The sequence below is a fragment of the Elephas maximus genome, chromosome 7 (assembly GCF_024166365.1).
Source record: "Elephas maximus indicus isolate mEleMax1 chromosome 7, mEleMax1 primary haplotype, whole genome shotgun sequence".
In the NCBI taxonomy this organism is placed as follows: Eukaryota; Metazoa; Chordata; class Mammalia; order Proboscidea; family Elephantidae; genus Elephas; species Elephas maximus.
The window spans coordinates 110344218-110416306 of NC_064825.1; the positions used below are offsets into that span (position 1 = coordinate 110344218).

The window sequence follows — 72089 nt, forward strand, 5'->3', positions numbered from 1 at the left end:
AAGGAGTACTCAGAAATTCATAGCAATACAACACCTATATTAAAAAAAAAAAGAATGATCCAAAATCATTAGCGTTAACCGACAGCTTGAACAAATAGAAAAGGAAGAGCAAAAGAAGTCAAAAGTTACCAGGAAAAAAGGAATAATAAAGATCAGGGCAGAAATAAACTAAATAGAAAATAGAAAAACAATAGAAAGAATCAACAAAACCAGAAGTTGGTTCTTTGAAAGGATCAATAATATACACAAACCACTGGCTTGATTGAAAAAGGGAAAAAACAAAACAAAAGAGGCAAATGACCAAATTAAGAAATGAATTTGATGACATGAATGCTATACAACAGAGGTAAAGAAGATCATAACTGCTTACTATGGAAATTTGTATTCCAATAAATTTGAAAACCTGAATGAAATGGACAAATTCCTAGAAACATACTACCTACCCAAACTAACACAAACAGAGGTAGAAAATTTACACAGATCCATTACAAAAGAAGAGGTTGAAGATATCATCAGAAAGCTGCCCAGTACCAAATGGCTACGGTGGATAATTCTATCAGATTGACACCAATCCTGCTTGATCTGTTAATATAGAAGAGAAATGCCAGCAATCCTTATCTATGAAGCCAGCCTAACCATGATACCTAAACCAGGCAAAGATATCACAAAATAAGAAAATTGCAGACAAATATCCCTTAGGAACATAGATGAAAAGATTTTCAACTAAATTCTAGCCGATAGACCTCAGCCACATATCAAAAAAATCATTTACCATGGTTAAGTGGATTCAAACCAGGATTACCAGGGTGATTCAAACTTAGAAAATCAATTTAATACACTACATAAATAAAACAAAGGGAAGAACCATACGACCCTATCAATTGATGCAGAAAATGCATTCAGTAAAAGTCAACATCCTCTCCTGATAAAAACTCTCATTAAAATAGGTATAAAAGGGAAATTTCCCAATATAATTTAAAGTATATATGCAAAACCAATAGCCAACCTTAAACTCAAAGGAGAAAAGCAGAAAACCTTCACTTTGAGAACAGGAATGAGACAAAGATGCCCATTATCACCACTCTTATTCAGCATCTTACTCAAAGTCCTAGCCATTGCAATAAGAAAAGAAAGAGAAATAAAAGGTAAACAAGTCAGAAAGGAACAGGTAAAACTATATTTGCAGATGACATGATCCTGTACATGGACAATCCTAGAGACTCCACAAGAAAACTACTAGAACTAATAGAAGAATTTAGCAACTTTGCAGGGTATAAGAGCAAAACAAAAAAATCAGTTGTGTTCCTCTACACTAACAAAGACTGCTCCAAAAAAGAAATCAAGCACAATACTATTTACAATAGCCTCTATTTTGACAAAATACCTAGGAATTAACCTAACCAGGAACATAAAAGACTTCTAAAATGAAAATTATTAAACACTACTACGAGAGACTAAAAGAAACTTACATAAATGAAAATATGTCTAGTGTTCATGGATTGTTATACTTAGCATGATGAAAATGTCAGTTCTATCAAAACGATCTTCAGGTTCAATGCAATTCCAATAAAAACCCAACGGCATTCTTTACTGAAATGGAAAAACTAGTGATCAACATCGTATGCAACGGAAAGAAACCCCTGATAGACAAAGCAATTGTAGAAAAAGAACAAAGCAGGAGGCCTCATATCCTTCAGTATCAAAACATGCTACGCCGCTTTTTTTTTAATGCAGCCACTTTTTATGCAGCTTTTTTTTTTAATGCAGCCACTGTAATCAAAACAGCCTAGTATGTGTTCAATGATTTTCAAATAGAAAAACAAACATAAAAAAAGAAGAAGAAAAAAGAGATAAATAGGACCCCATAAAAACTAGAAATTTATGATCATCAAAAGACTTTATTAAAAGGGTAAACAGCTGAGAGATGGCAAAGAAATATTGTTAAATGACTAATCCAATAAGGGTATAATCTCTAAAATCTGTGTGAAAAGTTGCAACGAGTCACCAACAAAAAGACAAACAATCCATTCACAAAATAGGCAAAAGAAATGAGCAGAAGGCTCACGAGAGTTCATCCAAGCAGCCAAAAAACATATGAGAATATATTCACAATCATGGGACATTAGAGGTATGAAACTCATTACTACAATGAGATACCATCTTACCCTAGCTAAAATGGCACTGATAAAATAAATAAATACAACAGCAACAAAAACAGATAACAAACGCTGGGAAAATCATGGGGAAAATGGAATCCATATCTATTGCTGGTGGAACTGCAAAATGGTACACCTCTTTGAAAAATGGTGTGGCGCTTGCTTAAAAAAACTAGAAATAGAGCTAGCCCATGATTCAGGATTCTATGGGGAAAATATTAAATGATGCAGGAAGCAACAAAAGAATATGGAAGGAATACACAGAGTCACCATTTCAGGAGGTAGTATATGCTCAGAAATCTATGGTCTTGAAGGAAGAAGTACAAGCTGCACTGTAGGTATTAGGCATTTGCTATAAACAAAGCTCCAGGAATTGACGGAACACCAACTGAGATGTTTCAGCAAATGGATGCAATTCTGAAAGTGCTCAAACGTCTATGTGAGGAAATTTGGAAGATAGCTACCTGACCAACCTACAGGAAGAGATCCATACTTAAGCCTATTCCCAAGACAGGTGATTTAACCTAGTGTGGAAATTATCTAACAATATCATTAATATAAATTAATTAAATATAAATTAAAATAAATTTTATTGACTATGCAAAGGCATTTGACTACGTGGATCATAAGAATTTATGGACCACATTGCGAAGAATGGGAATTCCAGAACACTTAATTGTGCTTGTGAGGAACCTTTACATACATAGATCAAGAGGCAGTTGTTCGAACAGAACAAGGGGATACTGACCAGGCTAAAATCAGGAAAGGTGTGCATCAGGGTTGTATCTTTTCACCATACCTATTCAATCTATATGCTGAGCAAATAATCTGAGAAGCTGGACTATATGAAGAAGAATGGGGCACCAGGATTGGAGGAAGACTCATTAACAACCAGTTTTGAGCAGATGACACAACCTTGCTTGCTGAAAGTTAAGAGGATTTGAAGCACTTACTAATGAAAATCAGAGAACACAGCCTTCAGTATGGATTACATGTCAACATAAATAAAACAAGAATTCTCACAACTGGACCAAAGAGCAACATCATGATAAACAGAGAAAAACTGAGGTTGTCAAGGATTTCATTTTACTTGGATCCACATTCAACAGCCATGGAAGCAACAGTGAAGAAAACAGAGGATGTGTTGCATTGGGTAATTCTGCTGCAAAGGACCTCTTTAAAGAGTTAAAAAGCAAAGTTGTCACCTTGAAGACTAAGGTGCATCTGACCCAAGAGTTCGGCAGTTCAAATCCGCCTGGTGCTCCTTGGAAACTCTATGGGGCAGTTCTACTCTGTCCTATAGGGCCGCTATGAGTTGGAATGGATCAGATGGATCCTGGCTGAAAGCAGGAATACCAGGGAGATGCTTACCTGTGTTTTATTGACTATCCATGGACATTCGACTGTGTGAATCATAACAAATTGTGGATAACATTGCGAACAATGGGAATTCCAGAATTCTTAATTGTGCTCATGAGGAAACTGTACATAAATCAAGATGTGGTCCTTTGAACAGAACAAGGGGTACTGTGTGCTTTAAAATCAGGAAAGGTGTGTGTTATGGTTGTATCCTTTCACCATACTTATTCAGTCTGTATGCTGAGCAAATTATCCAACAAGCTAGACTATATCAAGAAGAACTCGGCAGCAGCGTTGGAGGAAGACACATTAACAACCTGCTTTTTTTTTTAATGCAGATTACAAAACCCTGTTTGCTGAAAATTAAAAGGACTTGAAGCACTTACTGATGAAAACCACAGCCTTAAATCTTAACATAAAGAAAACAAAAATACTCACAACTGGACCAATAAACAATTTCATGATCAACTGAGAAGAGATTGAAACTGTCAAGGATTTCATTCTACTTGGATCCACAATCAACACCCATGGAAGCAGCAGTCCAGAAACCAAGGCTCATTGCATTGGGCAAATCTCCTGAAAAAGACCTCTTTTAAATATCAAAAAGCAAAGATGTCACCTTGAAGACAGTAGTGCACCTGACCCAAACCATGGTGTTTTCAACTGACTCATATGCATATGAAAGCTGGATGATGAATAAGGAAGACTGAAGAAGAATTGACACCTTTGAATTGTGGTGTTGATTATACCATGAACTGGCAAAAGAACAAATAAATCTGTCTTGGAAGAAGTACAACAAGAACATTCCTTAGAAGCAAGGGTGGTGAGACTACATCTCACATACTTTGGACATGTTATCAGGAGGGATCATTTCCTGGAGAAGGAAATCATACTTGGTAAAAGAGAGGATCAGCAAAAAAGAAGACCCTCAGTGAGAAAGATTATCATAGTGGCTGTAACAGTGGGCTCAAACATAAAGATCGTGAGGATGGTGCAGGGCCAGGCAGTGTTTCATTCTGTTGTACGTAGGGTGTCTATGAGTAGGAGCCCCGTCGATAGCACCTAACAACATCACTGAACAATTTGTGTGGAAATTGTGAAATAGAAAGCTAACTTTCTGTGTAAACTTTCACCGAAAACTCAATAAAATATTATTTTTGTAAAAATATATGTTGCAAATTAATTAAAAAAAAAATAAACAAACACCCATATAAGTCCCAAGTAGATTGATTCATGGAACATCACCAGGACTGTAGAAGTCAATTACCAACCTGTTCCTGATCACACTGCCCTGCCATCAAAGCAATAACCACAAATTTGACTTTTATTATAAATATGCTCTTGCTTTTCTATATATTCTCACTACATAAGTATGCTTAACAAATACAAGTCAATATTCCCTCTTTGTAAGTTTTATATACAGTCATTCAGTGTGTATTCTGAGCATTTTAATTTCATCAGTAAACATTGGATTTTTATAACTCATTCTTGTTTCATACATTTCCAGTGTGTTCTGTTCTGTTCCATTTATTATTCTGCTGTATAAATATTCAGTCTTTAAAATGCATTGTACTATGGTGGACATTTAGAATGTTTCCATTTTTGAACATGCAAACTTTTTCATTGCACATAAGAATTCATTAGAGTTGGGGTTATACCTAAAAGCATCAGGCATTTATTTAGCTCTCAAATAATTTTTCAGAGCGGATGTATCAATTTATACTTGTAATAGCAACATTTGAAAGTACCAATGTGATGTTCCACTTTGTGACCAGCACTCAATATTACCATCCTTTTATGATTTTTACCCATTAGCTTGATGTAGAATATGTCACCGTAGTTCTAATTTGAATGTTAATTAATATGTTCATGGATTTTCTTTTTTGTAAATTACTTTCAGGTATCATTTGATCAATTTTATTTTGAATATTTGTCTTTATTCTTATTTATTTGACTTTTTTATATTAGGGATAGAATCTCTTTGACAATTATGTATCTTAAAACTGTTTTCCCATTCACTACTTTTACTTTTCACTCCATAAATGTCCTTTGATAAATAGCAATCTAAATTTTAATTAAGTCAAATAAACTAATTTTAAGAAACAAAAATGTTTTTGAATGAACAGATATAATTTCCAACACTTACAACAAAGAAAGGACTTCCATTTCTGGTTAAGTTTCAGTGGCTCACAGAAAGTCAAAGTTCCTGCTTCAGCCACTAGAAAAAAAATGGATACATTTTTAAGGATTTTTAGAGAGATCAAATAGCTGTGAAAGAAGAATGATGAAAATTTTAAAGTGAAAACTCATTAATCAGAGAAAGACAGCCCACTTCATGGTTCAAACTTAATTGGCTTACAGTATTTTTATTACAAACAATGCAGTAATATAGATTTATTGGATAATTTCATATGTGCGCATGTTTTATTGATTCGAAGACTAAATAACCAAAACAGCCATTGATGTCAAATTGATTCCGATTCATAGTGATGCCATATGTTACAGAGTAGAACTGCTCTACAGAGTTTTCTTGACCGTGCCCTTAACAGAAGCAATCACCAGTCCTTTCTTCTGCTGTGTTGCAGAATGGGTTCAAACTTCCAACCTTTAGGTTAGTAGCGGAGTGCAAACCCCCTGTGCTGCCAAAGACTAGATACAATTGTGATATTAGTCAATGGTATTTAATTTCTCTCCACAGGACTTGAAGCATTTTGCACCTTAACAATCCATGTATAAAAAAATGCATGTTCTCCCAAGATATTATATATTCTTTATAAAATATAATCTGTGCTGTTTAAAATTTCACTTTTTTATGAGGTTGGATATCTTTTCATATATTTAAGGGATGATTAAACTGTTACATGTTTGCTCCATTTTTCTATTTATATTTTTCACTTCTCATTGATATTTAAGAATACTTATAGGAAGCGGGACCAAGATGGCTGACTAGGTAGACGCTACTGCAGATCCCTCTTGCAACAAAGACTCGGAAAAACGTGAATCGATCACATACATGACAATCTATGAACCCTGACCATCAAACACAGAACTAAGGAGTTGACCTGAGTGACAGGGGAGCGAAAAGCCACACAGTGAAGCAGCGACTGCTTCTGGAACCCACGTCCCCTGCCACAGCCTTGAGCCCTCACGGTTCCCTGGTGCCAGAGTGGTAGAGCTGGTCGTGGCTTACTGGGACGGGGCAAGCAAGGGATGCAGCCCTAACCCCTAACCCCCTGGAGTAACCTCAGCAGGAACTCAGCCAGCTCAAGCAGGCTGCACACTGACGTGGCTGACAGGATAACGAGAAACCACGGGGAAGCAGTGACTGTTTTTTAGCCTGAACCCACCATCCCAGTTCAAAAACCTTGGCACTGGGCTTTGGGCTTAGCGCGGAGGAGCAGATCACGGCTTCCTGAGAAAGGCAAGTACAGGACACAGCCCTAACCCCCTGGAGTAACTTTGGTCGGAAACCCAGACAGCGCATGCAGGCTGCACACCAATGTGGCTCACAGGAGAAGGAGAAATCACGGGGAGGAAGTGACTGGTTCTGGAGCCTGGATCGCAGCATCCCAGCCAGAAAACCTTGGAACTGAGCTTTGGAATAGGAGCGGAGGAGCTGATCACGGCTTCCTGAGACAGCCCAAGCACGGGATGCAGGTCTGACCCTCGCGGTCAATAGGCCTCAACAGGAAGTCAGAGAAGGAGAATCGAGGATTTGAATGCAGAGTGGAGGAGTTAGAGGATGAGGCAATTGATACAAGTATAAAAGAAAAAAGTATAGTTGAAGAAAAATCAGATAAAAGAATCTAAAAAAAATGAAGAAACCCTAAGAATCATGTGGGACTTTATCAAGAAGAATAACTTGCATGTGATTGGGGGGGCTAACTGGAAATACAGAGAGAATAGTTGAAGATCTGCTAGTAGAAAACTTCCCTGGCATCATGAAAGATGTAGGGATATCTATCCAAGATGCTCATGGAACAGCATACGAGATAGATCCCAAAAGAAGATCACCAAGGCATATTATCATCAAACTTGCCAAAACCAAAGATAAAGAGAAAATTTTAAAAGCAGCCAGGGATAAACAAAAAGTCACCTACAAAGGAGAATCAATAAGAATAAGTTCAGACTACCCGGCAGAAACCATGCAGGCAAGAAGACAATGGCATGACATATATAGAGCACTGAAGGAGAAAAACTGCCAGCCGAGAATCATATATCCAGCCAAACTCTCCCTCAAATATGAAGGTGAAATTAAGACATTTACAGATAAATACAAGCTTAGAGAATTGGTAAAAACCAGACCGAAGCTGCAAGAATTACTAAAGGAAATTCTTTAGTCAGAAAATCAATAATATCAGATACCAACACAACACAAGGTCACAGAACAGAACACCCTGATATCAACTCGAATAGGGAAATCACAAAAACAAAATAAGATTAATTTATAAAAGAAAAAAAATGCTCAAAATAGGGAATCATTGAAGTCATTATGTAAAAGATTACAATAATCAAAAAAGAGGGACTAAATATACAGGAGGCATAGATCTTCCATATGGAGAGGAAAACAAGGAGATAAAGGATGATACAAGTTAGGTTTTCACTTAGAAAAATAGGGGTAAATATTAAGATAACCACAAAGAGGTCTAACACTTCCATATTTCGAAGTAAAAACCAAGATAAACATGACTCAGCAAAAATAAATTCAACTACTATGAAAATGAGGAACACACAATTTACAAAGAAAAACATCTCAGCACAAAAAAGTAAGTGGAAAAATGAAATTGTCGACAACACACAAAAAAGGCATCAAAATGAGAGCACTAAACCCATAAAAAAAAACCCATACTTATCTATAATTATGCTAAATGTAAATGGGCTAAATGCTCCAATAAAGAGACAGAGAGTCTCAGATTGGATAAAAAAACAAGATCTGCCTATATGCTGCCTACAAGAGACACACCTCAGACTTAGAGACACAAATAAACTCAAAGGATGGAAAAAAATATATATCAAGCAAACAATAATCAAAAAAGCATGAGTGGCAATATTAATTTCTGACAAAATAGTTTTTAAAGTTAAATTCACAGCAAAGAATAAAGAAGGACACTACATAATGATTAAAGGGACAATTGATCAGGAAGATATAACCATATTAAATATTTATGCACCCAATGACAGGGCTGCAAGATACATAAAACAAGCTTTAAGAGAATTGAAAAGTGAGATAGACACCTCTACAATTATAGCAGGAGACTTCAACACACCATTTTCGGAGAAGGATAGGCTTCCATTAAGAAGCTCAATACACGGAAGATCTAATTGTTAAAATCAACCAACTTGACCTCATAGAATCATACAGAACACTTCACCCAACAGGTGCAAAGTATATTTTTTTTCTAGTGCATGTGGAACATTCTCTAGAATAGACCACATATTACATCATAAAACAAACCTTGGCAGAATCCAAAACATAGAAATATTACAAAGCATCTTCTCAGATCACAAGGCCATAAAAGTGGAAATCCATAACAGAAAAATCAGGGAAGAGAAATCAAATACTTGGAAACTGAACAATATGCTGCTCAAAAAAGACTGGGTTATAGAAGACATGAAGGAGGGAATAAAGAAATTCATAGAATGCAATGAGACTGAAAACACTTCCCGTCAAAAACTCTGGGACACAGTGAAAGTGCTCAGAGGTCAATTTATATCAATAAATGCACACATACATAAAGAAGAAAGAGCCAAAATCAGAGAACTGTCCCTACACCTTGAACAAATAGAAAGCGAGCAACAAAAGGGTCTGTCAGGCACCAGAAGAAAACAAATAATAAAAATCAGAGCAGAATTAAATGAATTAGAGAACAGAAAAACAATTGAAAGAATTAACAAAGCCAAAAGCTGGTTCTTTGAAATAATTAACACAATTAATTATTTGGCCAGACTCACTAAAGAAATAAAGGAAAGGAAACAAATAACCCAAATAAGAAATAAGATGGGCCATATCACAACAGACCCAACTGAAATTAAAAGAATTGTATCAGATTACTATGAAAAATTGTACTCTAATTTGAAAACCAAGAAGAAATGGATGAATTCCCGGAAACACACTACCTACCTAAACTAACACAACCAGAAGAAGAAAAACTAAATAGACCCATAACAAAAAAAGAGATTGAAAAGGTAACCAAAAAACTCCCAACAACAACAACAAAAAAGCCCTGTCCTAGACTGCTTCACAGCAGAGTTCTACCAAACATTCAGAGAAGAGTTAACACCACTACTACTAAAGGTATTTCAAAGCATAGAAAAGGATGGAATACTACCTAACTCATTCTATGAAGCCAGCATAACCCTGATACCAAAACCAGGTAAAGACACCACAAAAAAGAAAATTACAGACCTATATCCCTCATGAACATAGATGCAAAAATCCTCAACAAAATTCTAGCCAATAGAATTCAACAACATATCCAAAAAATAATCCACCAAGACCAAGTGGGATTTATACCAGGTATGCAAGGTTCGTTCAATATTAGAAAAACAATTAATGTAATCCACCATTTTTTTATTATCATATAAATAAAACAAGAGACAAAAACCACATGGTCTTATCAATTGATGCAGAAAAGGCATTTGACAAAGTCCAACACCCATTCATGATAAACACTTTCAGCAAAATGAGAATAGAAGGAAAATTCCTCAACATAATAAATGGTGTCTAAAAGCCAACAGCAAACATCATCCTTAATGGAGAGAGCCTGAAAGCATTTCCCTGAAGAATGGGAACCAGACAAGGATGCCCTTTATCACCGCTCTTATTCAACATTGTGCTGGAAAGTCGTAGCCAGAGCAGTCAGGCTAGACAAAGAAATAAAGGGCATCCAGATTTGCAAGGAAGACATAAAATTATCTCTATTTGCAGATGACATGATCTTATACACAGAAAACCCTAAAGAATCCTTAAGAAAACTACTGAAACTAATGGAAGAGTTCAGCAGAGTTTCAGGTTACAAGATAAACATACAAAAATCAGTTGGATCAATGAGTCTCAACCCACCTGGATCAAAGGTGAATGAAGAACACCAAGGTCATAAGGTAATTATGAGCCCAAGAGACAGAAAAGACTGCATGAACTAGAGACTATGTCATCCTGAGACCAGAAGAACTAGGTGGTGCCCGGCCACAACTGATGAGTGCCCTGACAGGGAGCACAACAGAGAACCCCTGAGGGAGCAGGAGATCAGTGGGATGCAGACCCCAAATTCTCATAAAAAGACCAGACAATGGCCTGACTAAGACTAGAAGAATCCCAGTGGTCATGGTCCCCAAACCTTCTGTTGGCCCAAGACAGGAATCATTCCTGAAGACAACTTATCAGACATGGATTGGACTGGACAATGGGTTGGAGAGAGATGCTGATGAGGAATGAGCTACTTGCATCAGGTGGACACAAGAGACTATGTTGGCATCTCCTGTTTGGAGGGGAGATGGGAGGGTAGAGGGGGTTAGACACTGTCAAAAAAGTCACGAAAGGAGAGACTGGAAGGAGAGAGCTGGCTGAGTCATTATGGGGAGTGTAAGTGGGAGTATGTAGTAAGGTGTATATAAGTTTATATGTGAGAGACTGACTTGATTTGTAAACTTTCACTTAAAGCACAACAAAAATTATTTTAAAAAAAGAATATAGAGGAAATTAGTACTTTATCTGAGATATGACTTATAGTTATTTTTCCCACTGTATTAGTTATATTTTGGCATAGCTTTTAGTTCTTTTTTTTAGCATGTGGAAATATTTACTTTTACATAGTTGATTATTTTTCAATATATTTTTGTCCTGCATTCTAAATTTTAGTCATAACTTTACAAATCTGCCTTATGCTAAAATATTTTTAAAAATCTTTCTCTTAGAATTATTTTATTGTATAATTTTTTTTAATTTCCTGCTTTTTTATGGTAATAAGTATTAATAAAAAATGTATCTTTTTTTCTCAAAGACTGTTCAAGAATCCCAAAAACATTTGCTTTAAAATTCCATATTTTGCCTATTTCATTTGCTATTCTTATAACAGTATATATTCTTATGTATATTTGTGTTTTGCATTTATCCCATGAGAAGATTTTTCTATTTATGCACAATATCCAAAAAAAAAAAAGCAAACTCGTTGTCGTCAAGAAAATTCCAACTTATACCAGCCCTATAGAACAGAATAGAACTGCCTTATAGGGTTTCCAAGGACTGACTGGTGGGTTTGAATTTCTGAATTTTTAGATTAGCAGTTGAGCTCTGAACCACTGTGGCACCAGTACTCCACACGCCATTTTGGGACTTTAGAATTCCCTTTTATCTTAGTTACTTCTGGAATATGCACCTACTGTAGCTCAGGCCTGGTTGGCATTTCACCTCATTGCTATGCTCCGCCACACCTGATTCCCATGGGAGGCCTTTCTCATCACCCACTCTTCATACACCTTCCATGTTTTCAAGGTCATACTTCCTGATGCCTTTCAATTAACTTCCCTAATCACTTTCACATGATGTTCCTGGAGAACGATTGTAGGTAGTTATAAACCCTTAGAAATCACTGCTTAATAATAGGAAGTAACATTCTGTTTTCATAACGGAAATTTGGGTTGAGGCCAATATTCTTAAACTACCTTAGTCTATGTTCTCTAGAGAAATAAAACCAGTGAAACATGTATATAAACACATACATACATATATGTATATACATGTACATGTATATATATGTATGTATATATACACATATATATATGTATATATACACATTATAGAGAGAAAAAGAGAGATTCATTTCAAGGAAATTACTCACCCAGTTGTAGAGCTGGCAAGTCCCTGGATCAGGCATCAGGGGCTGATGAACCCAAGATCCACAGATCAGAGGGCAGATTGCTGGCTCACAGCACGGAAGACTGAGAAATCGAAGATTAGCCAGTAAGATGGGAGGCTGCTAGTCCAAATACCAAGTACTGGAAGACAGATGCTGATGATCCAAATGCAGGATCCAGGGCAAAGCAAAAGCCAGTGAACTTTGCCAGAAAAATCCACATTTATTGGATGCAGGCCACACCCCCAAGGAAACTCCCTTTTAACTGATTGGCTACCTACAGCAGATCCCATCATGGAGGTGATCACATCATATCAGATCTCATCATGGAGGTGATTATATCATTATATGACTGCCAAAATATTCCATAATTGCCAAGCCACTGAGAATCATGTCTCAGCAAAGTTGACACACAATCTTAAGCATCACTCAGATTTGAAACCTTGAAAGGTAAGTATTTTATAATAACAGACTACTGACCTAGAGTCTTGCCTCTAATATCAGCTGGACTTATGTCAGAATCTTATTTTCTCCTAAGTGAATTTAACAGGAATCACCCTTTAAAATTTAGTGTATTCACAGAGGCAATGAAATTGAGGATGGATGGTAGAATGCTGCAAGGAAAATAAAAAGTCTCCCTGTTGGGATTAATCTTGGGACAAAAAATAGTTTTGAACTGAATTTAATACATCCAACAGCCAGTTCTCAGTTTGCCCAGGTTGGTCTGAAGAAATAAATTATATATTATATGATTAATAGATAAAAATATTCTTTGTTATCAGAACATTTATTACAATTTTTACAGAAGCCAGCCCCAGAATTTGGATGTCAGAGAAGAAAATAAGCAAGATAACTAGAGGAAAATGTGACCGGAGCTCAATCTAACAGGAACAGAGGGTCCATATGAAGCAGTCATAGTAGATGAGGGGAGAATTGAATTTGGGTCAGTTTTGGGTGGGAGGTATTGCTCAGTTAAGGGCAATCCAGAACCCTATTCAAGTTTATGAAATAAAACTTCCTGCACACTCTATTCCACTGAGAGGCTGCAGAAGAACAGTATTCTGGATGGACTGAGAGCTATCTGGGAAAATGAATAAATAAACCAGAGAAGGCCAGTGAGATTTGTTTAATTAGAAATTTAACTGTATCAGGTGGAAGAGATCTCAGGGGGTAGAGATAACTATTTGGTAGTTAAAGGGCATTCCACATTTGAACTGAGTACACTGTTTTAAAGGTGGGTTGAATACCATTGATTAAACAAGTTGTTTCAGTCAAAGAAATGCTCTTCAGGGAGGACGAAACAAGATTATCACAAACAAATCAAAACCCAAATCCACTGCTGTCAAGTCAATTACGACTCCCAGCGAACCTTCAGGACAGAGTATAACTGCTTCTTCGGGATTCCAAGCCTGTAAGTGTTGATGGACGCAGACTACCATAACTTTCTCCTGCGACTGGATGGTGGGTTCTAACTAACAGCAGCCAAGCAAGTTAACCACGGAGCCACCAGGGCTCCTATTATCAAAAATAAGAATGGTAAATATGAAATGTTTTATATCAATATTGAGCTTTTTATATTAATATTGAACTTTAGTTCATGATATTATTAAAATTTATATTTAACATACAGTAGCAAATGTGCTGTTTTATTAAAGCAGTGTCTTTGTATTTCTGACTCTATTAAATATGATTTTACCTTAAACAATGATTTTAGATAAACCAAACCAAACCCAGTGCCGTCGAGTCGATTCCGACTCATAGCGACCCTATAGGACAGAGCAAAACTGCCCCACAGAGTTTCCAAAGAGCGCCTGGTGAGTTCAAACTGCCAGCTCTTTGGTTAGCAGCCGTAACACTTAACCACTACGCCACCAGGGTTTCCATGATTTTAAATAGTGATATTAAATTACTTTGAGACACTGAAAATTAGAAAACCTTCTATGTTATTTTAAGAATACTCCATTTCTATCAAAGGCTTTGTAGCAAATAAGTGTCATATTTATGTATTTTAGCTCTGATGGCATTTTAATAAGACATTTAAAGTAAAACAATCCATGAAATAAATTCACAATAGTCGAGGAATCCAAGAAATATTTATTTTAAAGAAAATCATATTCTTACATTAAAGAATGTATAAAATAATGTAAAGCTTTAAGTTCATATTTGTTTTCAGATTAATTTCAGGGTTTGTGTTTCTAATTTACATAAAAAATACTAACAGCTGAGGTTTAGATAGAGTGGGACATTGACAGTGACTTATATCTATCTGAATCACAAAAATTGTTAACCAGTGCAAACTTTTTGCCTTCCACTGGCAATACAGGATAGAGTAAAGGGAAAATAGGATAGAGTAGAACTTCCATATCTTCCTCCCATATAGTGGCTGTTGAGTTTGAACTATCGACCTTTTGGTTAGCAGCCGAAAACTTAACCACTGAGCAACCAGGACTCAGTCAGGATATGATTACACATTCCTTAATCATTTAGAATTTTTCTAGGGGACGGATGCTTAAATCTCAAATAAAAATATGATAACATTAAGTTTCATTTCCCTTAAAGACCTTAAAAGTTTCCAAGAAAGAAGAGTAATATAGATAGTTTTAGGAGAACACACAGGGTAAACCTCTGTTCTTTCTACCTTGTTCTCTTGAGAAAACCATAGACAAATCTTACATATTTAATGCTATACATGGATAATTTCATCACCAAAGACCTGAGTTTGTACAATTAGAAATGCTATCTCATTTAGCACTCCAAGTCATTGTATTCAATTAACAAATTATTTTTTATTAAATGCTATCATTTGTAAAGGAATACATAAAGATTTGGTTCTTTTGTCCTCTGGCGAGTCTTAATTCTTCTCTCCCTCTTAAGAGTGATGCTTTCATTTTAATAATGTCTATTCCTTTATTCAGTTTAGAATCAAGCCTGAGTACCATATTAGGTAAACACCCATTTTCTAGGCTCTATATTGCTTTCAAGTAGGAAAATAGTCACAGTTTTTACATATCAGATCACTTAGTAAAAGAAAATGCAAAGGGTTTTACCCTAATTGCAATTCTATGTGCTCACCAGTGATGAGTACAACAGATGTTACATGTCCACAAACTAGACACAAAGAACCATTAATAACAATAATAATAATAGATAGCAATAATAATAGTCTGTTATAAATGTTAGAACTTCTTCAAGGTGTTTAGCTTATATTAAACAATTTAATTCAGGTAACAACACTAAATGTTTATATAGTTGCTGGCCGTTTTACAGTTGAGTAAACTGTGACATAGGAAGATTAATTAATTTGCATGAAGTCACCACACGGCTAGATGATGTTGGAACTACAATTTAGTTCCGGCCTGTCTGAGAAACACTATTCTCTAACCAGGGGCACGGGGTCCTGGTTATGCAGTGATTAAGCACTTGGCTGTTAAACAAAGGCCAGTGGTTCGCACCAACCTGCTGCTCCTTGATATAAAGTTGTGGCAGTCATCTTTCCTAAAGATTTACAGCCTCACAAACCTTATGGGACAGTTCTACTATGTCCTATGAGTTGGAATTGATTCATAGACAATGGTTTTGGTTTCTATTTTTTGCCATGGCACCATACTTCTCCACTGCTTCATGGACAAAGTTCAAACCCATTAGAATGGAGAAATGAAAAGTAGGATGAGGCAAGAGGCACCATGACTCTTGCAAAATTTAAGGAGCCACTTCCTTTCAGGATCCATCAAGTTCAAGGATGGCCCTGAATGCCTTCTCAAATTTCACACCTTAGGAGATTCACTAACTATTCCTTGTCCTGACCCTGATGAAAGGAATGGTGAGAAAAATAATTGCCAACAAACGAACTCAAAACCACTTTGTCAAATACCTACTTAACTGGGCGATTTGTTAAATCCTGGGCTACAGGCTTAAAGCGCAAGTTACCACAATCATAATCATAGAACAATAACTAATAAGTAAACAGTTTAAAATTGGGAGGTAGCTGATAAATTTTACCAATTTTATTTCATTTAATTCTCACCAACAAGTAAATCTTAGAAACTTTAAATAATTGCTTAATATCACACAAGTAATAAACCATGGAGATAATAGCCAAACTCAAGACTATTGGAAAAAAAAAAAAAAAAAGATACTGACTTGCAGTCACAAAACCTATGTGCAATTGGTCAAATTATCCACATTTAGTAAGTCTCAATATCTATACCTAAAGAAAAGTGAGTTCCAAGAAAAATGTTATCTGAAGAGTTAACTTTTTGAGTAACAATGAAAATAATGGCGGGTGCACACAGGACAGTGGGTATAACATAACGGTCAATATCTTTCCTCCTCCTGTCCCACACACATACATACAGGTAAAAAATACCCTGCATGCTACCTTTGTTTTTCCAGTGTGACCACAAATATTCGTTATATATAAATACAATTCTCTTATCTTACCCACTTAATATCCTACAAAAAGATATTTGTTTTATCCCATTATGTGAAATGAAATATTCTCTCAATTTTCTTCTAAACTGTATAATATGAACTGTGTAATAGGAACCTACATGCTTAAAATCATCAAGTGATGGGAGAATGAAACATTGAAACAGGCAGTTGAAAATTCATGTTAGAAGATAGTTTATGACACAGTGTTTGAGATGTTTGACTGAGAAAATGCACAGAGAAGTACAACAGGATTGTCAAGATGTGTAATTAATTTAAAGTGAGATTAGATGGCAAAGCTGAGGGTCCATCTCCAGCAGTTGCCAACTGCTTCAGTACCTTTATTGAGTAAGGTAAATTGTTGTTGTTAGGTGCTGTTGAGTCAGTTCCAGCTCATAGAGACCCTGTAGGACAGAGTAGAACTGCCCCATAGGACTTCCAAGGAATGGCTGGTGTATTCCAACTGTCAGACTTTTGGTTAGCCTCCAAGCTCTTAACCACTTGATTTATCCTGGGCTGTGCTCTGAAAGTATAGTGAAATGATCTTAAAATAAATTCGAGGGGAATTCTTTTATGCAATTTAACAGGAGACATACGTAAAGAGATACAGGACAGTAAAGGAAATGCACATGTGAATTTACCTCTTCCACAGATGAATCAAGAAAAACCACCAGAAGAAAATCTAACTCAACTGATGGATTTTGTTCTCTTGGGCTTTGCTGACATGCCCCATCTCCAGTGGTTCCTTTTTGGATTGTTTTTAATCATCTATATCATTATTCTGATGAGCAATGGCACCATATTTCTAATAACAAAAATGGATCCTGCCCTACAGAGCCCTATGTATTTTTTCCTGGCAAATTTTTCCATCCTGGAAATCTGCTATGTATCAGCTACTCTTCCCAGAATGCTGATGAATCTAGGAACCCAGAGAAGAAGAATTTCCTTAGTTGCCTGTGCTACATAGATGTGCTTTATCCTTATGTTCGGAGGTACAGAGTGTTTGCTCCTGGCAGTGATGGCCTATGACCGCTATGTGGCCATTTGTAACCCTCTGAACTACCCTCTAGTCATGAACCACAAGGTCTGCATCCAGTTGGTGACTGGATCCTGGATCACTGGAATTCCAGTTATGATAGGGAAGACTTATCAGATTTTCTCTCTGCCTTTTTGTGGACCTAACCAAATTAACCACTTCTTCTGTGACATTCCCCCAATACTCAAGCTGGCTTGTGGGGACACCTTTGTAAATGAGATGTTGGTCTACATAGTTGCTATGTTATTTGTCATAGTTCCATTTCTGTTGATACTTGGCTCCTACAGTAAAATCATCTCCATCATCCTGAAGCTGCCATCAGCCACAGGCCAAGCCAAAGCCTTCTCTACCTGCTCATCTCATCTTATGGTTGTGGTGTTATTCTTTGGATCAGGCATTATTACATACTTAAGGCCCAACACCAGACACTCAGAGGGAACTGACAAAGTGCTCTCTCTTTTCTACACTATCCTAACTCCTATATTTAATCCCATGATATATAGTCTAAGGAACAAGGATGTTATAATTGCACTGAGAAAATTGCTATGCAAATAATTAACTTCATTAAAGTATGAGTTAAATGTATAAGAATTGTTTTCTCACATATTTTCAGTCCAATTTCAGTATATGTATACCTTGTCTTCCATATTTTACTAATTATTTCCAAATGAAAAATCACTTGTAATGTCAGGCCTTCCTGCTCAAATTATGTAAGTAATATGTGTCAGCTGATAGAAAATCATTCCATTAGTAATTCTATAATTTCATTATTTGATAAGACCTTTTGCAAGTGCTGATTTAGTCACTTGTAATGTATTTCACTTAGTGTAAAATATATCATTCATTTCCAAGAGTGTCTGTACGGTTGTGACACCCATTTTAAAAAACCAGGTTGGCAATATGCCTTATTTAAAACTATAGACTGATCCCTTGGTATCCACTGGGGATTGGTTCCAGGACTCCCATGAATATCAAAATCTGTGAATGCTCAAGACTCTTATATAAAATGGCACAGTATTTTCATGTAATCTATGCACAAACGCTAGTAAACTTTAAATCATTCCTAGAATACTTATGATACCAAATACAATGCAAATGTGTGAATAGGTCTTATACAGTATAGTTTAGGAAATAATGACAAGATACAAGTGGAGAAAGGCTCAAACAATGAGTGCTGGGGAGAGACTGAGGACCTGTGAAATGGCAGGAGGCTACAGCAGGGTATGCCTACACATCGCTTCATTCACACAGATTCAGGGTAGTGCTTGATGCAATAACAACAGTAATATAATCTCTATGACAAACCTGAAATGGCCTCCCTGACGAAGTAACATTTGTGAGTTGTAAATAGTTAGAAGTAGTAACTATGTAAAGAACATTCTAGGCAGTTGTAAAAGCAAAGGAAGACCACTAAGGTTTACATTCTTAGAAGCATAAAGTACTGATTGCCTGGGGAAAAAAATGTGTTACCAGATGAGTTTGGAAATAAAGTCAGGTGAAAAGTTATATAGCAGTTTTCAATTCCTGGATAGAAATTTGAATTATTCCAGTTACAATGGAAATTCATGAACATGCTTAAGATTTTCTGTAGAGAACATTTCAGCAGTCTGAATGTATCAGCTACTCCTTGAAAACCCTATGGGGCAGTTCTACTGTGTCCTACAGAGTTGTTATGAGTCTGAATCAACTTGACAGCAAGGTTTTTGATTGTTTGTTTTTTTTTATAGAGAACACTTAAGAACTTAAGAACCTCAGAACAATATTGTAGAGGGTGATGGGTGTGGTAATGACCCTTTCGAGTTTTTAAATCACTTAAAATTGTAAACCTAGCCTTGAAACAAGAATCAAATGAAATGGGAAACATATTGTACCATGGTGTGCTGGATTTTATGATGCTATTTTATTTATATATATACTCATCCTTGGTATCCATGGCAGAATCTTTTCAGGTTCCTCACTGATACAAAATCTGAGCATGCTTCAATCCATTTTATACTTCCCATATACTTTAAATCATCTCTAGATTACTTATAATACCTAACACAACCTAGTAAATGCTATGTAAATAGTTGTTATACAGTACTATAGTGTTTAGGGAATAATGACAAGATGGAAGGTGAACATCCTCAAACAACAAGTGTTGGAGAGGGACTGAGGACCTGTGAAATGGTGGGAGGCTATGTGAGGATATGCTTACACATCGTTTGGTTCGCATGGATTCAGTGTAGTGCTCGGCCACCAGTAAATTCAAGCTTTCTTTTTGGAACTTGTTTTTTTTTTCTGGATATTTTCAATCCAAGGTTGTTTGACTCTGTGGCTGGTTAACTCACAGATATAGAGGACCAACTGTATACACACATACACACACATATATGTATATTTATATATAACATGTTATATATAGATAATACTTCATACACAATAAATAATATATAATACATAATATGTAATGTATATATTTTATATTATCAGTTGTAAATGGTAATTATCATGATATTTGATTATATTTGTATGCATGTGTGCATAGGTGTGTGTGTGTATATATATATATAGTTGTTGTTGTTAGGTGCCATCTAGTCATTTCTGACTCTCATGGAACCTATGTACAATAGAATAACATTGTCTGGTCCTGTGCCACCCTCACAATCATTTTTATGCTTGTGCCCATTGTGGCAGCCACTGTGTCAATCCATCTCATTCACAGTCTTCCTCTTATTCACTGACCCTCTACTTTACCAAGCATGCTGTCCTCCTCCAGGGACCAGTCACTCCTGATCACGTACCCAATGCATGTGAGAGGAAATCTCGCCATCCTTCTAAGGAGCGTTCTGGTATTACTTCCTCCAAGACAGATTTGTACATTCTTTTGGAAGTCCACGGTATATTCAATATTCTTCTCTAACACCATAATTCAAAGGTGTCAATTTTTCCTTGGTCTTAGTCATCATCCAGCTTTCACATGCATGGGAAGGGATTGAAAACACCATGACTTGAGTCAGGGACATCTTAGTCTTCAAGATGACATCTTTGCTTTTCAACCCTTTAAAGAGGTCCTTTGCAGCAGATTTGCCCTGTACAATATGTTTTTTGATTTCTTGACTGCTGCTTTTATGGGTGTGGATTGCGAATCCAAGTAAAATGAAATCCTTGACAACTTCAATCTTCTCTCCACTTATCATGATGTTGGTTATTGGTACAGTTGTGAGGATTTTTTTTTTTTTCCTTTGCATCGAGGTATAATCCATACTGAAGGCTGTGGTCTTTAATCTTCATAAGTGCTTCAAGCCCTCTTTATTTTCAGCAAGCAAGGTTGTGCCATCCGCATAACGCAGGTTGTTAATGAGTCTTCCTCCAATCCTATACCCTGTTCTTCTTCATATAGTCCAGTTTCTCAGACTTTTTGCTCAGCATACAGATTCAACTGATACAGCGAAAGGACACATCCCTGATACACACCTTTCCTGACTTTAAACCATTCGGTATCCCCCTTGTTCTGTTTGAACAACTGCCTCTTGATCTATGTACAAGTTCCTCAGGAGCCCAATTAGATGTTCTGGAATTCTCATTCTTTGCAATGTTATCCATAATTTGATATGATCCACACAGTTGAATGCCTTTGCATAGTCAATAAAACACAGGTAAACATCTTTCTGGTATTCTCTGCTTTCAGCCAAGACCCATCTGACATCAGCAGTGATGTCCCTGATTTGATGCCCTCTTCTGAATCTTTTCTGAATCTGCCTGGAATTTCTGACAATATACTGCTGCAGCCAGTTTTGAATAACCTTCAACAAAATTTTATTTGTGTGTGATATTAATGATCTTGCTTGATGATATCTATATTCAGTTGGACCATCTTTCTTGAGAATAGGCTTAAGTATGGATCTCTTCCATTCAGTCTGCCAGGTAGCTAGCTTTCTTCCAAATTTCTTGGCATAGAAGAGTGAGCACTTCCAGTGCTGCATCTGTTTGTTGAAACATCTCAACTGATACTCTGTCAATTCCTGGAGTCTTATTTTTTGCCAATGTCTTCAGGGCAGCTTGGACTTCTTCTTTCAGTATCATCGGTACCTGCTCATATGGCACCTCCTGAAATGTTTGGATGTCAACCAATTATTTTTGGTACAGTGACTTTGTGTATTCCTTCTATCTTCTTTTGATGCTTCCTGCATTGTTTAATATTGTCCCCACAGAATCCTTCAATATTGCAACTGAAAGCTTGAATTTTTTTCTTCATTTCTTTTAGCTTGAGAAATGCCAAGCATGTTCTTCCCTTTTGTTTTTCTACTTCCGTGACTTTTCACGTGTCGTTCTAATACTTTACTTTGTCTTCTTGAGCTGCCTTTTGAAATCTTCTGTTCAGCTCCTTCGCTTCATCGTTTCTTCCTTTTGCTTTAGCGACTCAACATTCAGGATACCCTGTTGGATAGTGGTTAAGTGTTATAGCTGGTAACCAAAAGGTTGGCAGTTGGGATCCACCAGGCACTCCTAGGAAACTCTATGGGGCAGTTCTACTCTGTCCTATAGGGTCACTATGAGTCAGAATCAACTCAATGGCAATGGGTTTAGCTTTTTTGGTTTTACTTGATGTTCAAGTGTAAGTTCCAGAGTCTCTTCTGACATCCCTTTGGTCTTTTTTTTTTTCTTTTTCTCTCCTGTGGTTTTTGTGGCCTCTTGCTTTCTTTATGTATGATGTCCTTGATGTCATTCCACAACTCGTCTGGTCTTTGGTCATTAGTGTTCAACACGTTAAATCTATTCTAGAGATTTTCTCTAGGTTCAGGTGGGATATACTCAAGGTCATACTTTGGCTCTCGTGGACTTGTTCTAATTTTCTTCAGTTTCAACTTGAAACTTGCATGTGAGCAATCGATGGTCTGTTCCACAGTTGGCCCTTGGCCTTGTGCTGACTGATGATCTTGAGCTTTCCCATGATCTCTTTCCACAGATGTAGTCAATTTGATCCTGTTGTAACCCATCTGGAGAAGTCCATGTGTATAGTCATCGTTTATGTTGGCAAAAAAATGTATTTGCCATGAAGAAGTCTTTGGTCTTGCAAAATTCAGTTATGTGATCTCCGGTATCATTTCCATCACCGAGGCCATATTTTCCAACTACTGACGCTTCTTCTTTGTTTCCAACTTTCTCATTCCAATAACCAGTAATTATCAATGCATCCTGATTGTGTGTTTGGTCAATTTCAGACTGCAGAAGTTGGTGAAAATCTTCAATGTCTTCATCTTTGTCCTTAGTGGCTGGTGCATAAATTTGAGTAATAGTCGTATTAACTGGTCTTCCTTGTAGGTGTATGGATATTATCCAATCACTGACAAGGTTGTACTTCAGGATAGATCTTGAAATATTCTTTTTGACAATGAATATAATGCCATTCCTCTTCAATTTGCCATTTTCAGCATAGTAGACCATATGATTGTCTGATTCAAAATGGCCAATACCAGTCCATTGCAGCTCACTAATGCCTAAGATATTGATGTTTATGTGTTCCATGTCATTTTTGACAATTTCCAGTTTTCCTAAATTCATACTTCGTACCTTGCATGTTGTGATTATTAATGTGTATTTGCAGCTGTTTCTTCTCATTTTGAGTTGTGCCACATCAGCAAATGAAGGTGCTGAAAGCTTGACTCCATCCATGGCATTAAGATCAATTCCACTTTGCAGAGGCTGTTCTTCCCCAGTCTTATTTTGAGTGCCTTCCAACCTAGGGAGCTCATCTTCCAGCACTATATCAATGTTCTGCTGCTATTCATGTTTTCAATGGCTAACTATTTTCAGAAATAGACTTCCAGGTCCTTCTTCCTCGTCTGTCTTAGTCTGGAAGCTTAGCTGAAACCTGTCCACCATGGGTGAACCTGCTGGTATCGGTGGCATAGCTTCCAGGATCAGAGCAACACACAAGACCCCCAAGTACCACAAACTGACTGACACGACGGAGAAGTGCAGCTGGACTGTATATATTTTTATCATACACACAAAACAAGGAGTTTAAGCATTTAATGAACACAAGTTGACGAATAGGACCACTAAATTCAATAAAAGTGTAAACAACAAAGTAAGGAACACTAACAAATATACTTATAAAATGATTATTGCTTGTCAGGTACTACTCTCAAGTGCTTCCTTAGTGAATAACCCATTCAATTCTCATGGAATTGGTGCCGTTTTATTAACCACAATTTAAATAAAAAACTGATTTGGAGATATTAAGTCATTTGCATTAGAACCCAGCTAGTCGGTGGTGAAATATAGTTGGAATCTATTTACTTGGCTCCAGATTCCACCCTCTTAACACTCGTGCATACACTTCCCTTGTGGGAGAAAGTTGATGAACAGACAATGAGCATCATTCACAAAGTCTGTCCTCATTAGGAATGGTGATAAACTCAAAAACCAAACTTGTTGCCGTTGAGTCAATTCCGACTCATGGTGACTCTAGGGGACAGAGTAGAACTGCCTCCACAGGGTGTCCAAGGAGCACCCCGTGGATTTGAACTACCGACCTTTTGGTTAGTAGCTATAGCTCTTAACCACTACTCCACCAGGGTTTCCAGGAATGGTAATAGTGCAGATTAAAAAATAAATGAGTTTTGCCATCTTTTCTCCATTAATTTGGCATGCATACAAAATAGATTTTTATTCATAGTAAAGGCTGACTGTCAAAACAACGAACAAATCTGTCTTGGAAGAAGTACAACCAGAAGGCTCCTTAGAAGCAAGGATGGCAAGACTGCATCTTACATACTTTGGACATATTGTCAGGAGGGATCAGTCCCTGGAGAAGGACATCATACTTGCCAAAGTACAGGGCCAGCAAAAAAGAGGAAGACCCTAAATGAGATGGATTGACACAGTGGCTGCAACAATGAACTCAAGCATAATGATCGTAAGGATGGCGCAGGACTGGGCAGTGTTTCATTCTGTTGTACATAGGGTCACTATGTGCTGGAACCGACTTGATAGCACTTAACAACAACAACAACAAAGGTTGAAAGCAGGAATCAATATATGAAGTAGCAGTAAAGTCAGAAAGGAATATGAGGCAGTTGCATGTACTACATGCAATATATCTTGTTTACCTTCTTCTTCTATAAATGAGCAAAGCTTCAGTTGATAATAACAATATTTTCCAGCTTCAGCAAGGAGTTCTTTGTCAAAATCTCTCCCATTGATGGAGTGGCATTAGGTGTGGAAAAGGGAAAAGAAAATGTACGCCTTCTATTTCCTCACTACAGGATTGTGTCATAGTCTACTCATTGTCTTCAAATTTGTTAAGGATGCATTTAGGTATCCTTTTCTTGTAAAAACATGGGATTTCACTTTGTAAAGGATGCATTTAGGTATCTTTTTCCTGTAAAAACATGGGATTCTAGAGGAATCAGTGTTGGCTGGTAGTCACAGTCTTACTGACCAACACTTGGTGTATTACATAATAGGTTAGTCAGTTCCAAGGTTCCCATTGGCACCTGCTATCCAATAACTGTTGTTGTTAAGTGCCATCGAAGAAGACACAGTGACCCCATGTGACAGAGAAGAACTGACTCATAGGGTTTTCTAAGCAGTAATCTTTATGGAAGCAGATTGCCAGGTTTTTCTCCCACAGAGACACTAGGTTAGTTAGAACTACCAGCCTTTCAGTTAGCAACCAAGAGCTTAACTATTGTTCCACCAGGGCTGTTAGCCCTAAAGCCTGTGGTGAACATAAACCCAATGCCATCGCATCAATTCTGACTTATACCTACCCTATAGGACAGAGTAGAACTGCCCCATAGAGTTTCCAAGGAGTGCCTGGTGGATTTGAACTGCCAACCCTTTGGTTAGCAGCTGTAGCACTTAACCACTATGCTACCAGGGTTTCCGTGGTGAACATAAGAACACATTATTTGAAGTAAAATAACACAAGTCCTGGTTCTGTCAATTAGTGTTTAATATCTGGAAGTGGAGTACGGGTGAGGGCATACTTTGTCCCAAAGATTGGAAGTCAGACAAGTTGGGAATGCCTATCTCCTCCAAATATAATCATAGTGAAAGAATTGAGAGGGAGTACCACTTCACAGCTAAGGAAAAATCCTGTGGACCAAAGCTGCAGAAGGATCCTCCTGACACGGTGAAGACAAGCAGTGTCTCAGACATAAAAACAACAGCAAATTGGTACAAAAACAAGAGCACATTGATATGGAGGCAAAACAATCAAAAGCAAAGTCATCATAACCTATTGCCTTCAAGCTGATTCCGACTCACAGTGACCCCACAGGACAGAGCAGAGCTGCCCACGGAGCACCTGGTGGATTCCAACTACTGACTTTTTGGTTAGCAGCCAGAGCACGTAACCACTACACCACCAAGGATTCGTAAAAACACAAGCCCGTTTCTGTGGAGTCAATTCCGACTCATAGCTGTAGCACTTAACCGCTGCACCACCAGGGCTCCCATAAAGCGATCATATGGGGCTAAAAATTCAAGGTTTAGGCTTAATGTATTTCTCCCCCCAAAAAAACCATGAAGTGGACTGAAATTTGGGAAATGTTAAATTCTTAAATGTTGCGATGAAGAAGTTTTGTATTTTTCTATTTTTATATAGAATATTTAGTCTCATCCCCTTGTTTATAATGACTGTTTGTAACCTAAGTTTTTCCATTCGTGGGCTCCGATTTGTCTAGAGTGCATTGTAATATAAATATAGTAATCTTACTTTAGGCAAACCAGAATTGACTTTGCCTTCCTAAAAGTTACTCAAAAAAAAATCCAAACCTGTTGCCATCAAGTGGATTCTGAGTCATAGCAACCCCATAGGACAGAGTAGAACTGCCCCGTAGAGCTTGCAAGGAACGTCTGGTGGATTTGAACTGCCAACCTTTTGGTTAGCAGCCATAGCTCTTAACCGCTACACCACCAGCATCTCCATAAAGTTACTCCAAGATCATAAATATCTACCACTGCGAAGCAAAACCAGTACACACTAATGATAAGAAAATGAGCAGAACATGTTCAGATGATGTTAATGAGACATGATTTACTAAAAAGTCTATTCAAAAGAATCATCGGAAATAAAGTAAGAAAGTTAAGCAGGCAAGAGATACGGAATGTGAACATTGTCTTGCAGGTAATATAGGGTGGTTAGGAATATTTCTTTTCCCAGGACATGCATGAGCTCTGACTGTATTTTGAAAATAAAGAATGTGTGAAATAATATTCTATGCAGAGACTACAGAGAAAGTCTGGTCTATCATGAAAAAGCTGTTTGGAAAAACACACCAAATTTAATTGCAAAGAGAAGCAATTAGTTAGCAAATTAGGTATGACCCAGGAGAAGAGATACCTCCACAGGGGATAAGTGACTATTTCCTACATAAAGAGAACTTGCTATTTCAAAAGCAAGTCGAATTCCTGTTTAAAAAATAGAATACATTTTAAACAATTTAAATATTAAAAAAAAAAAAATCAAACACCATCAAAGAGAAAGGAGTACAGCAAAGACAAAAAGGGTAAATATAAACTATTAATATGTTGATATTGTGTTTTAATTCAGGACTATTACTTAATTTGAAGATCGCTATTTAGTAAAGAATATCAAACTCCTGAAATAATGAGTATATCTTCATCTGAAGATGTGTTCACTGCTTGAGGCTGCAGCTGTAGATTTCTTTCTGAATTAAAATATTAAATTAAATGTGTTTCAAGTGTTTTAAATACATATAATTCTCCCTAATTCATCTACTGCTGGTGATGATGATAATTAATTTTAAAAGTTACTCATTTTAAGAAACAACCTCTTAAGGAAACTAGACGCAAAAAAAATTAAATATATTTTGCTATTCTGATAACAAAGGAAATATTGCCCTTATTAATGAAATCATTTATGTAAGATGGACACTCCTTCCATTAGGGAAAATATGAAACATTTATTTCTTCTAAATTGTAAGTTCATGAAAAAAATATTTAGTTCAATATTTTTGATTCATATTCTATTATGGCATACATTACCCCAATAAAATCATACTGTATATCTGGAAGGACTCAGACATATCTGATGACTACTTTTACTAAATATTTTAAGGTTTTTTTTGATTTCCCCTAGGAATGTTTTATTTTACCTTAATATAGGGAACTATGCCCAAATATTATTATGATTGAAATATATAAATGTGAGAAGGTTGTGTTTTTTAACAATAAGATCAGTTTTTAATCAACATATAAGATTGAGAACTACTAGAATCTTAATGGAAACTTTTAGAATTTGCTTTTTGCATTCTCACCACAATTACCACCTTTAATCACCTTCTTCTTCTTCATGGTCAATATATTTTCTAATATAAATTTCTTTTCATATGATTTATAGTCATATGGAGCATACCATGTTAGGGGCATAACCTTGTGAAATATTCTTGCTAAATCATAGGATGTAATGTCAAGGGAATAAAAGACATGCATATAGTCAAATAGCATATTTGAGGGCTCATCATGGAAATAGTGTTAGAATTCATAGGCCAGAAATTATGCAGTAAAACCTTTGAAAATCAGAACCTAGGTAAAGCAGAACCTGTCAGAGAAGGAAAACTCACAGGGTGTTTAGGAGGTAGGGGTTCTTAATAGACAGCAATAGAAAAATGGTAAGACTGTATCCTGCCAAAAGCAGAAAACTTGCGAGACCTGGAAAACAAGGCAGGCCTGTTGAATACCGCCTCTCACAGGTTTCATTGTGTTATGGACTAGATTGATTGGAAAAATATTCATAGACGTTGATCAACCTAATAGTTAATTGAGGTTTTCTGCTGGCTCTAACTGCTATAGATGCATTTTGTCCTCACGGTAATCTATAAAGTACCTGTGTGTTTTACTCACATTCTTATGTACTTAGCCATTGTACATCATTCCACATGATGTGCATTGTTGTAAGTAAAATGGTATATCTTAGGTTTGTAAAATGGTTTATACCAGCTTAAAGCTCATGGACCTTTTTTCCAATTCCAGTGTTTATTTTGAGATGTGACTCCATTTCATCCATTGGTTTACTAAGCAAATACAAAAGTCTTGGATAAAATACATTAAGTAAAGTACTAAGATGGAGTGGTTTAGGATATCATGTGAACAGCAGACAGAAAGAAGAAAATATTCTAGGTTTCAAAAAAGTTGAAAAATAATCAATAATGTATTAATTAAAAATTATAAACCTTTCCGTTAGACACTACTCTGTTTTCAAGGTTATAAAACAAGAATCTTAAAAGAAGATATAATCAGATTGCAGTACATTGCATATAATTGACTGAATAAATGTTAACAAGCTTGGGAAAATTAATTATTTTTCCATATCACAGCTAGGAATCTGGAAATAGCTTGGTAGTAGAGTTGAAATCCAGAGCTTGTGAAAACCTGGAAAATTTATGCGAAATCTTCAAGTCTCAAATTTTTAGCTTCTAATGAAAAGTGGAGCTATAAACACCTTATTTTAAAATAAAACAATAAGAATATGATAAAGAGATAATTCACGCTGGCACTAATATAATTCAATGTTACTAATATAATCTTGGTTTTGCAATCAACACCCATGGAAGCAGCAGTCAAGAAATCAAATGATGCTTTGCATTGGGAAAATCTGCTGCAAAAGTCACCTTTCAAGTGTTAAAAAGCAAAGATGTCACTTTAAGGACTAAGATGCACCTGACCCAAGCGATGGTGCTTTTAATCACGTAGTATGCATGTGAAAGCTTGTCAATGAATAAAGAAGACTGAAGAAGAATTGACACCTTTGAAATATGGTGCTGAGGAAGAATATTGAATATACCATGGGCTGACAAAAGAAGGAAAAATCTGACTTGGAAGAAGTACAGCCAGAATGCTCCTTAGAAGCAAGGATGGCGAGACTTCATCTTACATACTTTGGACATGTTATCAGGAGGGACCAGTCCCAGGAGAAGGACATCATGCTCAGTAAAACAGAGGGTCAGTGAAAGAGGAAAACCCTCAATGAGAAGGACTGACACAGTGGCTGGGACAATGATCTCAAGTATAACTACAGTCATGAGGATTTGTGCAGGACAGGGCAGTGTTTCTTTCTGTTGTACATAGGATTGCTATGGGTCAGAACTGACTTGGCAGCACCTAACAACAACGATATAATCCTTAAGGAGCCATGGTGGCACAACAGTTAAGTCCTTCATTGCTGACTGAAAGTTTGGCAGTTCAAATTCACTCAGCAGCTCTACTGGAGAAAGGATTTGACCATTTGTTCCATAAACATTACAGCCAGGAAAAACTAATGGGGCATTTACACTCTGTCACATGGGATTACTATGAGACACCTAACACAACAATACAATCTCTAGGATAATCCTGAGAAGACCTCTCTGAAGAAATGACATTTGAGCTGAGTCCTAATTAGAAGAACTAACTCTGTAAGGAACATCCTGGGCAGATGAAAGAGCGGAAGAAGACCCTTAAGGTTTACACTCTTAGAAACCTAAAGAACTGATTGCCCAGGGTGGGGGACGGGGGATGTTTTAGTCAATGAGGTTGGAAATAAAGGCAGAGGCCAAGTTACATTGCAGTTTTCAATTCCTGGAAATAAATTTGGATTTTTCCAAGTACAATGGGAATCCATGAAAGTGCTTTTAGCATGGTAGTAAAATGAGGGAATTTACACCTTTTCAATGTCCACACTGATATTCCTGTACACAAGGTATTGTAGTGGAACAAGGCTATTATATTCATTGAAAAATGAGAGGATAGTTTGAACTAAGGAGTTAGCCATAGAGGTGAGGAAAATCAGCATATTTTGAAAGTTTAAGTGTTGTGAGTGATGTGCGTACAGCTGCTAGTATGTCTGCTCCTGAGAGTGAGAAAATTAGTTCCTGAATTCAGCAAATAAACCCCTTCCCTCTCAACTGATCTGAGCTCTCCCCTCCACGGAGCAGGATTGCCAGCGACCAGAAATCATGATTAGGGCAATGCTCTAGGGCTTGATCAGAAAAAGAAATAGCTGGAGGGAATGCAGCGGAAGAGGGTTAGACATGGTTGTAGGGACTTATGGAGATAGTGATGCCTCAGTTGTAACCCTAATAAGAGAAACATGAATACCAGAGAACAAAAGATAAAATGTATTGGATTAAATGAATTATGTGTCTTAAGGTTATATATTAATAAACATTAAATACATTTGGAGCCCTGGTGGGGTAGTTTGAATCCACCAGCTAGTAGTTCCTTGGAAACTCTATGGTTTATTGATACGTAGGAGGTAGTGATAGAGAAAGTTGTGAAATACAATACCTGGGCTCAATCGTTTATGTATTCATTAAAAAAGATGAAACAGGCACATAAAAATGGAAAACAAACATGGAACCTTATTCCCTGAGTTACAAACAAAAAAAAAGCAGAGTCCAGTTTGAGTATATGGTGTGCAGGGTTGGATATTATGTGTAAATGAAGATCAAAAACAAACAAACAGAAAGCCTTCAAAGATATATGTGAAATTTAAAGACAGGCCAATTTTGGAAAGAGGGAAAACTTTGAAAGAAGGGAATTGGTTTGAGGAAGTTCTCAGTTAAAAGAAGGGCAGGTCAGATTATGATTCTATATTTAACTGAATTAAAGGTCTCAGTTGCATTCTCCCTTCTTGTATGGAAAGATTAATAAAAATGTATGGCTGTGGATCTTACTGGAATGATTAGAATGCAAATCTAGAATTATAAATCAATTGCATGCACATTTTGTTGATCGAATTGATTTCCTCTGCAATTGACTTAATTGCTCCTGGTTTCACAACAGATCACCCAGGATCAGAGAATGCAAGTGTCAGAAAGAAACTGAGAAATTATAAAGGCCAATGCCCATGTCACAATTCAATTATCAAAAAGGAAAATGCAGCCAAGGAGAACAAAGCCACAGATAGAAAGCAAATTAAAAGTAATGGGAACCAATATCAGTAAAATGATGGAATTTGTTCTTTTAGGATTTTCTGATATTCCCAAATTTCATTGGTTTCTTTTTGGAGCATTCTTAGCTGTTTATATGATTATTCTGTTGGGCAATGGCATCATAATTCTAATAACAAGAGTAGATCCCGCACTTCAGATCCCCATGTATTTTTTTCTCAGTAACTTTTCCTTCCTGGAAATCTGTTATGTGTCTGTCACTCTTCCTAGAATGCTCATGGATCTTTGGACCCAGAAAGGAAACATTTTTTTTTTTGCTTGTGCTACACAAATGTGCTTTGCCCTTATGCTTGGAGCCACAGAATGCCTTCTCCTGGCGGTGATGGCCTATGACCGTTACGTGGCCATCTGTCACCCTCTGCACTATCCTATAGTCATGAACCACAAAACTTGCATCCAGCTAGTGTCTGGCTCCTGGATCAGTGCCATTACCATTGAGGTAGGGCAAACAGGACAGATTTTCTCTCTGTCTTTTTGTGGTTCTAACCAAATTAACCACTTCTTCTGTGACATTCCCCCAATCCTCAAGCTTGCCTGCGGAGACATCTTTGTCAATGAGATGGTAGTCTATACATTTGCTGTGGTATTTGTCACTGTTCCTTTTATGCTGATACTTGGGTCCTATATCCTGTAACAGAATTATCTCAACCATCCTCAGGTTGCCATCAAACACAGGACAGACCAAAGCCTTTTCCACCTGTTCTTCCCACCTCATAAAAAAAACCTCATAGTTACAGTTTTATTCTATGGATCAGCTATTATTACCTATTTAAAACCCAAATCCAACCAATATGAAGAAACAGACAAACTTCTCTCTCTTTTCTACACCATTTTGACCCCATTGTTTAACCCCATGATATACAGCCTGAGGAACAAAGATGTTACAGAAGCATTGAGAAAATTTCTTCCCAAATCACTGGCGTTACGACACACTTGAACTAACAGAACTTTTACAATCCAAGAATAAAACCAGCAACTCAAAATACAGTGGGCAAATCATTTGAATAAAGACTGTCATGGATTGAATTGTGTCCCCCCAAAATATATGTATCAATTTGGCTGGGCCATGATTCCCAGTATTGTGGGATTGTCCACTATTTTGTCATTTGATGTGATTTTCCTATGTGTTATAAGTCCTACCTCTATGATGTTAATGAGATGGGATAGTTGGCAGTTATGTTAATGAATTAGGACTCAATCTACAAGATTAAGTTGTAGTATAAGTCAGTATCTTGTGAAATATAAAAAAAAGAATTGAGCATAGAGGAGAGAGGCCCTCTTACAACCAGGAAAGCAGCTCCAGGAGCAGAGTGCGATCTTTGGACCCAGGGTTCCTACACTGAGAAGCCTAGTCCAGGAGAAGGTTGATGACAAAAACCTTCCTCCAGAGCCGACAGAGAATGCCTTCCCCTGTAGCTGATGCCCTGAATTTTGACTTCTAGACGACTAGCTGTGAGAAAATAAACTTCTGTTTGTTAAAGCCATCCACATGTGGTATTTCTGTTACAGCAGCATTAGAAGGCTAAGACAAACACTTTATTAAAAAAGACACACGAATATCCAATAATCACAGATAAATATGGTCAACACATTTAGTTATTAGAGGAATGCAAATTAAAATCAAAGCGAGATACCACAACACATCCGTTAGAATAGGAAAAACTATTAAAAATTCTAACAATGCCAAGTAGTGACAAAGGGGTTAGGCTACTGATAGTCTCATACATCTGGACAATTGGAGTGTAAAATGGTATAATAACTCCGGAAAACAGTTTAACTCTGTCTCAAAAGGCTAAACATACCTACAATATGACCCAGCCATTCTACTCCTAATTTTTTTTCCAAAAAGACATAAAAACATATTTCACATTAAAAATTTTATGTGACTATACATAACAACTATATTCATAATAGCAGAAACTTTAAAACCACACAAAAGTCTATCAACAGATGAATGAATAAACGAAGCATGGTGTATGTATCCAATGGAATTCCATTCTGCAATAAAGTGGAATTAACTACATTTATATATAAAACGGCATAGATGAATTTTAAAAATTATACTGAGTAAAGGATTTCAGACTAAGTACATTCTGATTGTAAATGAGCTCTTACAGAAACATGATCAGTGATTTTCTGCAGTGAAGAGTGTATGAATGGAATAGATTGCAAAAGTGCAAGGAGACTTTTGGGAATCATATAAATGTTCTGTATCTCAACTGTGAAAATAGTTTTACAAGGGAGTACATCTACAAATCTCATCAAATGGATTGTAAAGGATGTATTTTATCTTATGTAAATTATTCCTTAAAAAAGCTTCTAAAATTAGAATAAGGTCATTCTGAAATATGACGATAACATGGTATCAGAAACAAATATATCTAAGACATCTATTAAAATAATATGTACTAAGAATATTTATTTCATTTATGAAAATTTTCATGTTTAAATTTCTCTAAGTATCGTACAGATATATGTTATTTTTATTTCTTAGCATGCTATTACGTTTTTGAAACTATAATAATATAATGAAATCCAATTAAATTCTCGGAACTGTCTAGGCTAGAATAATAGCTTATATTGATACTCCTATTGCTATTTCCACTGGCCTTCTGTGGTGCCTTGCATGTTGCTGTGATGCTGAAAGTTATGTCACAGATTTTTCAAATTCCAGCAGGGTCACCCGTGGGGGATAGGTTTCAGCAGACTTCCAAACTAAGACTAGGAAGAAGGTCCTGACGATCTACTTATGGAAAAAAAAAAAAAAAAAAGGCCAGTGAAAAGCCTTGTAAATAGCTGCAGAATATTGTCTGATACAGTGCCAGAAGATGAGCCCTTCACATTGGAAGGCACACAAAATATGACTGGGAAAGAGTTGCCTCTTCAAAGTACAGTTGATCTTTTAATGGAGTAAAGCTTTTGGGACCTTCATTTGCAGATGTGGCCTGACTTAAAATGAGAAGAAACAGCTGCAAATATCCATTAATAATCAGAAAGCAGAGGGTACAGATTATGAATATAGGAAAATTGGACATTGTCAAAAATGAAATGTGATGCATAAACATTGATATCATAGGCATTAGTGAGCTGGTTGGGTAGACACAGGAAATACAGGGTAGAGAAAAGGAGTGTGCTGTTAACATTTTAGGGGGAGCAACTAGGGTCACATAACAATGTGTGTATAACCTTTTGTATGAGAAACTGACTTGAATTGTAAACTTTCACTTAAAAGCACAATTTAAAAAAAGAATAAGTTATAATAAACATAATGCAAAAAAATAATAAAGAGATGCAAATCAAAACTAAAATGAGATACCATATTACTCCAGATAAAATGGCACTGATAAAAAAACAATAATAACAGATAACAACAAATGGTGAAGAGGATGTGGGGAGACTGTAATAGTTATCCATTGCTGGTGGGGCTGTAAAATGGTACAAGCACTACAGGAAACTGCATAGCAAATAAAAGGAAAGAAGTGGAATGCCCATCAACAGACGAATGGATGATCAGATCATGATACATATGTACAATGGAATACTATGCAGCCATAAAGAACAATGATGAGTCTGTGAAATGTGTTATAACATAAATGAAGCTGAAGGGCATAATGCTAAGAGAAAATAAGTCAAGAATGTAAGGAAAAAGGTATGCTAAGAAGACAAAAATAGGTATACATACAGAGACCAATGTTCATTGGTAGTTACCAGGAAGAGATGTTGGAGAAGGGAAAGTCCACTGCATATCATTGAGACTGGTATTTTATTTATTTAGTTTAGCAATGGGAAAAGTGGGCACTGAATGTGGATGTAGGGAGCACAGCACAACCAAAGGAAAAACAAGTGTTTAAGCAAATATGGATGAATATAGGTTTATTGGTATATGGATAGGTATAGGTGTTCATATAGGTGAGAACAGATAGATCTATTGGTACACGTAAGTACAAATATGTGTGCACAGGCACATATATTCACTGAAAACAGATACTCCACAGATGTAACCAAGTATCTTCCAATATTGGTTTTCCAGGTTTGAAAGCTTAGGACCATAGTCTCATGAGTCAACTCAGTCAATTGGCATAATATAATACAGGAAAACCATGATCTGCAGCCTAGTGAAGTGAGTATCATCTGGGGTGTTAAAGCCTGAGAGCAGCCATGTAGGCACAACTACCAGTGTCTACTCACCAGGAGCAAAACAGTAAGAAGGTAACGAAAAGCTTAGAGAAGAAAGAAGTCTTCACGAGCCACAACATCATCTACCCTGAGACCAGAAAGAATAGATGGTGCCCAGCTATAATCACTGACTGTTCTGACTGGTGTTGCAATAGATGGTCCAGATGGAATTGGAGAAAAATGTGAAGCAGAACTCAAATTCTTATTAAAAAAAAAAAAAGTCCAGACAATGTGGAAGAAAAGGCAGAGTTTTCTCTGAGATTATTGCCCCAGGACACCCTTTAAAACTAGAACAGAGGTTATCCCCTGAGATCACCTTTTAGCAAAAAGGCAGAGTAGCACACAAAATAAATATTACTCATAAGATCAGCAATCTATGTAAAAACCATCAGTATGGGACCAAAAGGTCAACAATTACTCAAAAGCAAAGAAGATAAGGGGGAATGGAAGAGAGTACTGAAAATGGAACAAACAGAACACAAGTAAAGAGAATGTTGACACATTGTGACAAACGTCACTGAACAATTTGTACAGAAATTGTGAAATGGAAACCTACTTTACTGTGTAAACTTTCACCAATAAATAAATAAAATATTAATTAAAAAATGTATTGCTAATTAATTTTTAAAAATTTTAAGCCAACACCCATGTAACTCCCAAGTAGATTGATACACAGAATTTTACCAGCACTGTAGAAGTCAATTGCTAACCTTTTCCTGATCATATCTTCCTCCCAGGCCAGCAATAATCACAAGTGTGACTTTTATTGTATTTATGCACTTGCTTTTCTATATAGTTTCACTATGTAAATATGTCTATCAAAAAGTACAAATCAATATTCCCTCTTTGCAAACTTCATGTAAGTGAAGTCATGCAGTGTGTATTTCATGTGTTTTAATTTCAGCAGTGAATATTGTATTTTATAAATCATTCATGTTGTTGCATATATTTGCAGTTTGTTCAATTTTATTTACATTTTTTATTCAATGGTATAAATATTCAGAGCATTAAAAAATACAGTCTACATGAGACTAGAAGAATCCCAGCAGTCATGGTTCCAGGACCTTCTGTTGGCCCAGGACAGGAACCATTCCTGAAGACAACTCATCAGACATGGAAGGGACTGGACAATGGGTAGGAGAGAGATGCTGATGAAGAGTGAGCTACTTGTATCAGGTGGACACTTGAGACTGTGTTGGCATCTCTTGTCTGGAGGGGAGATGGGAGGGTAGAGAGGGTTAGCAACTGGCAAAATTGTCACGAAAGGAGAGACTGGAAGGAGGGAATGGTCTGACTCATTGGGGGAGAATAAATGAGAGTATGTAGTAAGGTGTATATAAGTTTATATGTGACAGACTGCCTTGATTTGTAAGCTTTCACTTACAGCACAATAAAAATTATTTAAAAAAATACGGTCTACAATGGTGGGCATTTGGGAAGTTGCACTTCGATTAATGCATACTGTTGCAGTGCACTTAGGAATTCTTAGTTGTTATTGTTAGGTGTTTTCAAGATAGGCCTGACTCAGAGCGAGCATTTACAAAACAGAACAAAACAGCCCAGTCCTTCATCATCCTCAAGTCATGCTTGTGCCCATTTTTGCAGCGACTGTGTCAATCCATCTCATTGAGGGTCTTCCTCTTTTTTCATTAGAGTGGGGATTATTTTTGAAATTATCAGGCATTTATTTAGCTCTTAAATAATTTTTCAAAGTGGATGCATCAATTTATACTTGTAATACTTGTAATAGCAGTGTTTGGAAGTGCCAATGTGATGTTCCACTTCCTGACCATCACTCAGTATTATCTTACTTAAGCATTTTTATCTATCAGCTTGATGTAGAATTAAAAAAAAAAAAAAAAAAAAAAAAAAACCCTTGCCATCGAGTTGATTACAACTCATAGTGACCCTATACAACAGAGTAGAACTGCCTCATATGGCTTCCAAGGAGCACCTGGTAGATTCAAACTGCCGACCTTTTTGGTTAGCAGCCATAGCTCTTAACCACTATGCTACCAGGGTTTCCTGATGTAGAATATATTATTGTAATTTCAATTTGACTATTTCTGATTATTGAGGTGGTGTTGTTTCTGTTAGGTGCCGTCGAGTCAGTTCTAACTCAAAAAAAAAAAAAAAAAACTCATAGTGACCCGATATACAATAGAATGAAACAGTGCCTGGTCTTGTGCCACCCTCATGATCTTTGTTATGCTTGAGCCCATTGTGTAGCCACTGTGTCAATCCACCTCACTGAGGGTCTTCTTTTTCAGTGACCGTCTACTTTACCAAGCATGATGTTTTTTTCCAGGGACTGATACCCTCTGATAACATGTCCAAAGTATGTGAGATGTAGTCTCAACCATCCTTGCTTCTTAGGAGCATTCTGGCTGTACTTTTCCCAAGACAGATTTGTTCATTCCTTTGGCAATCCATGGTATACTCAATATTCTTTGCCAACACCACAATTCAAAGGTGTCAATTCTTTTTCAGTATTCCTTATTCATTTTCCAGCTTTCACATGTATATGACGTATTATTATTATTGAGGTAGGGCTCATTTCAACATTTTTATGGATATTCTCTTTTGTAAAGTGCTTTCAGATGTCATTTGATAGATAGATGATAGATAGATGATAGACAGATTAGATAGACACACAGACAGACACACAGACAGACGGATGATGGGTAGATAGATGACAGATAGATAGGTAGATAGATAGATAGATAGATAGATAGATAGATAGATAGATAGATAGATAGATAGATAGATAGATAGATAGATAGATGATAGATAGATAGATAGACAGACAGACAGATAGATAGATACTTCATACAGCCTTTAGGTTAGTAGTGGAAATATATAAAATCCACTACCAACCTCAAAGATGGAGGTAATTATAAACCCTTAAGAATCACTATTTACTGAATAATAGGAGTAAAATCATATTTCCACAAGGGGAAACTTGGCTTCAAGTCAGTATTCTTAAACTATCTGTCACTCAGATATGAAGTCTTGAAGGGGAAGTATTTTATAACAATAGACAGACTAGTGACCTGGAGTCTTGCCCCTAATATCAGCTGGAATTTTACCAGATTCTCATTTCTCCTAAATGAAATTTAATGGGATTCACATCTTAAATACAGGTTCACAGAGGAAAATGAAATTGGGGAAGGATGGTGTAGCACTGCAAATAAAATAAATGTCCCCCATGGGGATTATTCTCAGGGCCAAAAAACAAAACTTTTGAACTAGATTTAATATATTAAACAGCCAGTTCTTAGTTCTTGGTTTGTCCGGGTAGTCTTGAAGAAATAAATTATTGTATGATTTGTAGCTAGAAATATTCTTTGTTGTCAGAACACTTATTACAACTTTTATATTAGCAAGCCCCAGAATTTCGATGAAGACACAAATTTCAGAGGAGAGAATAACCAAATAACTTCAGGAAAATGTGACAGGAGCTCAGTTTAATAGGAACAGGGCCCATATGAAGCAGTCATAATAGATAAGGGGAGAATTGGTTTGTGAGAATTTTGGATGGCCTCCAGTGGTATTGCTCAGTTAAGGGCAATCAGGACCCTATTCAAGTCTATGAAATAAGACTTTCTGCATGCTTTATTCTATTGAAAGGAAGGGTATTCTGCACGGTAAGAGCTACCTAGGAAAATAAATAATTAAACCAACTCAGAGAGTGCCAAAGAGATTTGTTGAATGAGAAATTTAACTGTGTCCGGTGGGAGAGATCCCAGGGGATGGAGATAACTTTTTTTTTTTTTAAAGTGCACTCCATGTTCAAAATGAACAGAATGTTTTGAAGGTAGATTAAATACCATTGATGAAAGAAGTTGTTTCAGCCAAAGTAATTTAAATACACAAATACATAAACACTCTTCAGTGAGGAAGAAGTAAATTTATTACAAACAAACCAAACCCAAACCCACTGTGGGCAAGTAGATTACTACCCACAGTGAACCTTCAGCACAGACTAGAATTGCCTTATTGGGTTTCCAAAGCTATAAATCTTTAAGGAAGCTGACCACCACAGCTTCCTCACACAGAGCAGATGGTGGGTTCCAACTGCTGATCTTTTGGATATCAGCTGTGCACTTTAACCACCAAGCCTCCTACTATCCAAAATAAGAAAGGTAAATATGAAATATTTTATATTAATATTCAACTTTAGTTCATGATATTATTAAAGTTAATGTTTAATATGGAGTAGGCAAGGTACTGTTTTATTCAGGCAGCTCATTTATATTTCTGACTCTTAAATATAATTTACCTTAAACAATGATTTTAAATAGTGATATTAGTAAGTTTGAAACACTGAAAATTTGAAACATTGCTGTTTTTGTAAGAATACTAAATAATGTTATGGGAAAACTTCATTTCCAGCAAAGATTTTGTAGCAAATAAGCATTATATTTATGTATTTTAGTTCTGATATTTTCATAAGACATTTAAAGTAAAACAACCCATGAAATAATTTTACAACCATTGAGAAATCCAATAAACATTTATTTTAAAGAAATTACTATTTTTACTTTAAAGAATTCATAAAATAATATAAAGTCTTAAGTTCATATTGTTTTTCAAGTTAATTTTAGGGTGTATATTTCTAATTTATATTGAAAATACAAACACAGCTGAGGTTTAGGTAGATTGGGGGCATTGACAATGACTAATATTTAACCAAATCAGAATCCCGTTAACCAAAGCCAAACTCATTGCCTTCAAGTGGATTCTGACTCATAACCACCTATAGGATAGAGTAGAACTGCCTCACAGGGTTCCCAAGGCTGTAAATCTTTACAGAAGCAGACTGCCACATCTTCCTCCCACAGACTGGCTGGTGGGTTTGAACCATTGGCCTCTTGATTAGCAGCTGGGCACTTAAATACGGCACAATGACTCCTTCAGTTTTGTTATGCATTCCCGAGTCATTTGGATTTTTTTCTAGGGAATGGATGCTTAGATTTCAAGTAAAAACATGACACCATTAAGTTTTATTTCCCTTTATGTAATAACAACAACGTTTTCAAGAAAGAAGAGTAATATAGTTTTGGGAGAACACACAGGGTAAATCTCTGCTCTTTCTACCCTGTTCTCTTGAGGAAAACACGGACAAATCTTACATATTTAATGTTATACCTGGATAATTTCATCATCAAAAAGTTGAGTTTGTATAATTAAAAACGTTTCTTTTAGCACTCACAATTTATTTAATTAACAAGAATTAATTTTTTTTTATTAAATGTCATCATTCATAATACATAGAGATTTGGTTTTTTTGTCCTCTTTTGAATCTTAATTCTCTCCCATTTAAGGGTGATGCTTTCATTTTAATAATGTCTATTCCTTTATTTTAGTTCAAAATCAAACCCTGAGTACCACATTAGGTGTACACCCATTTTCTGGGATCTATATTGATTTCAAGTAGGAGAATAATCACAGCCTTTACCATTCAGATCGCTTAGTATCAGGAAAAGAAAATGCATACAAAGGCTATTAACCTAATTGCAATTCTAAGTACTGAGCAGTGGTGGGTACTACAGGTTCTACACGTCCACAAAGCAGAGATAATGATATAAACCCAAATATTGGTAGAGAACTCATGGGGAAATCACACCTTTTGAGTTGAACGTTCTTGGAGTTTGTAACATTTTGATAATTGTTTTTAAGATCTCACTTCATTCCCACAACAGTCCTGTTATACGAAAGGAAAATAAATTAGCTAGAGAGTATCGTTCATGTTGCATAGCATACTGAGTAAAGTTCAGAACAGTAAATTAACATTAGTTTCAATAATAATTAAGATAAATGGATGTTAATAATAAGTAACTGCTAATAACAGTAACAATAATAGATGACAATAAAAACCTGTTGCAGTCGAGTCAATTTCAACTCATAGGTACCCTCTTGGTCAGAGCAGAACTGCCCCATAGAGTTTCCAAGGAGTGCCTGGTGGATTTGAACTGTGGACCTTTTGGTTAGCAGCCATAGTCCTTAATCAATACACCAACAGGGTTTCCTATGACAATGGATAACAATAATAAGAGGGTTTTTTAAATGTCAGGACTTCTTCAAGGTTTTTTAATTATATTAAATGATTTGATTCACTCAACATCACTAAGTGTTGATATAGTTGCTAGTCATTTTACAGCTAAGCAAAATGTGACATGGAAAGATTAGTTAACTTACATGAAGTCATCACACAGCTAGGTGTTGCAGCTATAATTCAATTTCTGTCTATCTGGGAGATATTGTTCTATAACCATGGCACAGAGCTTTGGTGGCACAGTGGTTAAGTGATTGTCTCCTAATCAAAAGGTCAACAGTTCAAACTCTCCAGCTGCTCCACGGAATAAAGGTATGGCAGTTGGCTTCCCTAAAGATTTACAGCCTTGGAAATCCTATGGGTCAATTCTACTCTGACCTACAGTGTAGCTATGAGTTGAAATTGACTCCTTAGCAATGTTTTTTTTTTTTCTTTTTTTAAACCATGGTACCACACTTCTTCTCTACTTAGTGGACAAAGTGCAAACGTATTAGGAAGGAGAGATGAAAAGCAGGGTGAGACAAGAGGCACCTTGCCTTTTGCAAAATTTAAGAAGGCACTCACTTTCAGAATTGTGCAAGTGCAAGGAGGGCCCTGAGCCTCCTTAAATGTTGCACCTTAGGAGTTTCACTAACTAGTTCTTGTCTTGAGGATGATGAAAGGAAACAGTAGGAAAAAAAATCACCAAAAACAGGAATTCAAAACCACTTTATCAAATACTGAAATAGGCAATCTGTTACATTCTAGGGCTACAGGATTAAAGGATATATTATATTAATCATAATTATAGAACCATAACTAAAAAATAATCAGTTTAAAATTGATAAGTAGGGGATACATTTTACCAACATTACCTCATTTAATTCTCACAAAGAAGTAAAGCCTAGAAACTTTAAGTAATAGCTTAATATCACAATGACAATAAATTGTGGAGAAAGGAGTCAAACTCAAGTGCATTAAAAGATACTGATTTGCAATCAGAATCTACATGGAATTGGTTGAATTATCCACACTTAGTGAATCTCAATATCTTTATATCTAAAGAAAAGTGAGTTTAGAAACAGTTATCTAAATTGTTTTTTTAGAAACAACAAAAATAATGTTGGGTGTGCAGACCCCCGTGGGTATAACACCCAATATCATTCCTCCTTCTGTTCCACAGATAAACACAGGAAACAAATACCCTCCATGCTACCCCTGTTTTTCCAGGGTGACCACATTTATTATTAGTATCTGAATCAATGTTCTCAGAACAATTTCCCTGAATAATATCATCTTATCCTGTATACTTAACATCCTACCAAAAGACATTTGTTGTATTTTCCTCTGCAAAATGAAATATTCTCACACTTTTCTTTCTAAATCTCTAATATGAACTATATTATATGCTTATAGGTGACCTGGTGGCACTGTAGTTAAGTGCTTAGCTTCTAACCAAAATGTTGGTAGTTCAAGTCTACCAGCCGCTCCCTGGAAATCTTACGTGGTAATCCTACTTGTCCCTATAGGGCCGCTGTGAGTTGGAATTGACTCAATGGCAATGGTTTGGGTATATGCTTAAAATCATGAACAGATGGAAGAAGGGAACTTTGAAACAGGCAGTTGAAAATGTATGCTAGAAGACACTTTATGATATAGTTTTTCAGAAGCGTCACTGAGAAAATGCATAGGGAAGTACAGTAGGATTGTCAAGATGTGTAATGAATTTAAAGTGAGATTAGATGGCAAAGCTGAGGGTCCATCTCCAGCAGTTACCAATTGCTCCAGTGCCTTGTTGAGTTAGGTATAGCTTGTTCTATCCTGGGCTGTGCTCTGAAAGTATAATGAAATGATCTTAAAATAAATTTAAGGGGGCTGTTTACTGTGATATAACAGGAGGATGTGGGATGTACTTAAGTAGCGTCATTCTTAAAGTGCAAACAATTGCATTGGTCATAAAATCCAATCCAGACACCTCCATATGATTTAGAGATAAGGAAGGTTAAAAGGAAATGCTCATGTAAATTTACCTTTTCCACAGATGAATCATCAGGTAAAACCACCACAAGATAATCTAACCGAAGTGATGGAATTTGTTCTCTTGGGCTTTGCTGACATGCCCCATCTCCAGTGGTTTCTTTTTGGATTGTTTTTAATCATCTATATCATTATCCTGATGAGTAATGGCACCATATTTCTCATAACAAAAATGGATCCTGCTCTCCAGAGCCCTATGTATTTTTTCCTGGCAAATTTTTCCTTCTTGGAAATCTGCTATGTATCAACTACTTTCCCCAGAATGCTGACGAATCTAGGAACCCAGAGAAGAAGAATTTCCTTAGTTGCCTGTGCTACACAGATGTACTTTTTCTTCACGTTCGGAAGCACAGAGTGTTTGCTCCTGGCAGTGATGGCCTATGACCGCTTTGTGGCCATTTGTAACCCTCTGCACTATCTTCTAGTCATGAACCACAGGGTCTGTATCCAGTTGGTGACTGGCTCCTGGGCCACTGGAATCTCAGTTCAGATAGGGCAGACGTATCAGATTTTCTCTCTGCCTTTTTGTGGATCTAAACAGATTAACCACTTCTTCTGTGATATTCCCCAAATACTCAAGCTGGCTTGTGGGGACAACTTTGTAAATGAGATGTTGGTCTACATACTTTCTGTGTTATTTGTCATGGTTCCCTTTCTGTTGATACTGGGCTCCTACAGTAAAATCATCTCCATCATCCTGAACTTACCATCGGCCACAAGTCAAGCCAAAGCCTTCTCCACCTGCTCATCTCATCTTATGGTTGTGGTGTTATTCTTTGGATCAGGTATTATTGCCTACTTAAGACCCAATACTAGACACTCAGAGGGAAATGACAAAGTGCTATCTCTTTTCTACACTATCCTAACTCCTGTGTTTAATCCCATGATATATAGTCTAAGAAATAAGGATGTCAAAATAGCACTGAGAAAATTGCTATGTAAATAATTCACTAAAGAATCAGGTAATGTATGAAAATTCCTTTCTTACATATTTTTAATTAAATTTCAACAGATGTATACTTTTAACCATAACTTGTGTTATGGTTTAGTTTTGTCCCTCCAAAATGTGCATCAGCTTGGCTAGACTATGATTCTAAGTACTGCTTGATAGTCTGCCATTTTGTGATTTGAGTCGAAACCTTCTAGAAGACAACCGGTTTGGTGATTTTCCTATGTGTTGTAGACCCTAACTCTATGATGTAAATGAGGCAGGATTAGAGAGGCAGAACTCACTCTACAACATTAAGTTGTACCTTGAGCTAATGTATTTTGTGATAAAAGAGAGAAGCTAGGATAGAGATAGGCGGACCTCCTACCACGAAGAATGATGAACCAGGATGGAAGCAAGTCCTTCAATCCCTGCACTGAGAAGCTCCTAGATCAGGGGAAGATTGATGACAAGGACCTTACTGCAGAGCCAGCAGAGAGAGAAAGCTTCCTCTGAAACTATCTCTCTGAATTTGGATTTCTAGATTCCTAGACTGTGAAAAAATAAATTTCTCTTTGTTAAGCTATACAATTTTGGTATATCTGGTATAACAGCACTAGATTATTAAGACACCTTGTCTTTCCAAACAGTACAATCATTTCCAAGTTAAAAATCTCTTGTAATGTTGTCAGAACTTTCTGCACAAATTGTAAAGGTAATATATATAATAAAAACCTGAACCTATTGTCGTTGAGTTGATTCCAACTCATAGTGATCCTATAGGACAGAGTACAACTGCCTCATAGTGTGCAAGGAGCACCTGGTGGATTTGAACTGCCGACCTTTTGGTTAGCAGCTGTAACTCTTGACTACTACACCACGAGGATTTCCGATATATATATATATTAGCATATAGGAAATCACTGTGTTAGTAATTCTGTAATTTTATTGTGCAATGTCCTCCTTCAATAGGAATTTTTTCTTGGGCTAATTTAGTTTAGTCAGTTGTAATGTATAATCTGTTATATTACTTAGCCTAAACATTTCACTGCCATGAGTGTACATACGGTTGTGATACCTATTTTAAAAACCAGGTTTGCAATAACCATTAATTAATACTATGCTATATTCCTTAGTTATCCAGGGGAGATTTGGTACAGGACCCCCCAGGAATACCAAAATCTGTGGAAGCTCAAGTCCCTTATATAAAATGACACTATATTTGCATATAACCTATGCACAAACTTCCATATACTTTAAATTAAATCTAGATTACTTATAATATCTAATACAATGCAAATGTTTTGTAAATATTTTTTATACAGTGTTGTTCAGGGAATAGTGACAAGACAGAAGGCAAACAATGCTCAAACAATGAGTTCTGAAGAGAGAGAGTGAGGATCTGTGAAATGGTGGGAGACTACGCATCATTTCATTTGCATAGATTCAGTGTAGTGCTTGGTGGAATAAAAATAATAATATAGTCTCTATGATAAACCTTAGTCTGGAAGCTCGGCTGAAACCTGTCCTCCATGGGTGACCCTGCTGGTGTCTGAATGCCAATGGCATAGCTTCCAGCATCACAGCAACATGCAAGCCCCCACAGTACAACAAACTGACAGACACGTAGGGACATCCAGACTAAGACAGACAAAGAAGAAGGACCGGGTAGTCTACTTCTGGAAAGAGTTAGCTAGTGAAAAGCTTATGAAAGCAGCAGAACATTGTCTGAGATAGCCCCAGACAATGAGCTCCCCTATGCTGGAAGGCACTCAAAAGATGACTGGGGAAGAGCTGCCTCTTCAAAGTGGAGTCGACCTTAATGACGTGGATGGACTAAAGCTTTTGGGGTGTACATTTGCTGATGTTACACAATGCAAAATGAGAAGTAGCTGCTAATATCCATTAATAATCAGAACCTGGAATGTACCAAGTATGAATCTAGGAAAATTGGAAATCATCAAAAATGAAATGGATCACATAAAGATCAATATTCTAGGCATTAGGGAGCTGAAATGGACTGGTTCTGGCCATTCTGAATGGGGCAATCATATAGTCTACTAAAAACTGTGCCGGGAATGACAGCTTGAAGAGGAATGGTGTTGCATTCATCATCAAAAAGAACATTTCAAGACCTACCCTGAAATATAACACAGTCAGTGATAGGATAATATTCATATACCTACAAGGAAGACCAGTTAACACGACTATTATTCAAATTTATGCACCAACCATTAAGGCCAAAGATAAAGAAATTGAAGATTTTTACCAGCTTCTGCAGTCTGAAATTGATCAAACATGCAATCTGGATGCATGGATAGTTACTTGTGATTAGAATGTGAAAGTTGGAAACAAAGAAGAAGGATTGGTAGTTGAAAAATATGGCCTTGGTGATACAAACCATGATGCAGATAGCATGATTAACTTTTGCAAGTTCAATGACTTGAATACTTTTTTTTGCCAGTGTAAATGGTGACTATACACATGAACTTCACCAGATGGAATACACAAGAATCAAATTGACTACATCTGTGGAAAGAGACAACGGAAAAGCTCAGTATCATCAGTCAGAACAAGGCCAGGGACTGACTGTCGAACAGACCACGAATTGCTCATATGCAAGTTCAAGCTGAAGTTGAAAAAAATCAGAGCAAGTCCATGAGAGCCAAAATACGACCTTGAGTATATCCCACCTGAATTTAGAGATCATCTCAAGAACAGATTTGAAGCGTTGAACGCTAATGACCGAAGACCAGGTGAGTTGTCGAATGACATTAAGGACACCATACATGAAGAAAGTAAGAGGTCATTGAAAAGATAGGAAAGGAAGAAAAGACCAAGATGGATGTCAGAGGATAATCTGAAACTTCCTCTTCAAAGTCAAGCAGATAAAGCAAAAGAAAGAAATGATGAAGTACAAGAACAGAACAGAAGATTTCAAAGGGTGGCATGAGAAGACAAAGTAAAGTATTATAATGACATATGCAAGGAGCTGGAGATAGAAAACCAAAAGGGAAGAACATGTTCGTCCTTTCTCACACTGAAAGAACCGAAAAATAAAATTCAAGCCTTGAGTTAAAATAGCGAAAGATTCTACGGGGAAAATATTAGACGATGCAGGAAGCATCAAAAGAAGCTGGAAGGTATACACAGAGTCATTATACCAAAAAGAATTAGTCAATGCTCAACCATTTCAAGGGGTAGCATATGATCAGGAACCGATGGTACTGAAGGAAGAAGTCCAAGCTGCATGGAAGGCATTGGCGAAAAACAAGGCTCCAGGAATTGACGGCATATCAATTGAGATCTTTCAAGAAACAGATGCTGCCCTGGAAATGCCAAGTAATTTGGAAGAGAGCTTCCTGGCCAACCAACAGGAAGAGGTCCATATTTATGCCTGTTCCCAAGAAAGGTGACCCAACCAAATGCAGAAATTATCAAACAATATTCTTAATATCAACCACAAGCAAAATTTTGCTGAAGATCATTCAAAAGCAGCTGTGGCAGTATATCGACAAGGAACTGCCAGAAATTCAGGCCAAATGCAGAAGAGGAGGTGGAACCAGGGATATCATTGCTGATGTCAGATAGATCCTGGCTGAAATGAGAGAATACCAGAAGGATATTTTCCTGTGTTTTGTTGACTGTGCAAAGGCATCCTACTGTGTGGATCATAACAAATTATGGATAACATTGAGAAGACTGGGAATTCCAGAACACTTAATTGTGCCCATGAGGAACCTGTACACAGAATATGAGGTAGTTGTTTGGACAGAATAAGGGGATACCGAGTGGTTTAAAATCAGGGAAGTTTTAGGTCAAGGTTATGTCCTTTCACCATACCTATTCAATCTGTATGCTGAGCAAATAATACGAGAAGCTGGACTATATGAAGAAGAATGGGGTATCAGGATTGGAAGAAGACTCATTAACAACCTGCATTATGCAGATGACACAACCTTGCTTGCTGAAAGTGCAGAGGACTTGAAGCACCTACTGATGAATATCAAACACCACAGCCTTCAGTGTGGATTACACCTCAACATAATGAAAACAAAAATCCTCACAACTGGACCAATAAGCCACATCATGATAAACAGAGAAAAGATTGAAGTTGTCAAAGATATCATTTTACTTGGATCCACAATCAACGTCCGTGGAAGCAGCAGTCAAGAATTCAAAAGACACATTGCATTGGACAAATCTGCTGCAAAGGACCTCTTTAAAGTGTTGAAAAGCAAAGATGTCACCTTGAAGACAAAGGTTTGTCTGACCCAAGCCATGGTATTTTCAATCGCATCATGTGCATATGAAAGCTATACAATGAATAAGGAAGGCCGAAGAAGAATTGACACCTTTGAATTTTGGCGTTGGCAAAGAATATTGAATAAACCATGGACCACCAAAGAATGAACAAATGTACTTGGAAAAAGTACAACCAGAATTCTCCTTAGAAGCAAGGATGGCGAGACGGCGTTTTACATACTTTAGACATGTTGTCAGGAGAGATGAGTCCCTGGAGAAGGACATCATACTTGGTAAAGTAGAGGATTAGTGAAAAAGAGGAAGACCCTCAATGAGACGATTGACACAGTGGCTGCAACAATGAGCTCAAGCATAATTAGGATTGTAAGGAAGGTGCAGGACCAGGCAGTGTTTTGTTCTGTGGCACATAGGTTCCCATGAGTCTGAACCAACTAGAGAGCACCTAACAACAAAGACATGGTAAACCTGGAAAATCCTCTCTGAAGAAGTAACATTTGAACTGAGTCCTAAATAGCTAGAAGGCATAACTATTTAAAGATTATTTTAGGTAGATGAAAAAGCAAAAGAAGACCATTAAGTTTTACATTCTTAGAAGCCTCAAGAGCCAATTGCCTGGGGAAAAAATGTGTTAGCAGGTGAGCATGGAAATAAAGGTAGGGGCCAAGTTATACAACAGTTTTTAATTCCTGGGAAGAAATTTGAATTATTCCAAGTACAAGGGAAATCCATGAAAGTGCTTAAGATTTTCTATAGAGAACACTTTGGCAGTTTGGGTCCACCAGCCATTCCCACATATATTCCCCAGATTTTTGTTTGTATGTATTAGAAAATTCACACAGTTCTTTTGAAGTGTAGCTTACCTCCTCCTGAGTCACACTTCGTACTTCACCTTCTGGGGCTTGTTGGGACTTAAAGTGTTAATGCTCTCACGTTATTTTATAGATGAACAAAACAGAGAGACACAAAGAGTTTGCATAATCTTTCCTACTTCACATACATACAAGTATTTTAACTCACTACCCATGTTCTGAATCTCTGCTAGAGCAGTGGTTAGGTTCTATGGCTGCTAACCAAAATAGGGCAGATCAAATCCACGAGCTACCCCTTAGATAAGTTATGGACAGTTCTACTTTGTCCTGTAGGGTGCCTATGAGTCTGACTGACTTAACAGCAATGGGTTTGGTTTTTTTGTTCTTACCTATGATCTATGTCCAGACCTGGGTTTGAGTTAGGCCTTCATCACATAAGTTTTTCTTTGACTTGTAAAATTATTTAATCCTTAATTGTCCCTTTTTATATTTGACCAAAAAAAAAGAACCTTACAGACTTTTTATGAGAATTAACACGTTAAGAGCACACCTAACATTGACTTAGTTTATCAATGACATTGTTACAGTCTGTAATTATGATCACATTTGTAATTAAGGAATTTACTTAACATCTTCACTTATATACAGCCTTTTCAGTGGAAATTGCTCTAACTGAATTAAGATGCCTAACTAAAAAAAAAATAATTGGATCTTATGGTGGTCAAGGCCAAGAGTCAGCACTCAACCTGCAAAGACAAGGTGGCTGTTCTTACTGTAATGGACAGCAGAGTCAAAGCAGTAATCAGATGTGTCTAACTGATATGGATTTACAGCATTGGCTACTTAGTCATGGAGTCCTTAGGAGTGAAGTAGATAGGAAACCTAGTAAATATTTATTTTATCTGTACAAGCCGATGAATGCTAGGTCAAGTAAACAGCAGTCTAACCTGAATTGCCAGAATAGAGAATCATGGTCCCTCAATAATTTTTTTTTATTTATCAAAAAATAGATTTGAGTGAGTTTAAAGACCTACGACTCCTTGAATCAAGGGGAGGCAGGTCCTCTTGAGGAAGGACACCAATAGACTGCCAAAAATTTATACGGTTGATAATTCTCCCATCTTTCCCCAAAGGGATCTATAGCTTTTTACAAGAGTGACTGTTCAGCGATTACTGGATTCTGGCTCTGAACTGACGCTAATTCCAGGAGACCCAAAATGTCACTGTGGCCCACCAGTCAGTGTAGGGTATATGGAAATCACGTTATTAATGGAGTCTTAACTCATGTCCATCTTACAGTATGTCCAGTGGGTCCCTGAACCCATCCTTTAGTGATTTCCCCAGTTCAGGAATGTATATTTGGAATAGATACACTCAGCAACTGGAAGAAACACCACATTGGATCCCTGACAAATGGAATAAGAGCTATTATGATAGGAAAAGCCAAGTGGAAGACATTAGAACTGCCCGTACATAGGAAAATAGTAAACCAAAAGTAATACTGCATTCCAGGAGAGACTGAAGAGATTACTGCCACCAACAAGGACTTGAAGGATGCAAGGATTTTCCCTTAGTCATCTAGTGCTGCTATCACAGAAATACCATCAGTGAGTGGCTTTAACAAAGGGGAATTTATTCTCTCACAGTCTAGTAGGCTAGAAGTCCAAATTCAGGGTGTCAGTTCCAAGGGAAGGCTTTCTCTTTCAGCTCTGGTAGAAGCTCTTTGTCATCAATCTTCCCCTGGACTAGGAGCTTCTCCTCATAGGAACCCCAGGTCCAAAAGATTCACTCTGCTCCCAGTGCTTCTTTCTTGGTGGTATGAGGTCTCGCACTCTCTGCTTACTTCCCTTTCCTTTTATCTCTTGTAAGATAAAATGTGGTGCAGGCCACACACCAGGGAAACCCCCTTTACATTGGATCGGGGATGTGACCTTAATAAGGGTGTTACAATCCCGTCTTAATTCTCTTTAACATAAAATTACAATCTCAATATGGAGGACAGCCACACAATACTGGAAATCATGGCCAAGCCAAATTGATGCATACCTTTTTTTGGGGGGCGGGGGACATAATTCAATCCAAGAAAGCGTTATTCCCACCACATCCTCGTTCAACTCATCTATTTGGCCTGTGAAAAAAAGAGATGGATCTTTGACAATGACAGCGGATTATAGAAAATTTAACCAGGTAGTGACTACAATTGTAGCTGCTATTACAGATGTGGTTTCATTGCTTAAGCAAATTAGTACATCTCCTGGAACCTGGTATGCAGTTATTGATCTCAGCTAATGCCTTTTTTTCCATACCCATTTCAAAGAACCACCACAAAGAGTTTGCCTTCAGCTGGCAAGGCCAGCAATACACCTTCAGTTGCCTACCGCAGAGCTACACCAAGTCTCCAGCCCTATGTCATCATTTAGTTCACAAGGACTTTGACTGACTTTCCCTTCCATAAGACATTACAATGATCCATTACATTGATGACACTATGTTGATCAGACAAATGAAAAAGAAGTGTCAATGACTCTAACTTACTGGTAAGTCATTTGTGTGCTAGAGGGTGAGAAATTAATCTCACAAAAGTTTAAGTGCCTTCCACCTCAGAGAAATTTCTAGGGGTCCAGTGATGTGGGGCATATTGAGATGTTCCTTCTAGAGTGAAGGATAAGTTATTGCATCAGGCCCCTCCCACAACTAAAAATGAGGCACAATGCCTCTTTGGATTGTGAAAGCAACATACTCCTCATTTTGGTGTGCTACTCCACCCTCTTTATCAAGTAACTCAAAAAGCTCCTAGTTTTTGAATGGGACCCAGAACAAGGACAACTCTGCAATAGGTTCAGGCTGCTGTGCAAGCTTCCCTGCCACTTGGGACATATGATTCAGCTGACTCAATGGTGCTCTAAGTGTCAGTGGCAGATAGACATACTATTTGCAGTCTTTGACAGGTGCCTATTGATGAATCATAACACAGATGCTTAAGATTTTGAAGTAAAGCCATTCTCTGCAGATAACTACTGTCCTTTGAGAAAAAAAAAAAAAAAACTTTTGTCTTGTTACTGGGCTTTAGTAGAGACTGAACACTTAAATGGGATACTAAGTCACCATGCAGCCTGAGCTGCCCACCATGAACTGGGTGTTGTCTGACCCACAGAGTCATAAAGTTGGAGATGAATTAAACAGAAGTGGTATATACGGGATCAGGTCTGAGCAGGACCTGAGGACACAAGTAAGTTGCATAAGAAGTGGCCCAAATACCCATGGTTTCCACTCCTGTCACATTACCTTCCATCTCCTGGTCTTCACCTATGGCCTCATGGAGACTTCCTTATGATCATTTGACTGAGGAAGAATAATCTCATGCCTGGCTTACAGATGGTTCTGTGTGATATGCAGGCACCACTGAAAAGTGGACAGCCACAGTGCTACGGCCACTTTATAGGAACTCATGCCACCAAGAATGAAGAGCCAGGGGTGTGTGTATCCTTTGGACCTGGGGTCCCTGTGCTGAGAAGCTCCTAGGCCAGGGGGAGATTGAAGGAAAGGACTTCCACCCAGAGCCAACAGAGAGAGACTTCCCCTGGAGCTGACACCCTGAATTCAAACTTTCATCCTCCTAGACAGTGACAGAATAAACTTATGTTTGTTAAGCAATCCACTTGTAGTGCTTCTGTTATAGCAGTACTAGATAACTAAGACACATATCAAGGGTCTTTCACAAGAATCAATGCAGATTTCTAGTCAAAAACACTAGAAGCCAGAAGAAGATGGAGTGACATATATAAAATACTGAACGAAAACAATTGCCAACCAAGAAATCTTTACCTAACAAAGTTTTCATTCAAAAATTAGGCAGATCAAGACATTACCAAACAAACAGAAGCTCTGAGAATTTGCCACTACCATAGCAAATTACGGATAACATTGTGAAGAATGGGAATTACAGAACAATTAACTGTACTCGTGAGGAACCTGTACATAGTACCTGTACCTAGATCGAGAGGCAGTTATTCGAACAGAACAAGTGTATACTGTGTGGTTTAAGTCAGGAAAGTTGTGCGTCAGGGTTGAGTCCTTTCATCATACCTACTCAATTTGTATGCTGAGCAAATAATCCAAGAAACTGGACTATATGAAGAATAGGGTATCAAGATCGGAGAAAGACTCATTAATAACTTGTGTTATGCAGATGACACAACCTTGCTTGCTGAAAGTGAAGAAGACTTGAAGCATTTACTGATTAAGATGAAAGATCACAGCCTTCAGTATTGATTATACCCCAACACAAAGAAAACAAAAATCTTCACAACTGGACCCATAAGCAAAATCATGATAAATGGAGAAAAGATTAAGGCTGCCAAGAATTTCATTTTGCTTGGATCCACAATCAACAGCCATGGAAGCAGCAGTCAAGAAATCAAAAGACGCATTGCATTGGGTAAAGCTGTTGCAAAAGACCTTTTTAAAGTGTTGAAAAGCAAAGACGTAACCTCGAAGGCTAAGGTGAAACTGATGCAAGCCGTGGTGTTTTCAATCACCTCATATGCATGTGAAAGCTGGACAATGAATAAGGAAGAGGGAAGAAGAACAGACACCTTTGAATTGTGGTGCTGGTGATGAATATTGAATCTACAATGGACTGCCAAAAGAATAAACAAATCTGCCTTGGAAGAAGTACAACCAGGATGCTCCTTAGAGGCAAAGATAGTGAGACTGCGTCTCACGTACTTTGGATATTTTATCAGGAGTGATTGGTCCCTAGACAAGGACATCGTGCTTGGTAGGGTAGAGGGTCAATGAATGAGAGGAAGACCATCAGTGAGACGAATTGACTTAGCTGCTATGAAAATGTGCTCAAGCGTAGTAAGGATTGTGAGGAGGGCACAGGACTGGGCAGTGTTTCGTTCTGTCGTACATAGAGTTGCTATGAGTCAGAATCGACTCGACATCAGCTAACAACAACAACAGAGAAGCTTTGCAAGTTTTAATCAAAAAAAAAAAAAACTCCAAATGGAAGGGCAAGAGCATTAAATAAATATTTGTATTTATACATGGAATAAATAAATTAATAAAAAATAAGACAAAGTTTTCCAAAAAATGGAACAACTCTAAGGAAAAGTATATGGTATTTTCAAGGAATAAATTCCTTAATTAAATACCACAAACAATACAACATCCAGTTTATAAGAAATAAGCACAAAGTAAACTCATCAAATATAGGTTGAATATTGATGCTAATGGAGACACACCAACAGAAATAGGGGGAGGAGCATATCCGAAATAGATTTGTTTTGTTAAGTTCGTATGGTAACAGTTGTTCATATGTTAAACATTGTCACAATTGTAAGTTGTGTGATGCAATATATGTGGTAACCACTAAGAAATCATCAAGGAAAAACCTTCATAAGAAATGAAGGAAGAAGGCAGAAAAGTTCATCACAATAAAGCTACCATATACAAACAAAAACAGAAAAATCAGAATAAAGAAGCAAAGAAAACATGAAACACTCAAAAAACAAAGAGCAATCTGAATGAGGTAGACATATTTTTTTCAGTAATAAACTTAAATGTAAATGGTTTAAACACCCCATGCAAAAGGAAATCAGTGGCAAAATAGATTAAAAAAAAAATCTATCCTTTTGCTATCTACATGAAACATACCTTGGACACAAGAACACAAACAGACTGAAAATAAAAGGATGGAAAAAATATTCCATGCAACACATAAAAAATTAAGTGCAGGGTTGGCCATACGAATATCAGCAAAGTAGACTTTAAATCAAAATTTACTTCAAGAAATAAAGAAGGACACTACATAATAACGAAAGGGCCAATTTAGCAAATAGTCATAACAATTATAAATATATATGTACCTAACAGCAGTGCACCAAAGTACATGAAACAAATACTAACTAATAGGAAAGGAGAAATAGACAACTTCACAATGTTAGGAGACTTCAACATACCACTTTCAGTTATAGATAAAACATCTAAAAAGATCACTAAGGACATTGAGAACTTATATAAAGCCATAAATCAATTGGACTTAACAAATATATATATAGAACTCTGTACCCAGAATCAGAAGAATACATGTTTTTCTCCATCACACAGGGATCATTTTCTAGAACAGACCTATGCTAAAAAAAAAAAAGGACAAAATAAATCTCAACAAATTTAAAAAGATCGAAATCATACAAAGCATCTTCTCTGATTATAATGGTATGAAGCTAGAAATCAACAACAGAAAAAGCAACAAAAAGATAAAAACACAGAAAAAAATAATACATTACTAAAAATTATTGAGTCATAGAAGAAATCCTAAGTGAATTTACAAAACTCCTAGAATCAAGTGAAAATGAAATCACAACTTATCAACATTTGTTAAACAACAAAAGCAGTACTCAGAGGGAAATTCACAGCAATAAGTGCATGTAATACAAACAAAAAAAAAAAAAAGAGAAAGATCCAAAATCATTAATTTAAATGGACAACTGTAACAAATAGAAAAGGAAGAGGAAAAGAAGCTGTAAGTTACCAAAAAAAAAAAAAAAGGAATAATAAAGATCAGGGCAGAAATAAACTAAACAGAAAATGGAAAGAGAATAGAAAGAATCAACAAAACCAGAAGTTGGTCCTTTGAAAGGATCAATAAAACAGAGAAATGACTGGCTAGATTGATAAAGGAAAAAAAAAATGTGGAGTGCAAATAACCAAATTAAGAAATGAAACGGATCACATGAATCCTATCCAACAGAGGTAAAGAAGGTCATAGCTGATTACTATGAAAAATGGTATTCCTACAAATTTGAAAACCTGGATGAAACGGACAAATTCCTAGACACACACGGCCTACCCAAGCTAACACAAACAGAGGTAAAAAATTTACACAGATCCACTACAAAAGAAGATGTTGAAGATGTCATCAAAAAACTGCCAACAGGAAAAAGCCCAGGACCAGATGGCTACACTGGATAATTCCATCATGCTTTCAGAGAAGGCTTGACACCAATCCTATTCAAACTGTTCAAAAACATAGAAGAGAAAGGAACACTACCAAACCTTTTCTATGAATGCAGCATAACCACAATACCTAAACCAGGCAAAGACATCATGAAAAGGGAAAATACGGACCAATATCACTTAGGAACATAAGTGAAAAAATTTTCAACTAAATTCCAGCCAACCGACTTCAGCCACATATCAAAGAAGTCATACACAGTAATCAAGTGGATTCATACCAGGATGACATGGGTGATTCAAACTTAAAAAATCAACTTGATACACAACATAAAGAACCATATGATCCTAGCAACTGATGCAGAAAAAGCATTCAATAAAATTCAACACCCTCAGCTGACAAAAACTCCCAGTGAAGCAGGTATAGAAGGAAAATTTCTCAATTTAATTAACAGCATTTATGCAAAGCCAACAGCCAACATTATACTCAACAGAAAAAGGCTGAGAGCCTTCGTTTTGAGAACAGGAACAAGACAAGGATGCCCATTATCACCACTCTTATTCAACATTGTACTGAAAGTCCTAGCCATAGCAACAAGAAGAGAAAGAGCAATAAAATGTATCCAAATTGGTAAGAAAGAAGTAAAACTGCATTTGTGGATGACATGATTCTATACATAGAAAGTCCTAAGTATGCCACACACACACACACACACACACAAAAAAAGATAAATAAATAAAAGAACTATTGGAACTAATAGAAAAATTTAGCAACTTTGCAGGATAGAAGATCAAGCAAACAATGCCATTTACAATAGCTCCCAAATTGACAAAAGACCTAGGAATTAACCTAACTAGAGACAAAAAAATCTTATAAAATGGAAATTATAAAACAATACTATGAGAGACTAAAAGAAAATTACATAAATGGAAATACATCCAGTGTTCATTGATTGTTAGACTTAATATAGTGAAGATGTCGGTTCTATTAAAGTGATCTTCAGATACAATGCAAACCCAATAAAAATCCCAAAAACATTCTTTACTGAAATGGAAAAACTAATGATCAACATCATATGGAAAGGAAAGAGACCCCTGATAGACAAGCAATACTGAAGAAAAAGAACAAAGCAAGAGGTCTCACACTCCTCAATATTAAAACATACTGTGCAGCCACTGTGATTAAAAAAAGAAAACCTAGTATACGTTCAATGATGGATACACAGAACAGTGGAATAGAATTGAGAACTTAGAATTAAACCCAGCGGTCTATGGGCAAATGATTTTCGACAAGGGGTCAAACTTCATTCAGTAGGGCAGAAACAGTCTCTTTAATAAATGGTATTGGCTAAACTGTATAAAACTGCAGAAAATGAAATAGGATCCGTACTTCACACCACACACAAAAAGTAACTCAAAATGGGTCAAACACCTAAATGATAAGCCTAAAAAAAAAGATAAGCCTAAGACCATGAAATTTCATAGAAGTGCACATAGGGACAGAAATGTGGTACCTAAGCTTTTGTAAAAATAGAATAACAAACATAACAACAAATACATGAACAGAGAAGACAAAATAGATAAATGGGACCTCATAAAAATAAGAAATTTATGGTCACCAAAAGACTTTATTAAAAGAGTATATAGACAGCCAATAGATGACAAAAAAAAAAAAAATCTTTGGAAATGACTTACCTGATAAGGGTCTAATCTCCAAAATCTGTAGAAAGTTTTGACAAATCAGCAAGAAAAAGACAAACAACACATTCAAGAAATAGGCAAAGGGAATCAGCAGAAAGTTCATCAAAGAATTCCTCCAAACAGGCAACAAACATATGAGAATATATTCACAATCATTAGACATTAGTGACAAACAACTTAAAACTGAAATGAGGTACAATCTTAGCCAGCTAAAATGGCATCGATAAAAAATTAAAATTAAAACAACAACAAAACAAATGGCAACAAATGTTAGCAAACTTGTGGGGAAAATGAAACCCATTGCTAGTGGGTCTGCAAAATGGTACACTCACTATAGAAAATGGTATGATGTTTGCTCAAAAAACTAGAAATAGAGCTAGCCTACGAACCAGGATTCTACAGGGAAAATATGAAATGATGTAGGAAGCATCAAAAGAAGATGGAAGGAATACAGAGAGTCATTATACCAAAGATAATCGGTCAACCTGTGACCATTTCAGGAAGTGGCATATAGTCAGGTATCTATGGTACTGAAGGAAGAAGTCCAAGATGCACTGAAGGTATTAGGCATTGGTGAAAAACAAGGCTCCAGGCTTTGACGGAATACCAATTGATTTGTTTCGACAAATGGGTGCAACACTGAAAGTGCTCAGTCTTTTGTGTCAAGAAATTTGGAAGATAGCTACCTGACCAACTGACTAGAAGAGATCCATGTTTATGCCTATTGCCAAGAAAGGTGATTCAACCCAATATGGAAATTATCTAACAGTATCATTAATATCACACTCACATAAAGTTTTGCTGAAGACCACTCAAAAGAATTTGCATCAGTACATTGACAAGGAACTGCCAGAAATACAAGCTGGATTCAAAAGAGGATATGGAACAAGGGATATCATTGCTGATATCAGATCAATCCAGGCTGAAAGCAGAGAATACCAGAAAGATGTATACCCCTGTTTTATTGACTATGCAAAGACATTCGACTATGTGGATCATACCAAATTATAGATAACACTGTGGAGAATGAGAATTCTGGAACAAGTAATTGTGCTCATGAGGGATCTATACATGGATGAAGAGGCAGTCATTTGAACAGAACAAGGGGATACTGCATGGTTTAAAGTCAGGAAAGGTGTGTATCAGGGTTGTATCTTTTCACTACACCTATTCAATCCCTATGCTGAGGAAATAATCCAAGAAGCTGGGCTATATGAACAAAAAATGGGGCATCAGGATTGGAGGAAGACTCACTAACAACCTGCATTATGCAGATGACACAACCTTGCTTGCTGAAAGTGAAGAAGACTTGAAGCACTTACTGATGAAGATCAACGACCACAGCCTTCAGTATGGATTATACCTTAACATAAAGAAAAGAAAAATCCCCACAACTGGACCAATAAGCAACATCATGATAAATGGAGAAATAATTGAAGTTGTCAAGGATTTCATTTAACTTGTATTAACAACCAACACCCATGGAAGAGGCAGTCAAGAAATCAAAAGAGGCATTGCACTGGGAAAATTTTTTTGCAAAAGACCTCTTTAAAATGTTGAAAAGCAGAGATGTCACCTTGACGACTAGGGTGTGCCTGACCCAAGCCATTGGTATTTTCAATCTCATCATATGCATATGAAAGCTGGACAATGAATAAGGAAGACTGAAGAAGAATTGACATCTTTGAACAGTGGTGTTGGCCCAGAATATTGAATATAACATGGACTGTCAAAAGAACAAACAAATCTGTCTTGGAAGATGTACAACTAGAATGCTCCTTAGAAGCAAGGATGGGCAGACTACGTCTCATGTACTTTGGACATGTTATCAGGAGAGATCAGTCCCCGGAGAAGGACAGCATGCTTGGTAAAGTAGAGGATCAGCGAAAAAGAGGAAGACCCTCAAGGAGATGGATTGACATAGTGGATGCAACAATGAGCTCAAACACAGCAACAATCGTGAGGATGGTGCAGGACCAGTCAGTGTTTGATCGTGTTGTGAATACGGTTGCTGTGAGTGGGAACCCACTTGATGGCACCTAACAACAACAAGAAGCCATTAATCCCAGATTATTTAATGCAATTTTAAAAAGCTAGAGAAATAAATTATTTCACTTCTGTATTTGCAAATGTCCAATTTGCAAATGTCCAATAGTTTTATATTGCAATCAGGACAAAAATCTAAGTCTTTACAAAATTTAGAAAACTTGGAATTGTCTGGCTTCATCTTTTTGCAGTAAAATATATTACAGGAGGTGGTGGAGCAAGATGGCAAAGTGGCTGGATGGTCCCATTTACTCCTCCAGCAATTAACCCACTGAATAACGAATATGAACAGTCACAAGCTGAGATATCAGAACTCTGGACAGCAGCTGATGTGGTGGAATGTCAGAGTGAGTCCAGGAGCAGGAAAGATGAGCAGGGACAGCACAGAAGCTGGGAGAACCTACCCACTGTCATTGGGACCACTTGATCATTGCAGCCATTTGGGGACAGGGCTGATCTACACTCCAAACAGAGAACACAGAAAGGGAGCTAATCTTAGGAAGCTGTAGCCCAAATTTTTAAAGTGGCACAAATTGTCCCTAGGAGTTCATGGGCCATGCCATTGGGAGGGTGCAAAATGAGACTGTGGCACTGCTAAAAAGTGCTGTTGAATCTTGTTGAGGTCTGAGACAGATGAGGGGTAGGACCCGGGGGAACTGCAGGGGCAGGAGGGCGAGGGGGACACTTCAGAGTGACAGGGGACACAGAGGGAAATGGCTTGTTCCCTGCCCGCAGCAGGACACCATGGGAGAGTCCATGCAGGAGCACTCACGAGAAAAATACAGAGAAAGCCTCCCAACCTTGCCACAGGAAAGCCTAGCCCCACCACTTAAGTCAGTGTCTGGGAGCAGCTAAACCATCCCACTCCCATGCATGCATAATGAATCCCCAAAATCAAACATCCAGAACTCCTGAATAAGCACTGAAAAAAAGAAAACAAAAAAAACCCTCAGGATAAGCGTGCCCTCTAGTGGCTATCAGGGGAAGACACCAAGTTCACTGCTGTTGGATGGATTCTGACTCACAGAGAATCTTTGCCGCGGACTGGAGCTACTCCAGGGTGTTTCCAGGGCCATGAGTCTTTGTGAGGTGAAATTCTGCATCTTTCCCTAATGAAGAAGTTGGTGGGTGCAGATGCTGGCCTTTTGATTGTCAGCCGGATGCATGGCTGCTGCACCACCAGGGTGCCCAATCAGAAATGTTTCAGATCACGTCTTTTTGACCCAGTGACCCCTCTCCTGTGAACCTCTTAGACCAGCAGAAGATTGATGACAAGGACCTTCCTCCAGAGCCCACAGAGAGAGAAATCTTTCCCTTTTAGCTAGTGCCCTGAATTTGGACTCCTAGCATACTAGACTGTGAGAGAATAAATTTCTCTTTGTTAAAGACATCCACTTGGGGTATTTCTGTTATAGCAGCACTAGCTAACTAAGACAATGTCCTCCTTCAGGGACTGGTCCCTCCTGATAACATGTCCAAAGTATGCGAGATGAAGTCTTACCATCCCTGCTTCTAAGGAGCATTCTGGCTCTACTTCTCCCAAAACAGATTTATTAGTTCTTCTGGCAGTCCATGCTATACTCAATATTCTCTGCCAACACCATAATTCAAAGGCATCAATTCTTCTCTGGTCTTCCTTACTCATTGTCCAGCTTTCACGTGCATATTAGGAGATTGAAAATACCATGACTTGGGTCAGGCACACCTTAGTCCTCAAGGTGATTTTTTTTTTTTTAACACTTTAAAGAGGACTTTTGCAGCAGATTTTCCCAGTCCAATATGTCATTTGTTTTTTTGACTGCTACTTCCATGGACGTTGACTGTGGATCCAAGTAAAATGAAATCTTTCAAAACTTCAATCTTTTCTCTGTTAATCATGATGTTGATTATTGGTCCAGTTGTGAGGATTTTTGTTTTCTCTATGTTGAGATGTAATCCATACTGAAGGCTGTAGTCTTTGATCTTCATCAGTAAGTGCTTCAAGTCCTCTTCAAGTCCTGCAAGCAAGCTTATGTCATCTGCATATCCGTTTTGTCAATGAGTCTTCCTCCAACCCTGATGCAATGTTTTTCTTCATATAATTCAGCTTCTTGAATTATTGGCTCAGCACACAGATTGAATAAGTATGATGAAAGGATGCAACCCTCAGGCACAGCTTTCCTGACTTTAAACCACGCAGTAGCCCCTTGTTGTGTTCGAATGACTGCCTTTTGGTGTATGTACAAGTTCCACATGAGCACAGTTGTGTTCTGGAAGTCCAGTTCTTTAGAATGTTATCCATAATCTGATATGATCCACACAGATGAATGCCCTTGTATAGCCAAAAAATCCCAATATCTTTCTGGTATCCTCTGCTTTCAGACAAGACTCATCTGACATCAGCAATGATATTCCTTGTTCCATGACATAGTGGAAATTCAAGTAGTTTCCTCCTGATGTACTGCTGCAATCACTTATGAATTATAATAACCTGTTAATAGAGTAATAATAATAATGTTTAACATAATTAAAAAAAAAAAACCCAACGTCATTGCATTGAATCTATTCTGACTCATAGGGACCCTACAGAACAGAGTAGAACTGCTTATAGGTTTTCCAAGAGTGGCTGGTGGATTTGAACTGCTGACCTTTTGGTTAACAGCCATAGCATTTAACCACTGGGCCACTGGGGCTACTAAACATGACAATATAGTAGAAATAATAATGTTTTTGTGTGTTGCAAAACAACACTCATTTGTTATTACTAACCATTGTATGTACCCGGAGTTTTTTAACATAGTAGACTTTATGAGGATTGCTTCTTAACTATGGCCTATAGGGAAGCCAGATGATGGTAACCCAGGGACGATAGAAAGTATAGTGCAGTATATACAGAAGCCAGTAACATGCGTGTTTATTATAACTATCAACACATATATACTATAGGTTATATGGACTGTACCATTCTACACTTGGCAGCACATTTTTTATACTATAGACATGAGATACATGAGTTGCATGCAGAAAGCTTTGTGTTCACTGACTCCAGTTATGTCCGTGATTCCCACTCTTCATTTGAAATTTCTGAACTCTAACACAGCCTATGGGACCACGGACATATACGTGATCAGATGTTACCCAGGCAGATGTTATGTGGCGCATGATTGTATTAACTTTGTACTTCTTTTAAGTGTAGGGCTGATTAAACAAAGACTATAATCAGGTCCCAAGAGAATAAATTCTGAATGAGCACACAGACAACTAATAAATATTTACATATATACTTTTTCCCTGCCATTCTGGTCTAAGGTAATTATCAAGAGGGTGTTACCAAAAGCATCTACTCCAGGATCTATATTGATTCAATATCCAAGAAGATATTGGTAGCTGGGCAGATGCTAAGTTTGAATATGTGGTTTTCACACACAAAAAATTGAAGAACATTATATATTGAAGATTATGTCACTATATTGCATTTAATGACCTTCACATATATAAGAATAGCTGGTTTTTAATGTAGAGATAGAAACAGGGCATAAAAATAACAAACTTCTTTTGGGGAAAATCCTACTGCATAAAACATGTATAAAAATAGAATTTGAGTATTTTCTAGAAAATATATTGCATTACAGGAAGGTAACTGAACTACAAGGCTCTGGTAGAAGAGTGATAGGTATGGCACCATCCATGGACAAATATCAGTCACTTTGTTAAATGCATCACGTGAAGGCTGTACTCTAAGGAATCTTCACAGGTGGCATCTAAAGCAAATCTTATAATGTTCCGGATTAGCAACAATTAATTTTTTTCAATCCAATGAAAAATGATATGCTCTTCCTGACACCTAATGACTCATTATTAATAGTAATGACAATATATTTAAAAATAAACAAAACAAAATCATACCAAAAGTCAGGCCAATCAAAGAGCTTAACCATACGTAGAGGTTCTTCAGTCGTCCTTACCCAAAACAATGCTTTAGGGGCATTTGTAATCTCTTTGCTGGCAGCAAGGACAAATTCAATTCTAAATGTAAACTAAGCAATTGATTTTAGAAGCACTAAAAATAAAAATACTTATTTGTTTCATATATATGTACCTGTGTATATGTGTGTGTATATGTATGTATGTATGTATATATATATATATATATATTTTTTTTTTTTTTTCCTGGCTGGTCGCTTATTTTTGCAGCAAGTTTTTACTCTATCTCCTAGCCTAACCCTCCTTCTGGTAATATTGGTTGGCTGTCTGGCCCTCAGTGGTTTCTGTTGTTTCCTCAACTGCTCTGAGAACGAGGAGTCTGATCTCTGTGGGTCCTACTCCATCCAGGACCATCTTGTGAGCAACATCTTTGACCAATATCGTGCATTGCGATTCATGCCGCATCAACTAGAATTCAATGTCCTCAACAACATCTTGAGAGTCAGATTTGTGCCAGGCATAAATTTCAGATCTATCTAGAGTTTCCCATATCATCGTCTATAGATTCTTATTTTCTCTGGCTGTCTGTTAAGTGGTCCAAATTGGTGCCAGAGGGTTTTCTGAGGTGAGTGGAATCTACGGCTTCAATTCCACAACCCAAACTCTAATCTTCAACTGTAGTATTCACATCATTTTAAACAATACACTTATTTATCTTCTTTTCATTTCCCTCTAGCTATTCTTATTCTTTGTATATATTCTCTATCTAGTATACAGTAACCGGAAAAAATAAGTAGAACCTAATTTAATAGACAACCACAAAAATTTGCCAAGTTTGCTTAAATATGTGAAGAAGCATAAAAACAATAATTCTTTAAAAATTCTAATTTTGGATCAATTCCCATAAAAATAGCATTGCTAATTTTGAGGTGATTGCTCAAAATTTTCCCTAATTTGATGCAATGAAATCTGTGAAAGCCAGAACCTATGTAAGGTAGAAACCTGTCAAAGAAATAAACTCACTGGTTTTTTTTTTTGAGATTGGATTCTTAATAGAGAGCAATAGAAAAGTGGTAAACACACTGTCAAAGATGGAAAGCTTTTGAAATATGGAAAAGTAAGGCTGTCCTATTGAGTTCCAGGCCTCGCAAGCTTCACTATATGTAAAACCAAGCAAGACCAAATAGCCAAGAGATTTTTCGAAAACTAAATCATGATGAAAGCTAAGATAAATTGAAATAAGCAGTAACATTTTAAAACCATGTTAGAGATAATAATAAATGGGCAGAGACAAGAACTCCTTGGGGGGGAAATGTTTATTTAATGCCTGATGTACAAATGCTTTACAAAGGCCAAAGAACAATAACACTGCTCTGCATTCCTTAAACCAAGATTAGTTCCGTGGAGATTAAATGCAAACCATAAACATGAAATTATTAGAAAAAAATATAGGTTTCTTATAATCAGTATGATTTCTTATAATTCTTAATGTCTTCATGATCATTAAAACTAAGCTTGAATTTGCATTTTGATATTTTGTTATCTACTATTTTGATTATAAAAAATATCTGATATTTATGTATAACTTTATTTTTGTAAATGCTGATATTTTATAACATGTAAGTGACATTAATACTACTAAACTGCAATATAGAACAACAAAATCATTTCATAACCTGGGTGGTGGGTAGCACAGTTTGTTGTTATTATTAGGTGCTTTCCAGTCAGTTCCGACTCGTAGTGACCCTAAGTACAAAAGAACAAAATACTGCCTGGTCCTGTGCCATGCCCACAATCATTATGCTTGAGCCCATTGTTGCAGCCACTGTGTCAATCCATCTTGTTGAGGATCTTCCTCTTTTTTGTTGACACTGTCCTTTACCATCCTTGATGTCCTTCTCCAGGGACTGATCTCCTCTGACAACATGCCCAAAATATGTAAGATGTAGTCTCACCATCCTTGCTTCTAAGGAGGATTCTGGTTGTACTTCTTCCAAGACAGGTTTGTTCATCCTTTTGGCATCCATGATGTATTCAATATTCTTTGCCAGCACTGCAATTCAAAGGCATCAATTCTTCCTCTGTCTTCCTTATTCACTGTCCAGCTTTCACATGCCTATGATAAGATTGAAAATCACATGCCTTGGGTCAGGTGCACCATACTCTTCAAGGTGAAATCTTTGCTTTTAAACACTTTAAAGAGGCCTTTTGCAGCAGATTTGCCCAATGTAACGCATCTTTTGATTTCTTGACTTCTGTTTCCATGGGTGTTGATTGTGGATCCAAGTAAAATGAAACCCTTGACAACTTCAATCTTTTCTCCATTTATCATGATGTTGCTTATTAGTCCAGTTGTGGGGATTTTTGTTTCCTTTATGTTGAGATGCAATCCATAGTGTAGGCTGCGGTCTTTGATGTTCATCAGTAAGTGCTTCAAGTCCTCTTCATTTTCAGCAAGCAAGGTTGTGTCATCTGCATAAAGCAGGCTGTTAATGAGTCCTCCTCCAATCCTGATGCCCCATTCTTCTTCGTATAGTTCAGCTTTTCAGATGATTTGTTCAGCATACAGATTGAATAGGTATTGTGAAAGGATGCAACCCTGATGCACACCATTCCTGTCTTTAAACCACACAGCATCACTTTGTTCTGTTCAAACAACTGCCTCTTGTTCTATGTAAAGGTTCCTCATGGGCACAATTACATGTCCGGGAATTCCCATTCTTTGCAGTATTATCCATAATTTGTTATGATCCACACAGTTGAATGCCTTTGCATTGTCAATGAAACACAGGTAAACATCTTACTGGTATTCTCTGCTTTCAGCCAAGATCCATCTGACATCAGCAATGATATCCCCATTTCCACATCTTCTTCTGAATCTAGGCTGAATTTCTGGCAGTTCTCTGTCAGTATTCTGCTGCAGCCTCTTTTGAATGACTTTCAGAAAATTTTACTCGCATGTGATATTAATGATATTGTTCCATAATTTCCACATTTAATTGGATCATCTTTCTTGGGAATAGGCATAAATATGCATCTCTTTTACTCGGCTGGCCAGGTAGCCGTCATTCAAGTTTCTTGACATAGACGAGTGAGCACTTCCAGGGCTGCAGCCATTTGTTGAAATATCTCCAATGATATTTCATCAGTTCCTGGAGCCTTGTTTTTCTCCAATTCCTTCAGTGCAGCTTGGACTTATTCCTTCAGTACAACTGGTTCCTGATCATATGCTACCTCTTGAAATGATTGAATGTCAACCAATTCCTTTTGGTATAATGACTCTGTGTATTCCTTCTATCTTTTTTTTGTTGCTTCTTGCACCCTTTACTATTTTTTCCCATAGAATCCTTCACTATTGAAACTTGAGGCTTGAAATTTTTTTTCAGTTCTTTCAGCTTGAGAAGTGCCAAACATGTTCTTCTGTTTTGGTTTTCTATCTCCAGCTCTTTGCTCGTGTCATCATAATACTTTACTTTGCCTCCTCAAGCTACGCTTTGAAATCTTCTGTTCAGTTGTTTTACTTCATCATCTCTTTGTTTTACTTCATCATCTCTTCCTTTAGCTTTAGCTATTTCATATTCAGGAAACCCTAGTGTTGTAGTGGTTAAGTGTTACAGCTGCTAACCAGAAGGTCAGTGGTTCAAATCCATCAGGCTCTTCTTGGAAACCCTATGAGGCAGTTCTAGTCTGTCCTATATGATAACTAGCAGTCTGAATAGACTTAATGGAAACCAGTTTTTTTTTTTTTTTGGCTTTACTCCATGTTGAAGAGCAAGTTTCAGAGTCTCTTCTGACATCCATTTTGGTCTTTTCTTCCTTTTTAAGGACCTCTTGCTTTCTTCTTGTATGATGTCCTTGATATCATTCCACAACTTGTCTGGTCTTCAGTCATTAGTGTTTGACACAACAAATCTATTCTTGAGTGATCTCTAAATTCAGCTGGGTTATACTGGAGGTCATACTTTGGGCCTCGTGGACTTGTTCGAATTTTCTTCAGTTTTAACTTGAACTTGCCTATGAGCAATTGTACTTCTTTGTTTCCAACTTTTGCATTCCAATCTCCAGTAATTATTAATGCAGCTCTCCCCCCGTTGTCTTTGAGTGTCTTCCAGCCTAGGGGGCTCATCTTCTGGCACTATATCAGTGCTCCCCTGCTATTCATAAGGTTTTCACTGGCTAATTCTTTTCGGAAGTAGACTGCTGGGCTCTTCTTCCTAGTCTGTTTTAGTCTGGAAGCTCAGCTGAAACCTGTCCACCATGTATGATCCTGCTGGTATCTGAACACAGGCATAGATTCCTGTACCAAAGCAAATGTAAGCCCCCACAGTACGACAAACTGACAGACATGGGGTAGTGCAGGTGGACTATATATATTTTTTATCATACATACAGTACAATGAGTTTCTATATTTAATGAATAAAAGTTAACAAATATGGCCACAAAATTCAATAAAAGTCTAAACAATGAAGTAAGGAGCAATAACAAATATACTTATAAAATGATTATTACTTGTCAGGTGCTGCTCTTAGGTGCTTTCTTAGTGAATAATACATTCAATTCTTATGAAATTGAGACCATTTTATTAACCACAATTTAAGTAAGAAACTGACATGGAAATTTTAAGTCATTTGCATTAGAACCCAGCTAGTTGGTGGTGAAATATAGTTGGAATCTATTTACTCAGCTCCAGATTCCACACTCTTAACAGTCGTGCACACACTTCCCCTACGGGGAAAGATGATGGGCAGACAATAAGCATTATGTGCAAAATTTGCCCTCATTAGGAATGTGAATAGTGCGGATTAAAAAATAAATGAGTTGCACCACCACTTCTCCATTAATTTGGCAAGCATACAAAATAGATTTTTAATCATGGTAAAATTTGAAAGCAGGAATCAGGGTATGAAGTAGCAGTAAAGTGGTAAAAAAAAAAAATATGAAGCAGTTGCATGTACTACATACAATGTATCTTGTTTCCTTTCCTCTCCTGTAAACTAGCAAAGCTTCAGTTGGTAATAAGAATATATTCCAACTTCTGCAAGGGGTTCTTTGTCAGAATCTCTCCCATTGACAGAGTGGTATTAGGTGTGGAAAAGAGAAAATATATTGTGCGCCTTCTATTTTCTGAATATTGGGTTGTGTCATAGTCTACTCATTGCCCTCAAAGTCTCGCTATGTAAAGGATACATTTAGGTATCCTTTTCCTATTAAAAAAAAATGGGATTCTACAGGAATCAGTGTTGGCTGGTAGTCACAGTCTTACTAAACAACACTCGATGTATTACATAATAGGTTAGTCAGTCCTAAGGTTCCCATTGGCGCCTGCTGTCCATTAACTATTGTTAGGTGTCATCAAAGAAGACACATAGCCACCCCATGTGATAGAGAAGAACTGATCCATAGGGTTTCTAGCCACTAATCTTTATGGGAGCAGATTGCCAGGTTTTTCTCCTGAAGAGTCGCTGGTTTGGTTCGAACTACCAACTTTTCAGTTAGCAACCAAGAGCTTAACTGTTGCGCCACCAAGGCTCTTAGCCCTAAAGCCTGTGGTGAACATGGGAACACATTATTTTACATAAAATAACACCCTAGTGGCATAGTGGTTAAGTGCTAAGGCTGTTAACCAAAGAGTCGGCAGTTCAAAACCACCAGGAGCTCCCTGGAAACTCAATGGGGCAGCTCTACTCTGTCCTATGGGGTCGCTATTAGTTGGAATTGACTTGATGGCACTGCTTTTTTTTTTTTTTTTTTTTTTTTTAATAACACAAATTCTCATTCTGTCAATTAGTGTTTAATACCTGGCAGTAGAGTAGGGGCAAGGGTGAGACAGGGAAGAGATGGGGCTGGCTGAATTAAATAAGGGCTACATTTCAAGGCCCTGTGTGCTTGACCAGCTATAATTAAATCTAAACCTAAGTGCAGACCACCATATAACTTTATTGCTGGCACCCAATAACTACTTGTGATTAACAAACTAGGTGCGTAGACAAGATAAGGGGCTACATTTCAAGGTCCTGTGCGCTTGACCTGCTATAAATCACTGATAATCCTCCTGAGTTGTTTTTCAAGGCCTCACCAGGTACAGAGCATGCACAGTAAAGATCAACATGGACTATGAATGACCTTCCACAGGATACAAAGATGAGCAGGGGACCCTCGCTGGGGCTTCAACTAAGATCCAGAGGCATCAACTAAGGGGCTTCAACTAAGATCCATGCACAATACTCCAGGATAAGTCCTGTTCGACACCCTGGCAGCCTTTGTGACAGACTCCATCTTGGTTCCACCGACCTACGTGAGGAAGTCCATCTTGAGTTCTAACTGCACTCGCATTTGATTTTCATAATCACTCCTCTTTTCCTGGAAATCTCCACCTATCTAATGAATAAAGATAATGCGTTTTTCCCACCTAAAAACTTTTATAAGCCCTAGAGGATCATTTGTTCAGTGAGAGACTGGAGGCTAGTGTAGTTGGAAACCCCTCTCCCTCTCTCCCTCTGGAGCCTTTTACCCTATCCCTAATAGGCCTTTGTTTATGTGGAACCTCTGAGCCTCTCCTGGCCATTCGTGGTCAGAAGAAGGTAAGAACCTAAGCAGGGCTTAGTCCTGAGCAGGGAAGCCCTGCCTTGCAGCAAGAGGGTGCTTTTTCCTAGTGCTTGAAAGTCAGACACTTTGGGAATACCGATCACCTCCAAATATAATTATAGTGAAAGAATTGAGGAGTACCCCTTCATGACTAAGGGAAAATGCTGATGGCCAGAGCTACAGAAATACCCTCCTGACATAGTGAAGACAAGCAGTGCCTCAGACATGAAAATTGGCTTTGTTACAAAAACAATACCAAATTAATAATGGATGTGAAATGTAATCAAAAGTAAAGGAATCATAACCCTTTGCCATCAAGTCGATTGTGACTTATAGAGACCCTAAAGGACAGAGTAGAACTGCCGCATAGGGTTTCCAAGTAGCTGCTGGTGGATTCAGAATGCCAACCTTTTGGTTACCAGCTGAGCTTTCAGTCGCTACACCACCAGCACACCCACGAACTGATCATATGAGGCTAGAAATTCAAGACTTAGGCTTAATGTAATTCACCCCCCTCCCAAAAAAAATGCAGGGAAGTGAATTTTGGGAAATATTAAATTCTTAAATGTTGCAATGAAAGAGAAGTTTTGTGTTTTCCTATTTTTATATAAAATATTTAGTTTTTGAAAAAAACAAAACCAAACTCAGTGTGTCAAGTTGATTCTGACTCATAGTGACCCTGTAAGACAGAGTAGAGCTGCCCCATGGAGTTTCCGAGGAGCGCCTGGCAGATTCGAACTGCCAACCCTTTGGTTAGCAGCCTAGCACTTAACCACTACACTACCAGGGTTTCCTTATTCCCCTTGTTTATAATGACTGTTTTAAACCTAGGTTTTTCTATTTGTGGGCTCTGATTTGTCTGA

The 72089-nt window shown here is 37.2% G+C and overlaps 1 protein-coding gene and 2 pseudogenes across 1 annotated transcript; all 3 read left to right on the forward strand.

Moving 5' to 3' along the window:
* The first annotated feature begins 17432 nt into the window (after positions 1-17432).
* On the forward strand, positions 17433-18386 carry LOC126079906 (olfactory receptor 10AG1-like; annotated as a pseudogene).
* A 13317-nt stretch (positions 18387-31703) lies between these two features.
* On the forward strand, positions 31704-32714 carry LOC126080335 (olfactory receptor 10AG1-like; annotated as a pseudogene).
* Positions 32715-44076: 11362 nt separating this feature from the next.
* On the forward strand, positions 44077-44973 carry LOC126080336 (olfactory receptor 10AG1-like). The gene has a single exon (XM_049891587.1). It carries the CDS (start codon positions 44077-44079, stop codon positions 44971-44973), a length of 897 nt encoding a protein of 298 aa, XP_049747544.1.
* Positions 44974-72089: the final 27116 nt, after the last annotated feature.

Excerpts from the sequence above, each read along its gene's own strand:
- LOC126080336 (XM_049891587.1), top strand. The coding sequence starts at position 44,077 with ATGGAATTTGTTCTCTTGGGCTTTGCTGACATGCCCCATCTCCAGTGG.